Source organism: Macaca thibetana, chromosome X (genome assembly GCF_024542745.1).
Source record: "Macaca thibetana thibetana isolate TM-01 chromosome X, ASM2454274v1, whole genome shotgun sequence".
Classification (NCBI taxonomy): Eukaryota; Metazoa; Chordata; class Mammalia; order Primates; family Cercopithecidae; genus Macaca; species Macaca thibetana.
Window position 1 is genome coordinate 129,969,271 of NC_065598.1, and position 72,089 is coordinate 130,041,359.

At 43.7% G+C, this 72,089-nt stretch overlaps 1 protein-coding gene, 2 long non-coding RNA genes and 1 pseudogene across 4 annotated transcripts in view; 2 read left to right on the forward strand and 2 right to left on the reverse strand.

Annotated features, from left to right (window-relative positions):
- The first annotated feature begins 9,295 nt into the window (after positions 1-9,295).
- Positions 9,296-13,105, forward strand: LOC126946457 (uncharacterized). Its single transcript, XR_007722671.1, has 3 exons — positions 9,296-9,402; positions 9,910-10,246; positions 12,585-13,105. It is a non-coding gene; the product is annotated as an uncharacterized LOC126946457 (long non-coding RNA).
- Positions 13,106-20,258: 7,153 nt separating this feature from the next.
- Positions 20,259-20,972, reverse strand: LOC126945898 (high mobility group protein B3-like; annotated as a pseudogene).
- Positions 20,973-54,533: 33,561 nt separating this feature from the next.
- Positions 54,534-56,060, forward strand: SMIM10 (small integral membrane protein 10). Its single transcript, XM_050776739.1, has one exon. It carries the CDS (start codon positions 54,687-54,689, stop codon positions 54,936-54,938), a length of 252 nt encoding a protein of 83 aa, XP_050632696.1. The 5' UTR covers positions 54,534-54,686; the 3' UTR covers positions 54,939-56,060.
- Positions 56,061-71,398: 15,338 nt separating this feature from the next.
- The window catches only part of LOC126946453 (uncharacterized), a 10,077-nt gene continuing 9,386 nt past the window's right edge, over positions 71,399-72,089 (reverse strand). For both annotated transcript variants that reach the window (XR_007722659.1, XR_007722665.1), the window contains one exon: positions 71,399-72,089. This exon is cut by the window's right edge. This is a non-coding gene — a long non-coding RNA (uncharacterized LOC126946453).

The following is a 72,089-nucleotide window of genomic DNA, read 5'->3' on the forward strand; positions in this document are numbered from 1 at the left end:
TCACAGTGGCCAATCAGAAGGGGCCCAGTTTATCTGAGCCCGTATGATAATGAAGTCCCCTCTATTCTAACCCTGTAAGGAAAGTAACTTTGAAATGAACAATTTGCTGGGTGTGGTGGCTCACACCTGTAATCCCAGCACTTTGGGAGGCCAAGGTGGGAAGATTGAGCCCAGGAGTTCCAGACCAGCCTGGGCAACATAAGGAGACCCTGTCTCTACAAAAAACTAAAAAATTAGCTGAGTGCAGTAATGCATGCCGGTGGTCCCAGCTACTTACGAGACTGAGGTGGGAGGATCGCTTGATCCCAGGAGGATGAGGCTGCAGTGAGCTGTGATCACACCACTGCATTCCAGCCTGGGTGACAGAGTGAGACTCTATCATTAAAAATAAATAAATAAATAAAAATAAAAATAAGTAACAAACAATGAACAATCTACTTTTCATTCTCCATTTTTGCTTCTTCACCATTTTTCTGCCTATAAAACCAACCCTCTCTGCTCTGCTCATTGGAATTCCTTCTATTTTACGGATGGGATGGTGCCCAATTCATGAATCATTAATAAAAGCCATTTAGATCTTTTCAACTCAACTTGTTGAAAGTTGGTTTTTCGACATCTTTATTGTCATAATTACTATCTTGTGGAATTTCCTGCACAGCTTTGGAAGGCAGGCAGCATGGGCCTTCCCATCATTTTACCTGTGAGCATATGAAAGGCCGAGGGGTTAAGTGGCTCATCCAGCTTGTAAGTACCACAGTCACATCTGGAACTCTGATATTCTGCCACCCCACGCATTGATCAACTCCTTCAAGATCCTTTCCAACTCTAAATTTCTGTGGTTTCAATATAAATGAATCTCAAGGTCAGCATTTTAAAAACTTTGAGCCTTTTGTCTCAAGAAAGTAGCAAAGGGTAGGGCTCACATTAGATACAGTCGTCCCTCTGCATCTACAGAGGATTGGCTCTAGGACCCTCATGGATACCAAAATTCTCAGATGCTCAAGTGTCTGATATAAAATGGCATAGTATTTGCATATAACTGATGCACATCCTTCTTTATATAAACCATCTCTAGATTACTTATAATACCCAATAAAATGTAAATGCTATGTAAATACTTGTTACACTGCATTGTTTAGGGAATAATGACAACAACAACAACAACAAAATCTGTACATGTTCAGCACATGTGTTTTTTTTCAAATATCTTTGATTTGTAGTTGGTTGAATCCACGGAGGCATAACCCACCGATACAGAGGGCCGTCTGTACTAATAAATCAGTGGTGTCCCATTTAGTGCATTTAATTTACGCAGATTTAACTGTGTGGGTATGCTCCCCCAATATGGGAATATGAAAGAAATAGAAAAAGCAAATCCATCTGCCATTCCATTTAGTAAGTATATGCTACAGAATGACCATGAGACAGGAGTAAATCAGTTGGACAGCATATATGCAAGGGCATGGATAGTATACTTTATGGGAAATTACTGGAACTTTTTTTTTTTTTTTTTTTTTTTTTTTTTGAGACGGAGTCTCGCTCTGTCGCCCAGGCTGGAGTGCAGTGGCGCGATCTCGGCTCACTGCAAGCTCCGCCTCCCGGGTTCACGCCATTCTCCTGCCTCAGCCTCCCGAGTAGCTGGGACTACAGGCGCCCACAACCGCGCCCGGCTAATTTTTTGTATTTTTAGTAGAGACGGGGTTTCACCGTGGTCTCGATCTCCTGACCTTGTGATCCGCCCGCCTTGGCCTCCCAAAGTGCTGGGATTACAGGCGTGAGCCACCGCGCCCGGCCTGGAACTTTCAAGAATTTTATATATATATACATACACACACACACATATATGTGTATATACATATATATATATATATATATTTTTTTTTTTTTTGGAGACAGAGTCTTGCTCTGTTGCCCAGGCTGGAGTGCAATGGTGCCATCTTGGCTCACTGCAACCTCTGCCTCCTGGGTTTTCAAGCAATCCTCATCCCTCAGCCTTCCAAGTAGCTGGGATTACTGGCATACACCACCACACCCGGTTAATTTTTGTATTTTTAGTAGAGACAGGCTTTTACCATGTTGGCCAGGCTGGTCTCGAACTGCTGGCCTCAAGTGGTCCGCCTGCCTTGGCCTCCCAAAATGCTGGGATTACAGGCATGAGCCACTCTGCCCAGTCCTTTCAAGATTTTTTTTTTTTTTTCCTGAGACAGAGTCTCATTCTGTCACCCAGGCTGGAGTGCAATGGAGCAATTTAGGCTCACTGCAACCTCTGCCTCCCAGGTTCAAGTGATTCTCCTGCCTCAGCCTCCAAAGTAGCTGGGACTACAGGTGCCTGCCACCACACCTGGCTGATTTTTTGTATTTTTTAGTAGAGACGGTGTTTTGCCATGTTGGCCAGGCTGATCTTGAACTCCTGACCTCAAGTGATCTGTCTGCCTTGGCCCTCCAAAGTGCTGGGATTACAGGCATGAGCCACTGCACCCGGCCTGCTAATATATATATATTATATAATATATATAATATATATAATATATATTATATATATATAAAATATATACATTATATATATAAAATATATATATTATATATATAAAATATATAATATATATTTTTTTAATGCTTTTTTTTTTTTTTTTGAGACAGAGTCTTACTCTGTCACCCAGGCTGGAGTGCAGTGGCGTGATTTCAGCTCACTGCAACTTCTGCCTCCCGGGTTCAAGCGATTCTCCTACCTCACCCTCCTGAGTAGCTGGGTTTACAGGCTCCCGCCACCACACCTAGCTAATTTTTGTATTTTTAGTAGAGACGGAGTTTCACCATGTTGGCTAGGGTGGTCTCGAACTCCTGACCTCGTGATTCGCCCGCCTCGGCCTCCCAAAGTGTTGGGATTACAGGCGTGAGCCACCGCATCTGGCCAAGAATAATTTTAATGTGATTTTCGGCTTGACGTGCTGACTTGGTAACTTAACTTTCACATTAGATGTGACACCGCAATACTACTGCTACTGCTGCTACTAACAGTACCGTTTACAGATTACTACATGTTGAAGTGTTAAGTTATTTTTAAAGTGCATTATTTTATTTAATTACCATAAGAATCCTATAAGAACAGCTACTTATCCACATTTTCTGTGGGAATTTATGATACTAATAATGATAACAGTATTGTAATAAAAGCTGCAAACTTCTGAAAGTCTAATAGCTCAGAAAGGTCACTTGTTCAAAATCTTAACAGCTCTTAAGTATCAGACCCAGAGTTACAACCCACACTGGTGAAGCTACACAGACAGCACTCACAAAATGTGACAGGCATTGAGAAGTGATTTCTTTTTTTCTTTTACTAATTTTTTTTTTTTTTTTGAGACAGAGTCTCGCTCCGTTGCCCAGGCTGGAGTGCAGTGGCGCAACCTCAGCTCACTGCAACCTCCGCCTCTTGGGTTCAAGCAATTCTTCTCTCTCAGCCTCCTGAGTAGTTGGGATTATAGGCACACGCCACCACGCCCAGCTAATTTTTGTAATTTTAGTAGAGATGGGGTTTTGCCATGTTGGCCAGGCTGTTCTCGAACTCCTGACCTCTGGTGATCTGCCCACTTCGGCTTCCCAAAATGCTGGGATTACAGCAGTGAGCCACCGCGCCCAGCTGAGAAGTGATTTCTTATTGGTCATCATATCTCTATGAGAAGTTGTATCTAAAAACCCTAGAATGTCATTTGGAATGGATGTATTTGTTTGAGAACAGGCATTTAAATCCTGGACAAGACCAGAACGGCTTTGCTGTCACCCTGACAGTTGTTGAGCCCAGGTATTTGTGTTTCTCTAAAATTATTTGTATAGGTTCCTTTTAAAAAGTTATTGACTGGGCAAGGTGGTTCACGCCTGTAATCCTAGCACTTTGGGAAGCCAAGGCAGGAGGATCGCTTGAGGTCAGGAGTTGGAGAGCAGCCTGGGCAACATGGTGAAACCCCATCTCTATAACAAATACAAAAATTAGGCCAGGCGCGATGGCTCATGCCTGTAATCCCAGCACTTTGGGAGGCCGAGGCTGGCGGATCATGAGGTCAGGAGTTCGAGACCAGCCTGACCAACATGCCGAGACTCCGTCTCTACTAAAAACAAAAAAAATTTAGCCGGGCATGGTGGTGCACACCTGTAATCCCAGCTACTCAGGAGGCTGAGGCAGGAAAATTGCTTGAACCTGGGAGGCGGAGGTTGCAGTGAGCAGAGATCGAGCCACTGCACTCCAGCCTGGGCAACAGAGGAAGACCCCGTCTCAGAAACAAAACAAAACAACAACAACAACAACAAAAACAACAAAAATTAACTGGGTGTGGTGGTGCGCACTTGTGGTCCCAGCTATTCAGGGGGCTGAGATGGAAAAAATCACTTGAGCCTAGGAGGTAGAAGTTGCAGTGAGCTGAGATTGTGCCACTGCACTCCAGCCTGGGTGACAGAGCAAGACCCTATCTTAAAATAAATAAATAAAATAATAAATAAATAAATGTTATTTTGTAAGGTAGCTATTATCTAAAAATGAAAATATGTTCAACAGAAGCAGTGCCTGAAGTTTCAAAAATCATCTAACTTTAGAAACTCTGATAAGAGTTTGTCCATAAGCTTTAAACCGATTCCCTTCTACAGTAAAGTAGAAATTTGGAGGCCAGTTTCTGCAAATGCTCTGGGTGACTGTGGCCAACGTGTCTCCTCTAGATGGTCCTCAGTTTCTTTCCTAAATTTGAGATGGTATTTCAGGATTCCGCCCAGCTCTAATTATATCAATTGAAATATTCCTAGTTTCTCTTAAATACCTGGATAGTTCTGGTCCTTATAAATGGCTAATTTTTATTTCATCAGTTACTAAGTCTAAATATCACCCAGAATATGAAGAGTAAAACTTTCAAAGAGCTCTTCAAAATTTGAGAGATGTTGTTTTTCACAGTGATATGTTTGTGCCCACAAATACGAAAACAAATTGTAGGTATATAAACTATTTGTAAGAGCCCATCAACACTGAATGCAAAAGTGGGGATTCTCCTGAACAACTGTGGAAACCACTTTGAAAATAAATATTTTTCTCTTTTATAATACAAGGTTGAGACCAGGAGCGGTGGCTCACGCCTGTAATCCCAGCACTTTGGGAGGCCAAGACAGGCGGATCACGAGGTTAGGAGATGGAGACCATCCTGGCTAACACAGTGAAACCCGGTCTCTACTAAAAATACAAAAAATAAGCCGGGCGTAGTGGCCGGTACCTGTAGTCCCAGCTACTCCGGAGGCTGAGGCAGGAGAATCGTCTGAGCCCGGGAGGCAGAGGTTGCAGTGAGCGGAGATTGCGTCACTGCACTCCAGCGTGGGTGACAGAGTGAGACTCTGTCTCAATTAAAAAAAAAAAAAAAAAGCGTTTACAATCTATTCTCTTTGAAGCCTGCTACCTGGAGGCTTCATCTGCATGATAAAACTTTGGTCTCCACAACCTCTTATCACATCTCAGGCATTTCCTTTCTGTTGATCCCAGGTCTTCAGATGAACTCAACCAATTGTCAAACAGAAAGTTTTAAATTTACCTATAACCTGAAAGCCCGCCTGCCTGCTTTGAGTTGTCCCACCTTTCTGGATCAAATCAATGTACATCTTAAATGTATTTGATTGAAGTCTTGGGCCTCCCTAAAATGTATACAATCGGCCAGGCACGGTGGCTCATGCCTGTAATCCCAGCACTTTGGGAGGCCAAGGCAGGCGGATCACCAGGTCAGGAGATGGAGACCATCCTGGCTAACACGGTGAAACCCCGTCTCTACTAAAAAATACAAAAAAATTAGCTGGGCATGGTGGCGGGCACCTGTAATCCCAGCTACTCAGGAGGCTGAGGCAGGAGAATGGCGTGAAACTGGGGGGAGGAGCTTGCAGTGAGCCAAGATCGCGCCACTGCACTCCAGCCTGGGCGACAGAGCGAGACTCCGTCTCAAAAAAAAAAAAATAATATATACAATCAAGCTGCACCCTGACCACCTTGGGCACATGTTCTCAGGATCTCCTGGGGGCTGTGTCACAGGCCATGGTCACTCATATTTGGCTCAGAATAAATCTCTTCAAATATTTTACAGTTTGACTCTTTTTGTTGACACAAACAAATATTTATTGTGCACCTAGCAGGTGGCAGGCTTAGTCCTAGATGCGAGGTCATAGTAAATACTAAGAAAAATAAAGCAGAATAAGGAGTCAGAGATCAAGTAGGATAGAGACATGCCATTTATGATATGGTGTTCTGTGAAGCAGTGGAGAAAAGACTGAAGGAAGTGAGGAAGCTGTAAGAAAACCTGGGGGTCCTGTGGTGGTTCACACCTGTAATCCCAGCTTCTCAGGAGGCTGAGGTGGGAGGATTACTTGAGCTCTGGAGTTTGAGACCAGCCTGGGCAACATAGTGAGACCTGCTCTCTACAAAAAATAAAAAATTAGCCGGGTGTGGTGGCACACGCCTGTAATCCCAGCTATTCAGGAGGCTGAGGCAGGAGGATTGCTTGAGCCTACAAGATTGTGGCTGCAATGAGCCATGATCTGGCCACTGCGTTCCAGCCTGGGGACACAGTGAGACCCTGTATTAGTCAGTTTTCACACTGCTATACCCAAGACTAGGTAATTTATAAAGAAAAGAGGTTTGACTCACAGTTCTGCATGGCTGAGGAGGCCTCAGGAAACTTAAAATCATGGTGGAAGGCAAAGAGGAAGCAAGGCACCTTCTTCACAAGGCAGCAGGAAGGAGAGGTGCCAACTGAAGGGGGAAGAGCCCCTTATAAAACCATCAGATCTCATGAGACTCACTCACTATCACAAGAACAGCATGGGGGAAACCACTCCCATGATCCAATTACCTCCACTTGGTCTCTCCTTTAGCATGTGGGGCTTATGAGGATTACAATTCAAGATAAGATTTTGTTGGAGACACAAAACCTAACCATATCAGACCCTGTCTCTAAAAAATAAAAATTAAAAAGAAGAAAAGAAAATCTGGGGGAAGAGCATTCCAAGCAAAGAGAATAGTAATTGCAAAGGCCCTGAAGTGTATAAAAGCTATTTAGAAGTTCAATGTGCCATTCAATAATGAGAAGCTGACCTCAGGTGGGTTGGCTGGTTCTATAATCTGAGCCCAAAAAGCAAGGACCACTTTCTTTTTCCTTCTTTTTTTTTTTTTTTTTTTTGAGACGGAGTCTCGCTCTGTCGCCCAGGCTGGAGTGCAGTGGCCTGATCTCAGCTCACTGCAAGCTCCGCCTCCCGGGTTCACGCCATTCTCCTGCCTCAGCCTCCCGAGTAGCTGGGACTACAGGCGCCCGCCACCTCGCCTGGCTAGTTTTTTGTAGTTTTAGTAGAGACGGGGTTTCACTGTGTTCACCAGGATGGTCTCGATCTCCTGACCTCGTGATCCACCCGTCTCGGCCTCCCAAAGTGCTGGGATTACAGGCTTGAGCCACCGCGCCCGGCTCTCTTTCCTTCTTTTCCTTTCTTTCTTTCTTCCTTTCTTCCTTCCTTCCTTCCTTCCTTCCTTCCTTCCTTCCTTCCTTCCTTTCTTTCTTTCTTTCTTTCTTTCTTTCTTTCTTTCTTTCTTTTTCTTTTCTTTCTTTCTTTCTTTCTTTCTTTCTTTCTTTCTTTCTCTTTCTCTCTCTCTCTCTCTCTCTCTCCCCCTCCCTCCCTCCCTCCCTCTCCTTCCTTCCTTCCTTCCTTCCTTCCTTCCTTCCTTCCTTCCTTCCTTCCTTCCTTCCTTCCTTCCTTCCTTTTTCTTTCTTGACAGAGTCTTACTCTGTCACCCAGGCTGGAGTGCAATGGCGCTATCTCAGCTCATTGCAACCTCCGCCTCCTGGGTTCAAACAATTCTCCTGCCTCAGCCTCCCAACTAGCTGGGATTACAGGTGCCCACCACCATGCCCGGCTAAGTTTTTGTATTTTTAGTAGAGACGGAGTTTTGCCATGTTGGCCAGGCTGGTCTCAAACTCGTGACCTCACGTGACCAACCCGCCTTGGCCTCCCAAAGTGCTGGGATTACAGGTGTGAGCCATCACACCTGGCTGCAAGAACCACTTTCTAGGCAAGAAAACCAGTAAAAGAAGAAATTCTGAGAAGATAACACTGGCTAAGTACGGAAGGCTCTGTTACCGGAAGGCTCTATTGTAGAAGGGCCCAGATGCCAGAAAATGGCCCTGAGCCAGGGAGCCAATGTCACTCTGGAAACAGGTCAGTAGTGTGAAGGGAGAGGCTCTTTCAGATGTCCCTGGCATGAATATTGTGGCAGGCAGAATAACGGACCCCCAAAGATACCCATTTTGTAACTCTCAACATCCGTGAATATATTACATGGTAAGGAGGTGTAAGCTAAAAGAATCCAAAGTCCCTTCACCGACCGAAGGGACTGCCTCTTGGCTAAGGGGACCTCCGGCAAAAATCTTAAAGAGTGAATTCCTGGCCATGACAAGAAGTGAGATTGAACATGTCTTGTTATACCCCCACCCTTTTGGAGCTTAGGCACAACAACTGACCAGCATTAATGTTAAAATAGAGATCATAACACTGACAAAACAGACTCTTTATGACTAAGATACCCAATTATAAACAAGACCTAAGGCTACGCAAGTCAAAGGTTAAATTGCAGTTGCTGGTCATCGATCTTGCGACATAGCATCCTTATCTTAAAACATTCCTTTCTGTTGACCCCCAAGTTTTAGACAGAGCTTTACTCCTTTAACTAACTGCAAGTTAACGAATCTCAGAGGCCACCTATGACCTGTAAACCCCCACTTCAAAATATCCAGCTTTTTTTGGCCAAACCAATGTATAAACTCCATGTGTTGATTTACGACTTTGCCTGTAACTTCTACTTCCCTGAAATATATGAAACAGAGTTGTGACCTAACTGCCTCATGACCACTTACTCAAGGCTTCTTGGATTTGTGTGTCTTCCTGGGCCCCAATCACTCATGTTGGCTTAGAATAAGTCTCTTTAAAATCTTTTAGAGTTTGTTTTTTTTCGTTAACTGAAGAATTAAGGTTGTAGGTGGAATTAAGGTTGCTAATCAGCTGACTTTGAGAAGGAGCGAGCATCCTGGATTATCCAGGTGGGCCCAATATAATCACAAGGATCCTTATAAATAAACAAGGGAGGCAGGGAAATTTGTGTCAGAGTGATTTGATATGAGAAAGGCTAAACCTATGCCTTTGAAGATAGAGAAAGTGGGTCAGTCATGAGCCAAGGAATGTGGTGACCTCTAGAAGCTACACAAAACTAGGAAACTGATTCTCCTCTGCAGCCTCCACAAGGGAATGAAGGCTGGCACCTAAACTCAAACAGCAAAATAAATTCAATAAGGAAGATTTGAAGATCAAAGACCTACTGCTCGCTGGCTTCACATTTCTCATCACTAGGTCAGTGATGTTCAAATCATTTTTAGGCAATAGTTCTATGTGTCAGTTGACTAGGCCATGGAGTCAAGAGGGTTTGGTCAAGCATTATTCTAGGGTGTCTGCAAAGGTGTGTGTGTGTGTTTTAATACAGAGATAGGGTCTTGCTCTTGCTCTGTTGCCTAGGCTGGAGTGCTGAAGTATAACTATAGCTTACTGCAGCCACAGCCTCCCAGGAGGAAGCAATCCTCCCATTTCAGCCTCCCAAGCAGGTAGAATTACAGGTGCATGCCAACACTTCTGGCTAATTTAACTTTTTTGTATGGACACGGTCTTGCCCTGTTGCTCAGGCTGGTCTCGAATTCCTGGGCTCAAGTGATCCTCCTACCTCAGCCTCACATAGCCCTGGGATTACAGGTGTGAGCCACTGCACCCAGCCTGTAGGGTGTCCCTGCATGAGTATAGTATCTAAATCAGTAGGCTGAGTAAAGCAGATTGCCCTTTTTAATGTGAGTGGGCCTCATTCAACAGGTGAAAGCCCGAATAGAACAAAAAAGTTGACCGTTCCCTGAGTAAGAGAGAATTCTTCCTGCGTGATGATCTTCAATCTGGGACATTGACTTTTTTTCTGCCACTGGCCTGAAACATTAACTCTCCCTAAGTCTCCAGCCTGCGGGCCTTTGGACTGGAACTAAATTATCAGCTCTCCTGGGCCTCCAGGTTGTCTACTCACACTGCAGATCTTTCACCTTGCCAGACCCCATAATTGTGTGAACTAATTCATTATAAAAATAAATCTCGATTGCTGGCAAGATGGCCGAATAGAAACAGCGCCCACGTGTGGCTCCCAGTGAGATCAACGCAGAAGGTGGGTGATTTCTGCATTTCCAACTGAGGTACCCGGTTCATTTCATTGGGACTGGTTGGACAGTGGGTGCAGCACAGGGAGGGCGAGCCGAAGCAGGGTGGGGCACTGCCTCTCCCAGGAAGTGCAAGAGGTCGGGGAATTTTCACCCCTACCCAAGGGAAGCCTGAGGGACTAAGCCTGAGGAACTCCAGCACAGACACTGCACTTGTCCCACAGTCTTCACAACCCACACACCACGAGAATCCCTCCAGTGCCCACCCCACCAGGGCCCTGGGTTTCAAGCACAAAACTGCGCAGCCATTTGAGCAGACACCCAACTAGCTGCAGGAATTTTATGTTTGTTTTGTTTTGTTTTGACGGAGTCTCGTACTGTCGCCCAGGCTGGAGTGCAGTGGTGGGATCTAAGCTCACTGCAAGCTCCGCCTCCCGGGTTCAGGGCATTCTCTCGGCTCAGCCACCCAAGTAGCTGGGACTCCAGGTGCCTGCCACCAGGACTGGCTAATTTTTTGTATTTTTTAGTAGAGATGGCGTTTCACTGTGTTAGCCATGATGGTCTTGATCTCCTGACCTCATGATCCGCCTGCCTCAGCCTCCCAAAGTGCTGGGATTACAGGCGTGAGCCACCGCGCCGGGCCTGCAGGAGTTCTTTTTTTCCATACCCCAGTGGCGCCTGGAATGCCAGTGAGGCAGAACCATTCACTCCTCCGGAAAAGGGGTGCAGAAGCCAGGGAGCCAAGTGGTCTGGCTGGGCAGGTCCCACCCCCACTGAGCTCAACAAACTAAGATCCACCGGCTTGAAATTCTCTCTGCCAGCACAGCAGCAGTCTGAGATTGACCTGGGATGCTGGAGTTTGGTGAGGGGAAGGGCGTCCGCCATTGCTGATGCTTGAGTACATGGTTTTATACGCACAGTGTAAACAAAGCCACTGGGAAGTTTGAACTGGGTGGAGCCCACTGCAGCTCAGCAAGGCTGCTGTGGTCAGACTGCCAGATTTCTCTTCTGTGGGCAGGGCATCTCTGAAAGAAAAAGGCAGCAGCCCCAGTCAGGGACTTATAGATAAAAATCCCATCTCCCTGGGACAGAGCAACTGGGGAAATGGGTGGCTGTGGGTGCAGCTTTAGCAGACTTAAAGATCCCTGCCTGACAGCTTTGAAGAGAGCAGCAGACCTCCCAGCACAGCATTCGAGCTCTGCTAAGAGTCAGACTGCCTCCTCAAGTTGGTCTTGAATGGAACCAACCCAAGTGTCCATCAATGATAGACTGGATAAAGAAAATGTGGCACATATACACCGTGGAATACTATGCAGCCATAAAAAAGAATGAGTTTGTGTGAAGCTGGAAACCATCATTCTCAGCAGACTCACAAGAACAGAAAACCAAACACTGCATGTTCTCACTCATAAGTGGGAGTTGAACAATGAGAACACATGGACACAGGGAGGGGAAGATCACACACTGGGGCCTGTCAGGGGGTGGGGGGCTAGGGGAGGGACAGCATTATGAGAAATGCCTAATGTAGGCGATGGGTTGATGGGTGCAGCAAACCACCATGGCACGTGTACATCTATGTAACAAAACTGCACGTTCTGCACATGTATCCCAGAACTTAAAGTGTAATAAAAGAAAGAAAGAAAGAAAAAAAGAAATGATTGATGGTGTTTTTCAAAGGACCCCAGTCCCATTATTTGCCTTATAAATGGGACTGGGGTCCTTTGAAAAACACCTTTTATCATTTCTTGTTTTTTTTTGTTTTTGTTTTTGTTTTTTAACACAATTAATACCATACCATTGCAGAAAATGTGTATCAGTAAAAAGAAAATAAAACCACTGGCATTTCTACCACCCAGAGAAAAAAATAATAATAAATCTCTTTTGGCCAGGCTCGGTGGCTCACATCTGTAATCCCAGTACTTTGGGAGGCTGAGGCAGGTGAATCACTTGAGGTCACGATTGGAGACCAGCCTGGGCAACATGGCAAAACCCTGTCTCCACTAAAAATACAAAAATTAACCGGGCGTGATGTTGCATGCCTGTAGTCCCAACTACTGAGGAGACTGAGGTAGAAGGGTCACTTGTGCCTGGGGAGTGGAGGTTGCAGTGAGCCAAGATCGCACCACTGCACTCCAGTCTGGGTAACAGAGTGAGACTCCGTCTGCCTCCCCTGACAAAAACAAAAACAAAAACAAAAACATTTGAACAAACGTTAAGTGCATTCTTCCAACGACAATTCCTCTTGGGAGAGTTGGTGGACCAGAAGATGTTGTGAAACGTGAGCTCGCTGCATGTTGATTTTTCCAGGTGCTTAAGTCCTCACTGTGCTGTCCTTGTGACCTTCAGGCCTAGGTCATCAAGATGCACAGCACAGGACAGAAGACCCTGTAGCCCTGCACCTGGTGACATGGAACTGCTTTGCTGGTCCACACAGACACAGGCTCCATCCAAGCCTGGCTCCTACCCATCACAGTTCTGTAGGCTGCCCATTTGCAGAAGGCCTTCCATCTGACACTCCTCCTCGCCTGCTTGTTCTCCAGCCATGTTGTGGCCAATTTGCCATGAGGAGGTTGCAGTGGCCAAACCTGTTGGAAACTGTGAGGTGTAACTGGGAGAGAAAGGACACAATCCAAATGTTCTTACTGCCTGTGATGATGCAGCTATAGCGATGTACTGGCTGCTCACAAGCCTGTTCTTTCTTCCATTGTAGAGCATGAAGAATTCCCTTATCACTGCGTCAGGAGGGGGAACAGAAGTTTTTCTCATGCCTAATTTTGCATTTTCAGTAAGGTCTTTTTCATCTTGTCCAGAAGAAACTGGAAAAAAAAAAAAGATACTTGAAATAAACTGAAGGACATTTAAACAAAGAAACACTTGAAATAAACTGAAAAGATTTTTTTTTCTTTTTTAACATTAACGTATTTTGCAGGAAGAAAAAATATAAAGGACACTAAGGGCAAATAAATATATGTGTTTACAATAGCAAAGACATGGAATCAACCCGATGCCCATCAATGATAGACTGGATAAAGAAAATGTAGCACATATACATCATGGAATACTATGCAGCCATAAAAAGGAATGAGATCATGTCCTTTGCAGGGACATGGATGAAGCTGAAAGCCATTATCCTCAGCAAACTAATGCAGGAACAGAAAACCAAACACTGCATGTTCTCACTTATAAATGGAAGCTGAGCAATAAGAACACATGAACACAGGGAAGGGAACAACACACACCGGGGCCTGCTGGGGTGGCAGGGGGAGGGAGAGCATCAGGATCAATAGCTAACGCATGCTGGGTTTAATACGTAGGTGATGGGTTGATAGGTGCAGCAAACCACCAAGGCACACGTTTACGTATGTAACAAACCTGCACACCCTGCACATGTATCCCAGAACTTAAAAAATGTGTGTGTGTGTGTGTGTGTGTGTGTGTTTAAATGGAAAACCATCAACCAAGAGAAAAGCAGTATCCACTCGCAGATTCAGAACCCAGAGTGCTGAGGCCTTACATGTCTGGAATCAATGCATTCTCAACTGGTCCTGTAGTAAGGTGCTCATGGGGTTTTTCAAACTCACTGTTAGAGGACTTTTTAAATCACAGGCTAAGCAAACCGGCCTAACTACTGCCACTCTTCTAGGTGGGAACTCTCAGCTGTTGCTGAAGGCCCCGGATGTTCCTGTGGTACTCATTCAGATTCCTCACTCTCAGTTACATTCCTTCCTTTTTTGACTAGCAGGAAACAGCAGGACTGGCCAGATTCCCACTTGCCTATCACTCTTGGATAATTCTTCTCAATTGTGATGCTTCTGTGGCACATTGACCATCTGTGCCTCTAGAACCTAAGCAAGGGATTGCTGCCTCTTCCTCTTCCTCTTCCTCTTCTTCTTCTTCTTCTTTTTTTTAGAGGGAGTCTTGCATTGTCGCCCAGGCTGGAGTGCAGGTGGCACAGTCTCGGCTCACTGCAACCTCCGACTCCCTGGTTCAAGTGATTCTCCTGCCTCACTCTCCCAAGTAGCTGAGATTACATGCGCGTACTACCACGCCCAGCTAATTTTTGTATTTTTAGTAGAGATGGGATTTCACCATGTTGGCCAGGATGGTCTCGATCTCCTGACCTCATGATCCTCCCGCCTTGGCCTCCCAAAGTGCTAGGATTACAGGCTTGAGCCACCGCGCCCGGCTAGGGCTTGCTTCTTCTAACCAACCATGGGCTGGCTTTGTCTGGTGACCTTGTCTGCCTGCTGTTTCCCTGTTCCTGCTTCCATTTACCAATTCCAGTGGTGTAGCATGCTTTCAGCCCTTGGCCGGCTGACCAGCAAGAAGATGGACCTTTACATTCAAGCAAAGGTGGCTTTATAACAAGAAGAACCAAAGGCTGAAACAATCTTTTGCTGCTGCAAAGAACACATTTTATGTTTCTTCTTCTAATCTTGACAAATGCCCTCTTGAAGAGATTCCATGCTACTTTCTCTTTCTCCCTGGACGGGACCTTAATGTAGCACAGTGAGGCCCAAATGTTCTATTACCAGTGCTCTGGGCTGTGGGGCTTTCAGCTGCTGCTGCCAAACTCTGGTTGTCTAAAATTCTTCCACTAGAGACTAAAAGATGATACAATTCCTTTAACCCAAGACTGGGACTTAGGGTTCTCAATCTCCACCTGGTTGTTTACCTGTTCTTTGCTACCTACCTGCGCTGACTTGGAAGCCTGCTGAGAAAGGCACAATGTGGTGCTTGGGGCATCTCCCAGACCCCAAGGCCATCAGGCAATTGCCATGTATTCAGAGGGAAGTTTTATTTATTTATTTTTTATTTTTTGTCATCTGCAACTCAGGAGCTGGGCCTCTGCTACGGGCACTTACAAATGATGTTTTCATGTTAAAAGACTTAACAATCTGATATTCAATATGGCTCATGGTGGAGCGCCAGCATTTCTCCCTCCCTCCTGGTTTGCCTACAGAGGTAGACTCAGAAGGAGATTGTGGTCTGCGTTTCCTGTTAGGAACATATCAGTGCCCATCTTATTATTATAAGCCCCTTACTTTTGTGAATTTAAAGTAGTACTGACAAGCCTGGATTGTGAAATGGACTTTGCTTGGTCCTTAGGATGCTAGCCTAGATTTTGCCATTGGGGAAGATCAGTTTTCAGTTTCCCACAGTATGCTGCTTTTTTTTTTTTTTTTTTTTTTTTTTTTTTTTTTTTTTTTGACAGAGCCCAGGCTGGAGTGCAATGGCATGATCTCAGCTCACTGCAACCTCCACCTCCCGGGTTCAAGCAATTCTCCCTGCCTCAGCCTCCGGAGTAGCTGGGATTACAGACGACCACCACCATGATGGGCTAATTTTTGTATTTTTAGTAGAGATGGGGTTTCGCCATGCTGGCCAGGATGGTCTCGAACTCCTGACCTCAGGTGACCCGCCCGCCTTGGTCTCCCAAAGTGCTGGGATTCAGGCATAAGCCACCATGCCCGACCAGTACGCAGCTCTTGTAGTGGCCTTCCTGAGTCCACTCTTACCTCTTGGTGTAGAAGTTACACTGCTGTGTCAGTGTAACTTCTGAGGTCAGTGTTTCCAAGTGAGATGAAGCCAGTGCTTTGAGCTGGGCTTCAAGCACAAGTGAACGAACACCAATATTCTCACACTCTTTTTTTTGAGATGGAGTTTTGCTCGTCACCCAGGCTGGAGAGCAATGGCACGATCTCGGCTCATTGCAACCCCTGCCTCCCGGGTTCAAGTGATTCTTCTGCCTTGGCCTCTCCAGTAGCTGGGATTACAGGCTCCCGCCACCACACCTGGCTATTGTTTTTTGGTTTGTTTGTTTGTTTTTTGTATTTTTAGTAGAGAAAGGGTTTCACCATGTTAGCCAGGCTGGTCTCGAACTCCTGACCTCAGGTGATCCACCCACCTCAGCCTCCCAAAATGTTAGGATTACAGGCGTGAGCCACTGTGCCTGGTCCCAATTTGTTGTTTCCCAGAAAATCTTATTTCATTTTATTTATGGAATGCATGTCTTTTGTGTTAAGAAACCAAAGAGAAATAAAGAGCACTTATTGTATACATATATATTTTTTCTATATAATTCCCTATAGATCCACCTAATGTTTTATGAATTAAACGAGAAGAGAATTACTGTTTTTAACCCTAAAGGGTATTGAGTGCGGTAAAAATGTCAATAAAAAATGGGTTGCAGGCTGGGCACGGTGGTTCACACCTGTAATCCCAGTACTCTGGGAGGCAGAGGCAGGAGGATTGCTTGAGGCCAAAAGTTTGAGACCAGCCTGGGGAACATAGCCAGACCTCATCTCTTCAAAAACCTTATTTATTTTTTATTTATTTTCCTCATTATTTTTTTTTTCTGAGACAGAGTCTAGCTCTGTCACCCAGGCTGGCGTGTAATGGCATGATCTTGGCTCACTGTGACCTCCGCCTCCCGGATTCAAGTGATACTCCTGCCTCAGCCTCCTGAGTAGCTGGAATTACCGGCACCCACCACTGCTCCCGGCTAACTTTTGTGTTTTTAGTAGAGACGGGATTTTGCCATGTTGGCCAGGCTGGTCTTTAACTCCTAACCTCAAGTGATCTGTCTGCCTCAGCCACCCAAAGTGCTGGGATTACAGGCATGAGCCACTGTGCCCGGTGCCAGAAAGCTTTTATAAAAAAATGTTTAAAAAATAAAAATTATCACCACTGTACTCCAGCCTGGGTGACAGAGTGAGACCATGTCTCAAAAACGAAAACAAAACACCTTTTTAATTTAATTGTAGATTCACATGCAGTTGTAAGAAATGAAACAGAGAGATCCCACATACCCTTCACCAAATTACCCCCATGGTCACATCTTGTGTCACTACAGGACACTGTCACAACCAGGAAATTGACATTGGTACAATCCATTGACCTTATTTGATTTCATCAGTTTTATGTGTGCGTGTGTGTGTGTATTTAATCCTATGCAATTTTATCACATGTAGATACACGTGACCACCACCGCAGTCATGAAACAGAACAGTTCCATCACAAAGATCCCTTGTGGTAACCTTTTTTTTTTTTTTTTTTTTTTTTTTTTTTTTTTGACAGGGTCTCACTCTGTCATCCAGGCTGGAGTGCAGTGGCGTGATCTCAGTTTACTGCAGCCTCTGCCTCCTGGGCTCAAGCGATTCTCCAGCATCAGCCTCCCAAGTAGCTGGGACTATAGGTGCACACCACCATGGCTAGGTAATTTTTGTATTTTTTGTAGAGATGTGGTTTCACCATGTTGCCCGGGCTGGTCTCGAACTCCTCAGCCTCCCAAAGGGCTGGCATTACAAGCATGAGCCAACATGCTGGCTGATTGTGCTAACCTTTTATAGCAACAGCCATCCCCCTCCCTTCTCCAGCGTCCTTAAGCCCTGGCAACCACAACCCTGTTCTCCATCTCTATAATTTGTCATTTCAGGGCTATTATGTAAATGGAATTGTACAGTATGTAACCTTTTGAGATTGCCTTTTTTTCACTCAATGTAATTCCCTGGAGAGTAATTTGAGTTGTTTTATATGCCAAAAGTTCTTTCCTTTTTTATTACTGAGTAGTATTCCATGGTATGTGTGTACCATGGTTTGTTTCACCATTTAAAAACTGAAAGACATTTTGGTTGCTTCCAATTTTGGGCTGTCGTGAATAAATCTGCTAGTTCATTTTCCTACTTTAAAAAGTTGACTTGGCCAGGCGCGGTGGCTCACGCCTGTAATCCCAGCACTTTGGGAGGCCGAGACGGGCGGATCACGAGGTCAGGAGATCGAGACCATCCTGGCTAACACGGTGAAACCCCGTCTCTACTAAAAATACAAAAAATTAGCCGGGTGCGGTGGCAGGCGCCTGTAGTCCCAGCAGCTCTGGAGGCTGAGGCAGGAGAATGGCGTGAACCCGGGAAGTGGAGCTTGCAGTGAGCCGAGATCGCACCACTGCACTCCAGCCTGGACGGCAGAGCGAGACTCCGTCTCAAAAAACAACAACAACAAAAAAAGTTGACTTATTGTCTACATCAGTGATCTTTATACTTGAGTCCATGAACTCCTAAAGAGTCCATTAACATCCTAAAATTCTATTCAAACTTGTTTTTCTTTGAAGAGGGTCCATTGCTTTAGGTGAGAGAGACTCTTACTCCAGTACTCATGTTTCCATAGAGGAGAGGCAACTTCAGTACTCTCTAGGAGGCACATTTGTTTTTAATTTTAATTTAATTTTATTATTATTTTTTGAGAAAGAGTCTCGCTCTGTCACCCAGGCTGGAGTACAGTGGTGTGATCTCGGCTCACTGCAACCTCTGTCTCCTGGGCTCAAGTGATTCTTCTGCCTCAGCCTCCTGAGTAGCTTAGATTACAGGCACCCACCTCCATGCCAGGCTAATTTTTGCATTTTTAGTAGAGACGGAGTTTCACCATGTTGGCCAGGCTGGTCTCAAACTCCCGACTTTAGGTAATCCACCTGCCTCAGCCTCTCAAAGTGCTGGGACTACAGGAGTGAGCCACCGCGCCCGGCCTAGGAGGCACATTTCGACTCCCTCTCTACTGTTTATTTGCTTCTCCCCACAGGAGGAGGAGTAACTAATACTTATGATGGTCTGCCTTTCGTTGGTCCCAATTCTGGGCCAGGTTAATATGTTCAAAGTCACTGCAAATAAATGATCTGACCTCTTGCTCCATTTGTCTGTACAAATGTCAAATATTCTGTTTCCTGCTTCTGTGACCAGGTCATGGCTTCTCCTGCCTGTGGCTGGATGGTTAATTCTGTCTAAACGAGGAGGAAGAAGTAGGAAGTCCATTTTGGCCTTGGGGCTCTTCTATGTTCTCCAATACAGCATTAATATTAGCAAAGCTCACACTTTAACTCCTATCTCATTCTGTATATATTTCATTTTTTAAAAAATGTAATACTGTTTATTTAACTTCAAAAACACTTCAGCATTCTAAACATACAAAAGGATAACAGAATGTTGCAAATCGTGTTTGAGTACAGAAGGTTCTTGAACTTTCATTGATGCAGTGGCTCTTTGCTTTGCTGACAACGAAGAGTTCTATAGTTTGTTTTAAATCAAACAGTGTAAAAACTACCACACGCACAAAACCCAAAAACTTCTCAAGCCAGCTGACCCCACTTTGTCCGCAGCTAAGATGGCAGCAGAATGCTATGTCAATATATACAGAAACAAGACAACCTGAAGCTAAATGGATGCCCCCCGCAGAGTCAACAGGTCCAGCCTCACACTGCATGCCCAGTGCTACGGCATCTTCCCCACAGCCTCAACACCAAGCAAGGAGCATCAAGAATTTTTCTCGGGTGTTTTGTTCTTTTTACAAACTATAGATATACACAGTTGATAACTCAGGATTTTTAACCAATAACCATATAGTTAACACCACCTTACCAAAAAAAAGCCAAAAACATCATTAAGTGCCTTGCCACACCAACAGCAAAGCGCACAGAGTAAGGAGAACACCAGAGTACCTTTTCATTTTAAAAATGTTTGGAAATATGTACAACTTTGATACAGTTTCAGGGTGTTCTGGACACCCATGGCCACATCATGTAAACCACTGACAATCTCTAGAGCACTTTGAGAGACTACAATATGATGGTGATCAAATTTTGCAGTTAGGCCTAATGAGGGCAACAGACACTTCTCAAATAAGAGATGTGTCCATTACTGCGCTCCAGGCAGCGCCTGTAATCCTCCCACTTTGAGAGGCTGAGGCGGGCAGATCACCTGAGGTCAGGAGTTCAAGACCAGCCTGGCCGATGTGGTGAAACCCCATCTCTACTAAAAATACAAAAATTAGCCAGGCATGGTGGCGCATGCTCGTAATCCCCAGCTACTCGTGAGGCTGAGGAAGGAGAATTGCTTGAACCTGGGAGGCAGAGGCTGCAGTGAGCCGAGATTGCGCCATTGCATTCCAGCTTGGGCGAAAGAGCGAGACTCTGTCTCAAAAATAAACAAAAACAAAAACAAAAAATTACGGCACTCCCCTACTCTAAGGTATTCACAAGGAGACAGATAAACAGTTTTTAAATTCATCTTCCTTGTCCTCCTCCTCCTCTTCTTCCTCCTCGTCTTCTTCATCTTCCTCTTCCACCTTTATCTGAGCAACTTCATCAGGACTCTTTGAGCCATCAAACTTTCCTTTTGACTTATACTCAGCCACATCCTTCTCATACTCCTCTTTCAGTTTGGCCGCCTTAATGATGTAAGGCTGCTTTTCACTGTCATTTAAGTTATTCTACATCTCACCCAGCTTTTTTGTCACGTCTCCAATAGAGATGCCAGGGTTTGTGGATTTTATCTTGGGGTGGAATTCTGAACAGAATAGGAAGAATCCAGATGGTGGCCTTTTGAAGGTATTAGAATCCTTCTTCTTCTTGCCTCCCTTAGCTGGTCCATAATCCTTCATTTCCTGATCATAGTGTACTTTATCTGTCTTTGCCAGTTCATCAAATTTAGACTTCTCTTTCCTGGACATCGTCTTCCACCTCCTGGAGCACTTTTTGGAAAATTCTGCAAAATTGACAGGGACCTCTGGGTATTTCTTCTTATGTTCTTCTCTGCACATCTGCACAAAGAAGGCATAAGCAGACACCTTGCCCTTTAGTTTCTTGGGGTCGCCTTTAGCCATCCTAACTGTATTGCTCACTAGTCTGGGCAGTGCAGGGCATGACACGCAGCTCAGCGCTCCTCAGCCTCATGCTAGCTGCCTCCAGGAGAGCCGCCGCCTCCTTCCTTCCTTCCTTCCCTCCTTCCTTCCTTCCTTCCCTCCTTCCTTCCTTCCTTCCCTCCCTCCCTCCCTCCCTCCTTCCTTCCTTCCTTCCTTCCTTCCCTCCCTCCCTCCTTCCCTCCTTCCTTCCCTCCTTCCTTCCTTCCTTCCTTCCTTCCTTCCTTCCTTCCTTTCCTTTCCTTTCCTTTCTTTTCATTTCCTTTCCTTTCTTTCCTTTCTTCCTTCCTTTCTTTCTTTTTCTTTTCCCAGAGTCTCACTCTTGTCTCCCAGGCCAGTGGCACGATCTCAGCTTACTGCAACCTCCGCCTCCCGAGTTCAAGCAATTCTCCTGCCTCAGCCTTCTGAGTAGCTGGGACTACAGGAGTGTGCCACCATGCCAGGTTAACTTTTGTATTTTAGTAAAGACAGGGTTTCACCATGTTGGCCAGCCTGGTTTCGAACTCCTGACCTCGTGATCCGGCCACCTCTGCCTCCCGAAGTTCTGGGATTACAGGCGTGAGCCTCCACACCTGGCCCTCCTGTATATATTTCTTTATTGGCTCAGATTCCATAGAGAAGGTGATTGTTTAGCACCCTTGATCCCCTTCCCTATTATGTACATAGCTTTAAGTTGAAGAGGATCCTATCACACCACACGTGCACACACACACACACACACACACACCCCCCTTTACCTTAAGGACCTATACCTATAGAGTATAGTCCACAACTCTTTATCTGGGATTCACGTTCTTCTCAAACCTGCCTCTCCATACTTATCTCCTACTGTCTGCCCCTGAAACAAACCCTCTGTTTCAGTCAGACCACTTCACCCAATTATATTCCAGCCACTGGATCTCTGCTTAGCCGTTTCCTCTCCCTGAGAAGCTCTTCCTACTGCTCCCTGCCGGTCCAAATCCTACCCATATTTCAAAGCCGAGGTCATCTTTCTCTGTGAAAACTCTCCTGGACATTCGTGCACAGAGTAAATTTATTATTACCTGTAGCATAAATTAGGGTTAACTTTTCTCTTTCTTTGTCTATACATCTATTCTCCCCACAACTAGATTTATGAGTCCCTGGAGAGCATGGGTCACATTTTCTCTCTTTGTTCCCTCAAAACTTAAGCATGAGTTAGAATCTCAACAAATATGTGTGGCTAGAATTTATCTTCTATTTCCCCATTTCAGAGCACCAGTTTCCTGAGCTAGTGGTTTTAAGGGTATGAAATTGCTCTTCAGCCATCATTAATAATAGCAATAGATTACCTTATCAAAAAGACTTTAACAGCTTCCATTTATTATACATTTACTCTGCCAGTCACCACACTTTACCTGGATTAACTCACAGACTCCTCATACTGACACTTTTAGAGATTCAGAATGCTTAGGTGATTTATTCAAGGTCCATCAGCCCATATGTGCAGAACAGAAACCTCTTCTTCTACAATAGAAAACAATAATCTTGGCCGGGTGCCGTAGCTCATGCCTGTAATCCCAGCACTTTGGGAGGCTGAGGCAGGTGGATCACGAGGTCAAGAGTTCGAGACCAGCCTGGCCAATATGGTGAAACCCTGTCTCTACTAAAAATACAAAAATTAGCCAGGAGTGGTGGTGCATGCCTGTAGTCTCAGCTACTCAGGAGGCTGAGGCAGAAGAATCGCTTGAACCTGGGAGGCGAAGGTTGAAGTGAGCTGAGATTGCACCACTGCACTCCAGCCTGGGTGACAGAGTAATGCTCTGCCTCAAAAAAAAAAAAAAAAAAGGCCGGGCACGGTGGCTCACACCTGTAATCCCAGCACTTTGGGAGGCCGAGACGGGCAGATCACGAGGTCAGGAGATCGAGACCATCCTGGCTAACACGGTGAAACCCCGTCTCTACTAAAAATACAAAAAATTAGCAGGGCGTGGTGGCGGGTGCCTGTAGTCCCAGCTACTCAGGAGGCTGAGGCAGAAGAATGGCATGAACCTGGGAGCTGGAGCTTGCAGTGAGCCGAGATCACACCACTGCACTCCAGCCTGGGCAACTGAGCAAGACTCCGTCTCAAAAAAAAAAAAAAAGAAAACAATAATCTTATACAGATGTTTACTGTAGCTCTAGCAAAGGGCAAACAAATCTCTGCCCTAAGCTTCTTGCTAAGTATCTGCATGGGTTATGACTTACTAAAGTACCTACAGGAATTCCACTAATGCTAAAATTCCTTTCTTAAGAACATTCACATAATGAATAGCAACATTCAGCATTCATTCATGAAGATTTAAAAACTAGTAGCAACACCATTCTTTAATCCAGTCCAATTTCACAGGTGCTATCAAAGCAATACTAAGATTGTCTCTTAGCAATCTTAACTTGATTACCTCTTTAAAGACCGTATCCCCAATACAGTCATATCCGGAGGTCCTGGGGGTTAGGACTTCAACATAGGAATTTCGGGAGGAAACAACTCAGCCCATTCCATGGCAGCCCAGTATGGTGATTACTTCAGTCTTACCTAAGTCAGTTAAATATCATCATTTGGCTTCTGTATTCTGGAATCCTATAATCTGCATTGATACTGGGAGACCCAGTTGCACCACAGCATCTCTTAACTGTCTCTCTGGTCTGCAGAAGACAACCACTATTGATCTCAAAAAAGCTGTTGTGTCTGCTTACCATTGCACCCCTGGTGAAGGAATGTCTTCTTAGCCTTCCCAGGGAACATGGTCAGGAGGTAGCTTGATATGGTTTGGATCCATGGTCTAACGGATCTGGTCCCGCGTTGTAACTTTGTATTAGGTCATTCTCGCGTTGCTATAAAGAGATACCTGAGACTGAGTAATTTACAAAGAAAAGAGGTTTAATTGGTTCATGGTTCTGTAGGCTGTACAGGAAGCATGGCAGCATCTACTTGACCTCTGGGGAGGCTTCAGGAAGCTTACAATCATGGTGGAAGGCAAACTGGGAGCAGGCACATCACATGCTCAGGGCAGGAGCAAGAGAGAGAGCGGGGTGGCAGGTGCCACACGCTTTTAAACAACCAGATCTTGCAAGAATTCACTCACTATCACGGGAACAGCATCAAGGGGGATGGTGCTAAAGCATTCATGAGAAATCCACCACCATGATGCAATCACCTTCCATCTGGCCCACCTCCAACATTGGGGATTATAATTCATCATGAGATTTGGGCAGGGACACAGATCCAAACCATATCAAACTCCATTCTCACATTTCCACATACCTTATATTTTGAGCTTTATGACGCCTTCTCCAGTGTCAGTTCTGATATACCCACTTCATTTATTATAGAACATTGTCCTCCCCACTCCCCCATTCCCTAGCTTCAAGGAGCAATCCTAGCAGCATATTAGTACTGGCACCATGTGTCCCTGCCAGGCCATTAAACCCTGAGTCACCGGAGGGTGCTCCTGTGACAGTGAGTTCCCCCCATTCCAATCTCATCTTTCTCCCCTTTGTCAAACCTAACTATCCAGGCATCCTAAGGCAGGGACAGCCCGAGGCTGCTCCTCTAGGATATAACCACTTATCATACCAAAGGACAAGTACATCTTCCAGAAAGTTCTGCTTTGGGACAAAAGCCTGCAGTGGTATCTGCTCTGCAATCTCAGTGGATGACATTCTTTTCTCAGACTAAACGCAGTTTAATGAACAAGCCACTAGGGGGCAAAGCTGCTTTAGTTTGGTAAATTTAAATTGCTGCTGCTGCTTTTTTTTTTTTTTTTTTTTTTTTTTTTTTTTTTTGAGACAGCGTCTCCCTCTGTCGTCCAGGCTGGAGAGCAGTGGCACGATCTCGGCTCACTGCAACCTCCGCCTACCGGGTTCAAGCGATTCTCCTGCTTTAGCCTCCCAAGTAGCTGGGATTAGAGGTGACTGTCACCGCACCCGGCTATTTTTTGTATTTTTTGTAGAGACGCAGTCTCACTATGTTGCCTAGGCTGGTCTGGAACTCCCGGGCTGAAGCAGTCCTCATGCCTGGACCTCCCGAAGTGCTGGGATAACAGGCATCAGTCACGGAGGCCGGCCCGAATTGCTTCTTTCTTATTACAAAAGTGTGGGCCGGGCGTGGTGGCTTACGCCTGTAATCCCAGCACTTTGGGAGGCGGAGGTGGGCAGGTCACAAGGTCAAGAGATCAAGAACAGCCTGGCTAACATGGTGAAACCCTGTCTCTACTAAAAATACAAAAACTAGCTGGGCAAGGTGGCTCACGACTGTAATCCCAGCACTTTGGGAGACCGAGGCCGGCGGATCACCTGAGATTGGGAGTTCGAAACCAGCCTGACCAACATGGAGAAACGCCATCTCTACTAAAAATACAAAATTAGCTGGGCGTGGTGGTAGATGCCTGTAATTCCAGCTACTTGGGTGGCTGAGTCAGGAGAATCGCTTGAACCTGGGAGGCGGAGGTTGTGGTGAGCCGAGATTGCGCCATTGCACTCCAGCCTGGGCAACAAGAGTGAAACTCCATCTCAAAACAACGACAACAACAACACTAGCTGGGTGTGGTAGCATGCACCTGTAGTCTCAGCCACTCAGGAGGCTGAGGCAGGAGAATCGCTTGAACCCCAGAGGTGGAGGTTGCAGTGAGTCGAGATGGTGCCACTGCACTCCCGCCTGGCCACAGAGCAAGACTCTGTCTTTAAAAAAAAAAAAAAAAGTGTGGAATGCAAGGAAAATAGAGAAATAGAGATAAACTAATAAAAGAAGATAAAAATCACCTGACATCCCATACCTCAGATAAACACTCAGGACTTTATGGCATTTTGTTTACATTATTTTCCCCCTCCACCTAAATGTAAATAAAACAAAATTTAATGTGGTATTTCTGTACATATTATCTGGTTTCTACTTTATAATAAAATCTTGTTTACTTGTCTACTTTGATCTCTTCTTGGCTTTTTGGCTTTTTAACTAAGTGTAGTACTTGTCTACTTTGTAATAAAACCTTTCCAAGGTATTAAATATTCTTCTGTGGCATTTTCTTTCTTTCTTTCTTTCTTCTTTCTTTCTTTCTCTCTTTCTCTTTCTTTCTTTCTCTCTCTCTTTCTTCTTTCTCTCTCTCCTTTCTCTCTCTCTCTTTCCTTTCTCTCTCTCTCTCTTTCTTTCTTTCTGTCTCACTCTGTCACCCCAGGTTGGAGTGCAGTGGCGCAATCTTGGCTCACTATAAGCTCCACCTCCCGGGTTCACGCCATTCTCCTGCCTCAGCCTCCCTCAGCCTCCCAAGTAGCTGGGACTACAGGCACTCGCCACCACGTCCAGCTATTTTTCTTTTTTTTTTTTTTAGTAGAGATGGGGTTTCACTGTGTTAGCCAGGATGGTCTTGATCTCCTGACCTCGTGATCTGCCCACCTCGGCCTCCCAAAGCGTTGGGATTACAGGCGTGAGCCACCATGCCCGGCCTCTTTCTTTCCTTTTATTTTATTATTATTTTTTGAGACAGAGTCTCACTCTGTCATCCAGGCTGGAGTGCAATGGCACGATCTCAGCTCACTGCAACATTCGCCTCCCGGGTTCAAGCGATTCTCCTGCCTCAGCCTCCTGAGTCGCTGGGATTACAGGTGCCCACCATCACGCCCGGCTCATTTTTGTATTTTTAATGGAGCTGAGAGCTCACCATGTTGGTCAGGCTGGTCTCCAACTCCTGACCTCGTGATCCGCCCACCTCGGACTCCCAAAGTGCTGGGATTACAGGCATGAGCCACAGTGCCTGGCTGTGACATTATCTTTCTAATGTTTAATTATTATAAAAAACATGGACAATATAATTTATCATGATTAAATTTTTTTGTACATCATTGATGAACTCCTTGGCTTAGCTTCTCAATAACTAAAAGAGGAATTGCTGGCTCAAAGGCAATGTAATCCTTTTAGGTTTGGGACATGTATTGCCAAGTTATTTTCCAGAAAGGGGGTGACAACTACAGTCTCGCTAGCATCCTGAGAGAATGCTGCTATGACTCCCTCATTGGCAACACTGCTCATATCTTTTGAAATTTTTGCCAATTTGACAGGTAACATATTGCATTGTGGTTGTTTTTAATTGTACCTCTTCAAAAATCAAATGTAAAAGAAATATTTATTGAGCATGGATTATTTGTCATGCACTGTGCTAATTCCTGGGAATCCGGGAGGTAGTAATGCAGATATTGTTCTTGCTATCTTTAATCTCACATTCTAGAAAGATGAGGGCATGCCAGAAACAAAGTAAACTGATACACAAGTAGTTATGGATTGGAAGAAGCGTCATAGAGGAAAGAAACAGGGTAGTGTACCACAGATAGTAAGCGACATGCTCATTGGCTTCTGATAATTTCAACAATTCTATCCTTTATGCTCATCAGCTACCATGTTTCTTCTTTTGTGAAATAGGGAGAAATAGAGGCGCGGGTAAAGGGAGGCTGACAGGAAGTTTGCTGCCATAAAGATGATGTTTTACATTTAGTAAAGGGCACTCCTACACCATTCTTTCTGGGGTGGCAACTCTGAAATGCTGAGGTGGCCTTGTACTAGTAGGAGATCTGTTCCTTATCTCACCACACAAAAGCAGATACCAGTACAGCAGACCCAGTATGGATTCTTTTGTTTTCTTTTCTTTTCTTTCTTTTTTCTCTTTCTTTCTTTTCTTTCTCTTTCTTTCTTTCTTTCTTTTCTTTCTTTCTTTCTTCTCTTTCTTTCTTTCTTTTTCTTCTCTCTGTCTCTCTCTCTCTTACACACACACACACACACACACACACACACACACACACACACAGAGCATACACCAAGGTAAGTAATTGTTCCTGATGGGATTAGACAGAAATGATCACCCCAAGTCCCTAAGCAGAAGCCCTGAAACCCCCTTCCATCCTTACACGAACACATAGGTGGGAAGCTCCAAGCCTCAAAATAGGGGATTTAAAATGCAATGTGTATTCTTATTGTGGGAAATTTGTTGAGGAAGGCCTACAGCCTCCAAAATACTTCTGTCAAAAGTCCTGTCCCTGCTCTTCCTTGAATACCTAAGTAGTTGAGAGATAAAGTGAGTTCTGGAGAGTTAATTACACCTTCTAGACAGAGCTTGCAACATTAATTACGTTTAGGATTGCATCTGTCATTTGTAGACTTGCATTGGGTCTGGAATTGTTGACTGAGGAGAGCATGCTTTTCACACCTAATTTTTTTTTAAATTGCTGCATAACAACCTCATAGCAACAACAAGGAAAATGCATGAGAGAAAAAATGACCTCAATCCCCCCGCATTAATGCATCAAGTGCATTTATTTTTCCTCACCTCTTTCTTTGTGGAACATACCTTCTTTATGCTATTTGAATGACACAGTAGTTTCTAGAAGATCCGTATACTTATTACTATTGCCGGTAGACCACGAGGCTTCAGTGGGATATGACACCAACACCAGCCCACAAGACACAGCAGATGGGGTCTCGTGGGCCAAGATGAATAGAGCTGCCTCTCATGGGATATGAGGTCCAAGGTGTGGTTCAGGAAGGGCAGAGCCTAGGCAAACCACCTTGGGTACCCTTACCTGCCTCTCGGCCCGGTCTACTTGCTAATGCTCTTATATAATGGAGTTATGGTGAGTGTGAACACACAAGAGAGTTTGACAAGGAACCAGAATTCAGAAAATGGCAATGGGCAGCTTGGAAGATGTGTGTTGGAGAGGGCACAGACCCACCTCTGTATCCTGCTTCCCTGAGGGTGGCTTGTAGACTGTTTGTTTGAACGTGGGGTTCAGTAGCTTTTCTCTGCCTCCTGGAAAACAGTCCCTGACCAGCTGCCAGCAATGCAGCGCCCTAGGGAGCCAGGGCCTAGAGCAATTGATCTTGTGTGTCAGATCCAGATGGTAACTCAGTGTTTACCAGGCAAGCTTTGCAGGTGGGCTGTAGGATGGGGAGGTACGGGACCTGCCTGGCCTCACCTACTGCTCAGTAGTTCTGGTTATGGTATGGTTCACAGGCCTCTATATGTTTCGTGCTTCCAGAAAAAATTAGGCTTTCAGCCTTCTCCATATGGGTTTAAAGAGAATGACAGTGAAAGCTTCGAAACCTTCTTGAATAGTCTCAGAACTCCAAAAATGTTTCTTCTACCACATTCTATAGGTTGAAGCAAGTTACAGTCCAGCCCAGATTCATGGGGGTGGAGAAACAAACTCCATCTCTTGAAGGAAGGAGTGGCAAAGTCACAGTGCAAAGGACTGAGCATCCAGGGATGGGAGGAACTGCTGTGGCCTTTATTGCAATCAGTCTACCAGTCTACTTGGAATCAGTATTTTACCACTTCAAGTGCCAGAGAATTGTTCTGGAGTACTAAGCCATTTAAGGACTCACTACTCCTTCTCTATCCATTTTAAATGACACACAGATGTTTCCCTCTGGCAATGGTTGCTTGTCGTGCTTAATAACTGATTCTCATGGTTAAATGGTAAGTCTGAGAAACAGGCCACGAGAAACACGGGCTGGGAATTGAGCAGTACCATTAGTCATACATAAATATGTTCATTAGCGTTCTTGCTTTCAGACAACAGAATCCACTCTTAACTAGTTTAAATTAGCAGACACTTATTACAGGGTATTAGCTATGATACACAATCTGTGGAACAACTAATGGAACAAACTGGAGGATGGACTTTCTAGGCCAACTCTGGTGGAGTTGCCAGGGAGAGCTCACAACCATGCTTCATCTGCTACTACCACAGGAAGCTGCTGCTATGAGCCTTGCTCCCAGAATCTGACTCTGCTGCTGCACACCAAGAAAGTGGATGCCCCTGTGGCCTGCCTCTGTCCATATTTAACTTAGTTTCAAATCAAAGCCTAGCACACTTGCATCTGATTGGTAGAACCTAAGTCATAGGTCTACACCTTAGTGGCAAGAGAAGCTAGGATAGGCACCGAGTTTTTTGGGAGGGGGAGAGAAGAGGACATATAGTTCTATGAATTTTAACAATCAGATTACACAAGTTTCTATTACCTCCCCCAAAAGATTCCCTTTCATAATCCCTTCATAGTCACACCCTCCCCCAACTACTACATCCTAGCAACTTACTGACCTTCTCTCTAACACTCTAGTTTTGTCTTTTTAAGAAGGCCATACAGGGCCAGGCACAGTGACTCACGCCCATAATCCCAGCACCTTGGGAGGCTGAGGTGGGATCACTTGAGGCCAGGAGTTCGAGACCAACCTGGCCAACATGGCAAAACCCCATCTCTACTAAAAACACACACACACACACAAAAGGCCAGGTGCCGTGGCTCATGCCTGTAATCCCTGCACTTTGGGAGGCCAAGGTGGGTGGATCACCTGAGGTCAGGAGTTTGAGACCAGCCCAACATGATGAAACACCGTCTCTACTAAAAATACAAAAAAATAGCTGGGCATGGTGGCACATACCTATAATCCCAGCTACTCAGGAGGCTAAGGCAGGAGAATCACTTGAACCTGGGAGGCGGAGGTTGCAGTGAGCCGAGATTGCACCACTGCACTCCAGCCTGGGCAACAAGAGCAAAACTTCGTCTGAAACACACACACACACACACACACACACACACAAAAGCTGGGGGTGGCAGCATGTGCCTGCAGTCTTAGCTACTCGGGAGGCTGAGGCTGGAGAATTACTTGAACTGAGAGGCAGAGGTTGCAGTGAGCCAAGATCGTGCCACTGCACTCCAGCCCAGGCAACAAAGCAAGACTCCATCACACACACACACACACACACACACACACACACACACACACACCACACCACACCACACACACACACACACACACACACACACACACACACACACACACACACACACACGAGCTTTATAAATGGAATCGTAGGGGGGCGGAGCAAGATGGCCGAATAGGAACAGCTCCAGTCTCCAACTCCCAGCGTGCAAGATGGCCGAATAGGAACAGCTCCAGTCTCCAACTCCCAGCGTGAGCGACACAGAAGACCGGTGATTTCTGCATTTTCAACTGAGGTACTGGGTTCATCTCACTGGGGAGTGCCGGACGATCGGTGCTGGTCAGCTGCTGCAGCCCGACCAGCGAGAGCTGAAGCAGGGCGAGGCATTGCCTCACCTGGGAAGCGCAAGGGGGAAGGGAATCCCTTTTCCTAGCCAGGGGAACTGAGACACACAACACCTGGAAAATCGGGTAACTCCCACCCCAATACTGCGCTTTAAGCAAACAGGCACACCAGGAGATCGTATCCCACACCTGGCCGGGAGGGTCCCACACCCACGGAGCCTCCCTCATTGCTAGCACAGCAGTCTGCTATATCGCGGCAAGGCAGCAGCGAGGCTGGGGGAGGGGCGCCCGCCATTGCTGAGGCTTAAGTAGGTAAACAAAGCTGCTGGGAAGCTCGAACTGGGTGGAGCTCACAGCAGCTCAAGGAAACCTGCCTGTCTCTGTAGACTCCACCTCTGGGGACAGGGCGATAACAAACATAGCCGAAACCTCTGCAGACGCAAACGACTCTGTCTGACAGCTTTGAAGAGAGCAGTGGATCTCCCAACACGGAGGTTGAGATCTGAGAAGGGACAGACTCCCTGCTCAAGTGGGTCCCTGACCCCTGAGTAGCCTAACTGGGAGACATCCCCCACTAGGGGCAGTCTGACACCCCACACCTCACAGGGTGGAGTACACCCCTGAGAGGAAGCTTCCAAAGCAAGAATCAGACAGGTACACTCGCTGTTCAGAAATATTCTATCTTCTACAGCCTCTGCTGCTGATACCCAGGCAAACAGGGTCTGGAGTGGACCTCAAGCAATTTCCAACAGACCTACAGCTGAGGGTCCTGACTGTTAGAAGGAAAACTATCAAACAGGAAGGACACCTACACCAAAACCCCATCAGTACATCACCATCATCAAAGACCAGAGGCAGATAAAACCACAAAGATGGGGAAAAAGCAGGGCAGAAAAGCTGGAAATTCAAAAAATAAGAGCGCATCTCCCCCGGCAAAGGAGCGCAGCTCATCGCCAGCAACAGATCAAAGCTGGACGGAGAATGACTTTGACGAGACGAGAGAAGAAGGCTTCAGTCCATCAAATTTCTCAGAGCTAAAGGAGGAATTACGTACCCAGCGCAAAGAAACTAAAAATCTTGAAAAAAAAAGTGGAAGAATTGATGGCTAGAGTAATTAATGCAGAGAAGGTCATAAACGAAATGAAAGAGATGAAAACCATGACACGAGAAATACGTGACAAATGCACAAGTTTCAGCAACCGACTCGATCAACTGGAAGAAAGAGTATCTGCGATTGAGGATCAAATGAATGAAATGAAGCGAGAAGAGAAACCAAAAGAAAAAAGAAGAAAAAGAAATGAACAAAGCCTGCAAGAAGTATGGGATTATGTAAAAAGACCAAATCTACGTCTGATTGGGGTGCCTGAAAGTGAGGGGGAAAATGGAACCAAGCTGGAAAACACTCTTCAGGATATCATCCAGGAGAACTTCCCCAACCTAGTAGGGCAGGCCAACATTCAAATCCAGGAAATACAGAGAATGCCACAAAGATACTCCTCGAGAAGAGCAACTCCAAGACACATAATTGCCAGATTCACCAAAGTTGAAATGAAGGAAAAAATCTTAAGGGCAGCCAGAGAGAAAGGTCGGGTTACCCACAAAGGGAAGCCCATCAGACTAACAGCAGATCTCTCGGCAGAAACTCTCCAAGCCAGAAGAGAGTGGGGGCCAATATTCAACATTCTTAAAGAAAAGAATTTTCAACCCAGAATTTCATATCCAGCCAAACTAAGTTTCATAAGTGAAGGAGAAATAAAATCCTTTACAGATAAGCAAATGCTTAGAGATTTTGTCACCACTAGGCCTGCCTTACAAGAGACCCTGAAGGAAGCACTAAACATGGAAAGGAACAACCGGTACCAGCCATTGCAAAAACATGCCAAAATGTAAAGACCATCGATGCTAGGAAGAAACTGCATCAACTAACGAGCAAAATAACCAGTTAATATCATAATGGCAGGATCAAGTTCACACATAACAATCTTAACCTTAAATGTAAATGGACTAAATGCTCCAATTAAAAGACACAGACTGGCAAACTGGATAAAGAGTCAAGACCCATCAGTCTGCTGTATTCAGGAGACCCGTCTCACACGCAGAGACATACATAGGCTCAAAATAAAGGGATGGAGGAAGATTTACCAAGCAAATGGAGAACAAAAAAAAGCGGGGGTTGCAATACTAGTCTCTGATAAAACAGACTTTAAACCATCAAAGATCAAAAGAGACAAAGAAGGCCATTACATAATGGTAAAGGGATCAATTCAACAGGAAGAGCTAACTATCCTAAATATATATGCACCCAATACAGGAGCACCCAGATTCATAAAGCAAGTCCTTAGAGACTTACAAAGAGACTTAGACTCCCATACAATAATAATGGGAGACTTCAACACTCCACTGTCAACATTAGACAGATCAACGAGACAGAAAGTTAACAAGGATATCCAGGAATTGAACTCATCTCTGCAGCAAGCAGACCTAATAGACATCTATAGAACTCTCCACCCCAAATCAACAGAATATACATTCTTCTCAGCACCACATCGTACTTACTCCAAAATCGACCACGTAATTGGAAGTAAAGCACTCCTCAGCAAATGTACAAGAACAGAAATTATAACAAACTGTCTCTCAGATCACAGTGCAATCAAACTAGAACTCAGGACTAAGAAACTCAATCAAAACCGCTCAACTACATGGAAACTGAACAACCTGCTCCTGAATGACTACTGGGTACATAACGAAATGAAGGCAGAAATAAAGATGTTCTTTGAAACCAATGAGAACAAAGATACAACATACCAGAATCTCTGGGACACATTTAAAGCAGTGTGTAGAGGGAAATTTATAGCACTAAATGCCCACAAGAGAAAGCAGGAAAGATCTAAAATTGACACTCTAACATCGCAATTAAAAGAACTAGAGAAGCAAGAGCAAACACATTCGAAAGCTAGCAGAAGGCTAGAAATAACTAAGATCAGAGCAGAACTGAAGGAGATAGAGACACAAAAAACTCTCCAAAAAATCAATGAATCCAGGAGTTGGTTTTTTGAAAAGCTCAACAAAATTGACAGACCACTAGCAAGACTAATAAAGAAGAAAAGAGAGAAGAATCAAATCGACGCAATTAAAAATGATAAAGGGGATATCACCACCGACCCCACAGAAATACAAACTACCATCAGAGAATACTATAAACACCTCTACGCAAATAAACTGGAAAATCTAGAAGAAATGGATAATTTCCTGGACACTTACAGTCTTCCAAGACTAAACCAGGAAGAAGTTGAATCCCTGAATAGACCAATAGCAGGCTCTGAAATTGAGGCAATAATTAATAGCCTACCAACCAAAAAAAGTCCAGGACCAGATGGATTCACAGCTGAATTCTACCAGAGGTACAAGGAGGAGTTGGTACCATTCCTTCTGAAACTATTCCAATCAATAGAAAAAGAGGGAATCCTCCCTAACTCATTTTATGAGGCCAACATCATCCTGATACCAAAGCCTGGCAGAGACACAACAAAAAAAAGAGAATTTTAGACCAATATCCCTGATGAACATCGATGCAAAAATCCTCAATAAAATACTGGCAAACCGGATTCAGCAACACATCAAAAAGCTTATCCACCATGATCAAGTGGGCTTCATCCCTGGGATGCAAGGCTGGTTCAACATTCGCAAATCAATAAACATAATCCAGCATATAAACAGAAGCAAAGACAAGAACCACATGATTATCTCAATAGATGCAGAAAAGGCTTTTGACAAAATTCAACAGCCCTTCATGCTAAAAACGCTCAATAAATTCGGTATTGATGGAACGTACCACAAAATAATAACAGCTATTTATGACAAACCCACAGCCAATATCATACTGAATGGGCAAAAACTGGAAAAATTCCCTTTGAAAACTGGCACAAGACAGGGATGCCCTCTCTCACCACTCCTATTCAACATAGTGTTGGAAGTTCTGGCTAGGGCAATTAGGCAAGAGAAAGAAATCAAGGGTATTCAGTTAGGAAAAGAAGAAGTCAAATTGTCCCTGTTTGCAGATGACATGATTGTATATTTAGAAAACCCCATTGTCTCAGCCCAAAATCTCCTTAAGCTGATAAGCAACTTCAGCAAAGTCTCAGGATACAAAATTAATGTGCAAAAATCACAAGCATTCTTATACACCAGTAACAGACAAACAGAGAGCCAAATCAGGAATGAACTTCCATTCACAATTGCTTCAAAGAGAATCAAATACCTAGGAATCCAACTGACAAGGGATGTAAAGGACCTCTTCAAGGAGAACTACAAACCACTGCTCAGTGAAATAAAAGAGGACACAAACAAATGGAAGAACATACCATGCTCATGGATAGGAAGAATCAATATCGTGAAAATGGCCATACTGCCCAAGGTAATTTATAGATTCAATGCCATCCCCATCAAGCTACCAATGAGTTTCTTCACAGAATTGGAAAAAACTGCTTTAAAGTTCATATGGAACCAAAAAAGAGCCCGCATCTCCAAGACAATCCTAAGTCAAAAGAACAAAGCTGGAGGCATCACGCTACCTGACTTCAAACTATACTACAAGGCTACAGTAACCAAAACAGCATGGTACTGGTACCAAAACAGAGATATAGACCAATGGAACAGAACAGAGTCCGCAGAAATAATACCACACATCTACAGCCATCTGATCTTTGACAAACCTGAGAGAAACAAGAAATGGGGAAAGGATTCCCTATTTAATAAATGGTGCTGGGAAAATTGGCTAGCCATAAGTAGAAAGCTGAAACTGGATCCTTTCCTTACTCCTTATACGAAAATTAATTCAAGATGGATTAGAGACTTAAATGTTAGACCTAATACCATAAAAATCCTAGAGGAAAACCTAGGTATTACCATTCAGGACATAGGCATGGGCAAAGACTTCATGTCTAAAACACCAAAAGCAATGGTAGCAAAAGCCAAAATTGACAAATGGGATCTCATTAAATTAAAGAGCTTCTGCACAGCAAAAGAAACTACCATCAGAGTGAACAGGCAACCTACAGAATGGGAGAACATTTTTTGCAATCTACTCATCTGACAAAGGGCTAATATCCAGAACCTACAAAGAACTCAAACAAATTTACAAGAAAAAAACAAACAACCCCATCAAAAAGTGGGCAAAGGATATGAACAGACATTTCTCAAAAGAAGACATTCATACAGCCAACAGACACATGAAAAAAATGCTCATCATCACTGGCCATCAGAGAAATGCAAATCAAAACCACAATGAGATACCATCTCACACCAGTTAGAATGGCGATCATTAAAAAGTCAGGAAACAACAGGTGCTGGAGAGGATGTGGAGAAATAGGAACAGTTTTACACTGTTGGTGGGATTGTAAACTAGTTCAACCATTATGGAAAACAGTATGGCGATTCCTCAAGGATCTAGAACTAGATGTACCATATGACCCAGCCATCCCATTACTGGGTACATACCCAAAGGATTATAAATTATGCTGCTATAAAGACACATGCACACGTATGTTTATTGCAGCACTATTCACAATAGCAAAAGACTTGGAATCAACCCAAATGTCCATCAGTGACAGATTGGATTAAGAAAATGTGGCACATATACACCATGGAATACTATGCAGCCATCAAAAAGGATGAGTTTGCGTCCTTTGTAGGGACATGGATGCAGCTGGAAACCATCATTCTTAGCAAACTATCACAAGAACAGAAAACCAAACACCGCATGTTCTCACTCATAGGTGGGAACTGAACAATGAGATCACTTGGACTCAGGAAGGGGAACATCACACACAGGGGCCTATCATGGGGAGGGGGGAGGGGGGAGGGATTGCATTGGGAGTTATACCTGATGTAAATGATGAGTTGTTGGGTGCAGCACACCAACATGGCACAAGTATACTTATGTAACAAACCTGCACGTTATGCACATGTACCCTACAACTTAAAGTATAATAATAATAAATTAATTAAAATAAATAAATAAATAAATAAATGGAATCGTATAGTATGCAACCTTTTGAGACTGGCTTCTTTCACTCAGCATAATGCCTTTGAGGATCATTTAAGTTGTCAAGTATATCAAGAGTTCATTCCTTTGTATGGCTGAATAGTATTCCATTTTATAGATATACCAGTGCTTGATTATCACTGGTCAAATGATATTTGGGTTGCTTCTCATTTTTAGCAATTATGAATTGAGATGCTACACATATTCATGTACAGGTTTTTGTGTGAACATAAGTTTTCAATTCATTAAGTAAATACCTAGGAGTGGGATTGCTCGGTCATGTATGGTATATATATGTTTAACTCTATAAGAAAGTGCCAAACGTTTTTCCAGAGTGGCTATACCATTTTGCATTCCCACCAGCAATATATGGCAGTTCTGGTTGTTCTACATTTTTGCCAACATTTGGTATTGTTTTAAATTTTAGCCATTCTAATAAGTGTGTAGTGGAATGTGATAGTGGTTTGGAATTTGCATTTTCCTAATGGAATGATGCTAAATATTTTTTCATGTGCTTATTTTTCATCTGTATATTCTCTTTGGTGAAGCATTTGTTCAAGTCTTTTGCTCACTTTTAAACTGGGTTATTCTTTTAGTGTGTTTTGAGTGTTCCTTGTATATTTTGGATACAAGTGCTTTGTTAGACATGTGATTTGCAGTATTTTTCCCTGATCTGTATCTGTTGGGAGAGGCAATTCACCATGGGCCATGTGTATCCCTGCACATTCTTTCTGGGTAAGGCTCCAACCACTCTTTACCCTGGCCATTTATCAGGGTTGTGTTAGCTGTGAACAATCTTGAGGAGTGAGTTGTCTCACCACAGGCAATGAACAGGCTTGCTTCTGCTTGTTATAAAAGCAGTGAATCTCCCAAGCTCAGTGTTCTTCTATAACACAGTCCCATTGCATGTGCAGGCACCCATCATGGGCCCTTCACATCACCCCCACAGGACTTGAGGTGCATGGAGACTGGCACAAGCATCGTACAAACTCTGGCTGTTTCTTTTACAGTGAATAATAAAGTCCCTTGTCACTGATTCTGTAGTCTTGTGTTTTCTGCCAACGTCCATGAAACAGTAACAGGCTAACTTGTCAGTTTGTAAGTAGGATATAATCTTAGATTCTGCACAGTGCTTGACAGTTTTGGCAATGAGACATAGATTTCTGGGAGAGAAAGAATGAATGCCCACACATGCCAGGTTAGGGGATATAAGAAGACTTCCTGGGATCCAGTAGTGACTTCTTTTGCCCAAGTGGTGGGGAAGTGAGAAGGAATAGGAATCATTGCTATCCTACCTGATATGGTTTGGATCTGTGTCTGCACCCAAATCTCATGTTGAAATGTAATCCCTGATGCTGGAGGTGGGTCTACTGGGTGGTGATGTGATCATGGTGGTAGGTTCTCACGAATGGTTTAGCACCATCCACCTAGTGTTGTTTTCATGATAGAGTTCTTACGAGATCTGGTTGTTTAGAACTGTGTAACACTTCCCCCCTCTCTCTCTTTCTCCTGCTCCAGGCATTTAAGACGTGCCTGCTTCCCTTTCACCTTCATGCCATAATTGTAGGTATCCTGAGGCCTCCCTAGAACGGAGTAGATGGCAGCATCATGCTTCCTGTACAGCCTGCGGAACCACAAGCCAATTAAACCCCTTTTTAAAAATAAATTACCCAGGCTGGGTGCAGTGGCTCACACCTGTAATCCCAGCACTTTGGGAGGCCGAGGTGTGCGGATCACCTGACGTCAGGAGTTCGAGACCAGCCTGGCCAACATATAGTGAAACCCCGTCTCTACTAAAAATACAAAAATTAACTGGGCGTGGTGGTGCACGCCTGTAGTCCCAGCTACTTGGGAAGCTAGTGCAGGAGAATCGCTTGAACCCAGGAGGTGGAGGTTGCAGTGAGCTGAGATCATACCACTGCACTCCAGCCTGGGCAACAGAGCAACACTCTGTCTCTCAAAAATAAATACATAAATAAATTACCCAGTCTTAGATATTTCCTTATAACAGGGCAAGAATGCACTAATACACTACACGCATTAGTCCATTTTCACGCTGCTGATAAAGACATACCTGAGACTGGGCAATTTACAAAAGAAAGAGGTTTATTGGACTTACAGTTGTACATGACTGGGGAGGCCTCACAATCATGGCAGAAGGTGAAAGGTACGTCTCACATGGCAGCGGCAAGAGACAGAATGAGAGCCAAGCGAAATGGGTTTCCCCGTATAAAACCATCAGATCTCACGAGATTTATTCACTATCACGAGAACAGTATGGGGGAAACTGTCTCCATGATTCCATTATTTCCCACTGGGTCCCTCCGACAACAAGTGGGAATTATGGGAGTACCATTCAAGATGAGTTTTGGGTGGGAACACAGAGCCAAACCATATCACTATTACCTGTTCATGAATGTTAGAAACTAAATAAGAATAAGTAAGACTGAAACAAGCCACCTCATTGGTACCTTATTCCTTGATCCCTCTCCTCCGGGTGGGCAGAGGAAGGGATATTATGACAATGGGAACAGTAAGCCTAGGAACCCTAGTTAAAAAAGAATATGGCTATGGCTGCTGAGTCAAGGGGTTAGCTAAGCTGAGAGAAAGTCAGAAATGAGAACGTAGAGCTTTAGGTAGATGGGAAACATTGGAAGTGTATTTGGTGAGCCTGAGTGGGCAGCCACTCCAAACTGCAAATAAATGAAAAGTCACGCTTACTGGGGCAGAGCTGCTCTCCCTCCACACACTCTGCTGCCTCTCTCTTCCTCTACTCTGATTTCTTTTACTCTTTTACTTTTTCTTTTTTTTTTTTTTTTTTTTTTTTTTTTTTTGAGATAGAGTCTCACTCTCACCCAGGCTGGAGTGCAGTGGTGCGATCTGGCTCATTGCAACCTCCACCTCCCAGCTTCAAGCGATTCTCCCACTTCAGCCTCCCAGGTATATGGGAATACAGGCTCCCACCACCATGCCCGGCTAATTTTTGTATTTTTAGTAGAGACGGGATTTCACCATGTTGGCCAGGCTGGTCTCAAACTCCTGACTTCAGGTGATCCACCCACCTCAGCCTCCCAAAGTGCTGGAATTACAGGCATGAGCCACTGTGCCCGGCCACTCCATTCTGATTTCATGTGCTTTAAAGAACAACAACAACCAAAGAGTATGCAGAGGAACGAGGTTGTGGAACTTAAATATTTATGGCTTGGTTGGAAACAGGCATCGAAGTCACCATCCCACCCAGTCCTATGGCAGGAGAGGGCACTGGGCACAGAGGTAGCCATTGGCATTGAGGTATCCAGGGTAGAGCTGTGGCATGTGAGGAGGCAGAAAAGAAGTGTCCCTGAGGAGGGGGTACCCATCCTGAGGCTAGGAGCCTCCACGATGGCTCCAGCCACTCCTCAGGGTCTGCACCCTTCCCTCTTCCCTCTTCCTGTTCCCCCTCCCATACTTGGAACTCCTGGATGGGAGATAAGCTCCTGGCAGCTGCTTTTGTAACTCCCGAAGTGCAAGTGTTAAAATCCTTTGTCTGTGTTCCCACAGGGAACAGAAAAATCTGAACTCAACTGAGAAGGTGTGAGCAAAACTCTCAGTGAAGAAAAGCAGTTAAAGTGACTTTATGGGTGAGAGCCTCTATGCTAATTCAATCTACCATTATGAAAACATAGGAGGAAATTGATATGATAAGTGCTTATACTAGAAATGTTCATAAAGCATCAGAGGAAATTCTCCCATTTAGGGCACTGACACAAGCAGAGAAGTACTACTGGGACAAACTCCCCTGCCATTTGCCACCATGGGGGTGGAATGGGGGTCAACATTTATCGTGAGTGCCTTTATTGTGAGCATTTATCGTGAGAGCTTTCACTGTGTAGATGATGTCCTGGTTGTCGGCAAGTTGGAATCTTCCAAATTAACGGCCCTGATTGCACTGTTATTACACTTCCACTCAATGGGCAGAGTTCAAGGCTGCTCTCATAAGTCTGACCAATACTGTCCTTAATACCACTTGTTATACTTTTACTGACTTGCAACTGTTGCCAATGGTCTAGCCTTTTGTCTTTCACTTGACTGGTAGACTAAGGACACCTCTCTTTGGGATCATAACTGTAGAAACAAATTGTGGATGCTGATGGGACAATGTGGGTCACTCACAGAGACACAAAAAGTAAGGGCCTGCTTTCTGATGAGATCAACTAAATTCAAGATGCTAATCAAATCCGCACTGCCCAGACTGCCATCACACATGGCAACACATCTGGTATCAGGGACTGGGCACAGAGTAAAGGACCTGATGTTTCTGATGCAGAAGCCACTACAACATGCCAGACTTATGACTCTTGCCAAAAATTGACCTGTTTGTCTTGCAACAAAAGAGGTCACATTGCTTGGGGGCATTGACCCTACTGGCTCCTGACAGATTGGCTACATCAGAGTGACTACTACATTGACTTTCTCCCTTAGTGCTACCAATGTTCTCTTCACTTTTAATAATTTTTCAGTTTACATATTGCTGTTCCAGTGTAATCAGCCAACTCCAACCACACCATTGAGGCTCCTGAGTCTTAGCTATGTTATGTTTTCAGCTTTCCAACCTATTTTCAGTCTGAAAATGGTGCACCTTTTTTTTTTTTTTTTCTCAAATGTCACCCAGTAATGAGCCGATAGTCAAAGTACTTGATGAACATTCCACACTCCTTACCATCCACTGGTATCTGGTATTGCTGAGTGATGGAACAATTTCTGACTTTACTTCTACTTGGCCCACACACAATAGTAGGGCAATTTGGTTACTGAATGTGGATGTCCCCCAAAAGTGACCTCTTGGCTGCCTTCTGTGCAAGGATCAGAATACAAGATTGGGAGGCAAGTGGGGAGTGACTGGGGAAAAGGTGAAGCTGTAGATACTCAGATGGGACACACTGATTATGTGGCAGGGGAGGGAAAGTGCCGACCCTGGTACTTCGAGAGAGAACACCTTAGATATTGGGAGATGCAAGGATCAGGGGCAAGGCAATTAATGTTCTCTTTGTCTCCTAGATCCAGCGCTGACTGTCGCCTGAGTCAAGCAGCAGCTGTGCTGGCAATCTGACCTGCCGCTGAGTTTGTAATTTCCTTCTATGTGCTATGAAAACAGAAAAACTTATGTGGATATGACTGATCTGGAACTATTTTGTTATGCCTGATGCCATCAATGACAGCTCTGTAAAGTGAATATGTACAGACACATGATCCAGTGCAAGAGCATTTCACTGTAATGCGAAGTTATATGTTTCTCTCTCTTTTTTTTTTCTTTCTTTTTTTTTTTTTTTTTTTTTTTTGAGACGGAGTCTCGCTCTGTTGCCCAGACCGGAGTGCAGTGGCACAATCTCGGCTCACTGCAAGCTCCGCCTCCTGGGTTCACACCTTTCTCCTGCCTCAGCCTCCCAAGTAGCTGGGCCTACAGGCGCCCGCCACCACACCTGGCTAATTTTTTTGTATTTTTTTTTTTTTTAGTAGAGATGGGGTTTCACTGTGTTAGCCAGGGTGGTCTCGATCTCCTGACCTCGTGATCTGCCCATCTTGGCCGCCCAACGTGCTGGGATTACAAGCATGAGCCACTGTGCCCAGCCATATGTTTCTCTTGATAACTGAATGGCCCTGGGTTATACCATGTATGGAGATTGAGGCTATAAATACTTAGTGACACCAACCATGTGGCTTAATCAAACCAATGTAATGATGACAACAAATCCTGAACTATGCCCCTTTGGGTTATATGTTTATATGTAAGAGAGAGTGGGCCACAGAATGTCTCTCCATTGCTGATGGGGATTGCTTTTTGGCCCATCTCTTGCTTCTTATAATTATTGGCAATGACACCAAAGCCGATCAAGATAGCCTTAACTCTGTACGTGAGTAGTAATTGATAATAGACTAGCCTTAGATCACATTCTTACTGTTTGAAAGAAGACCCAGTGGTCCTCGTGGGATTTCTTCAGCGTTAAATGAGACCAGGACTTTGGGAGGTGTGGATGGGGTCACTACAGCAAGGTGGCCTCATCCTGCGGCATGGAGTTCTGTTGAAAATGATTAATGAGATTAATTAAACAGATTTGGTCCCAGATTCTGTTGGTCAGATTAATCAGAGTGACATATTCATGTATAATTCCATATTTGGCCAAGAATGTGTTGGGCTGATGGGCGGCTTGTTGAGAGAGTCAATCCACTGTGGGCTGTGGGTGTATTTGCACATTTTTTTGCCAATTATGACAAGACTGGAAGACCCCAGCTGCTCTCTACTCAGCCATTTCTCAGGATGGTATTTGAATTACTGAAAACAGCCTTTAGGGATGAGATGATATCTTCCCTCAGACAGAGAGGGTTTGTTTCCACTTGCTGTAACAGTAATGAATTCCCCAAGCTCACTGTTCATCCCCTATTATGTAGCCCACTGTGTATCCCTATCCATGATAGGTCATTTGCTTCACCAGCGTGAGACTTGGGGAGCACAGATAACCAGTGGGAACATGGGTAGCCAGTATGTGCATCATGCTGATGCCCTGGCTACTGCTTTTGCCATAAGTAATAAGGCCATTTGTCTCTGACTCAGGAGTCCCATGTCTTTTGCCAGTATCCACAAAACAGTAACAGGTTAACTGTTTGATAAGTAGGGTAACATCTCATGCCCTGTGTAATTCTCTACAATATCTTGTCTTTCCATTTTCTTAACAATGTCTTTTAAGAGCACAAGTTTTTAATTGTGATAAAGTTCAATTTATCAATTCTTTTATAGATTGTGCTTTTGTGTCATACCTAATAATCCTTTACCTAATCCCAGGTCACACAGATTTTTTTTGCCTGTGTTTTCTTCTTAGAGTTTTATAGTTTTATGTCTCACATTTAGATGTATAATCCAGTTTGGATTAATTTTTAAATAAAGTGTTATTTTAGGTCAAGGTTCAATGTTTCTTTTTCTTTTTGCCTATTGATGTTCCAATTATATCAACACATCTGTTGAAAGGCTATCCTTCTTCATTCAATTGCTTTTCCATCTTTGTAAAAAACCTATTAGCCATATAAGTGCAGATCTATTTCTAGACTCATTATTCTTTTCCATTGATATGTTTGTTTATCTCTTCTTTAATACCATACTGTTTGATTACTATGACATTATATACATGATAATTTAAAAAGTGAAACAAATTAAAATGCAAACATAAAACTCGATGGTATATTTCCATTATAGAATGTATTTGCTACAGTGTGGAATGACAGTGTAATTCATATTCGATACTGTATATAGTATTACATACTGCACGCAAACATATAAACTAGTGAGTTTATTAAGTATTAAATAATGAGATGTGTAATCTTTTTGATGTGTTGTTGAATTGGTTTTACTAGGATTTTATTGAGGATTTTTGCATCAATGTTCATTGGAAATACTGGCTTGTAGTTTTCTTTTCTTGTTGTGTCTTTGTCTGGTTTTGGTACCAGGATGATACTGGCCTCATAAAATAAATTTGGAAGTATTCCATCCTAGTTCTTTTTTTTTGGAAAAGTTTTAAAAAGGATTAATATTAATTCTCCTTTGAATTCTTGGTAGAATTCAGCCGTGAAGCCATCTGTTCCTGGGGTTGTCTTTGTTGGAATATTTTAGTAGCCACTTCAGTCCCTTTATTTCTTACTGGTCTGTTCAGGCTTTCTATTTCTTCCTAAGTTAATTTTGGTAGGTTGTATGTTTCTAGGAATTCATCCATTTCCTCTAGATTATCCAATTTGTTGGCATATAGTTGTTCACAATAGTCCTTTATGATACTTTTTAAAAAAAATTCAGAGCATCCATTGTCACGTCTTCACTTTCATTTCTGATTTCATTTATTTGTGTGTCTTCTCTTTTCTTTCTTAGTCTAGGTAAAGGTTTGTCAATTTTATTTTTTTCAAAAATTAGTTTATTAATTTTTCTATAGCTTTATTATTCTCTATTTGATTTATCTCTGTTCTTATTTTTATTACTCCTTTCCTTCTGCTAACTTTGGGTTTAGTTTGTTCTTTTTCCTAGTTCCTTGAGGTGTAACATTAGGTAGTTTGAGGTGTTTCTTCTTTTTTGATGTAGGTGTTTGTTGCTATATGCTTCCTTCTTAGAACTGCTTTTGCTGCATCCCATATGTTTTGGTATGCTGTGTTTCCATTTGTCTCAAGATATTTTTACATTTCCCCTTTTGATTTTTCTTTGACCCACTGGCTGCTCAAGAGCATGTTTAATTTCCACATATTTGTGAATTTTCCTCCTGTTACTTATTTCTAGTTTCATATCATTGTTGTCAGAAAAGGCACTTGATATGATTTTTATTTTTTTTTTTTTTTTTGAGACAGAATCTCGCTCTATTGCCCAGGCTGGAGTGCAGTGGTGCGATCTCAGCTCACTGCAACCTCCACCTCCCAGGTTCAAGGGATTCTTTTGCCTCAGCCTCCTGAGTAGCTGGGATTACAGTCACCCACCACTACGCCTGGCTAATTTTTTGTATTTTTAGTAGAGACGGGGTTTCACCGTTGGCCAGGCTGGTCTTGAACTCCTGACCTCAGGTGATCCACCCGCCTCGGCCTCCCAAAGTGCTGGGATTAAAGGCATGAGCCACCGCACCTGGTCCCATTATATCATTCTCATGTCTTTGTGTCCTGATAGCTTAGCTCCCACTTATAAGTGAGAACATATGATATTTTGTTTTCTATTCCTGAGTTATTGCATTTAGAATAATGGCCTCCAACTCCATCCAAGTTGCTGAAAAAGACATTATTTCATTCCTTTTTATGGCTGAGTAGTATTCCATGGTGTATTATACCACATTTTCTTCATGTACTCGTTGGTTGATGGGCACATAAGTTGGTTCCATTATCTTTGCATTTGCAAATTGTGCTGCTATAAACATGCGAGTGCATGTGTCTTTTTCATAGAATGACTCTTTTCCTTTGGGTAGATACCCAGTAGTGGGATTGCTGGATCGAATGGTAGTTTTATTTTTAGTTCTTTTTTTTTTTTTTTTTTTTTTTGAGACGGAGTCTTGCTGTGTCGCCCAGGCTGGAGTGCAGTGGCGTGATCTCGGCTCACTGCAAGCTCCGCCTCCCGGGTTCACGCCATTCTCCTGTCTCAGCCTCCCGAGTAGCCGGGACTACAGGCGCCCACCACCTCGCCTGGCTAGTTTTTTTGTATTTTTTTTAGTAGAGACGGGGTTTCACCATGTTAGCCAGGATGGTCTCCATCTCCTGACCTCGTGATCCACCCGCCTTGGCCTCCCAAAGTACTGGGATTACAGGCTTGAGCCACCGTGCCCGGCCTATTTTTAGTTATTTAAGAAATCTCCATACTGTTTTCCACAGTGGTTGTACTAGTTTATATCCCACCAGCAGTGTAAAAGTGGTCCCTTTTCCCCCACATCCATGCCAACATCTATTGCTTTTGGACTTTTTAATTGTGGCCATTCTTTCAGGGGTAAGGTGGTATCTCATTGTAGTTTTAATTTGCATTTCCCTGATGATTAGTGATGTTGAGCATATTTTCATATGTTTGTTGGCTGTTTGGGCATCTTCTTTTGAGAAATGTCTATTCATGTCATTTGCCCATAAAGTGAAAGCAAATTTATTAAGAAAACAAAAGAATAAAGAATGGCTACTCCTTAGGCAGAGCAGCCCCTTGAACAGCCTGCCACAAGATGGCTGGTTGTAGTCCCCTTGCCCTCCCACACAAGGAAGTGGTATATATTGGGGGTTCAGTATTGGCCTCTGCTGCTGGGAAGCTGGGATTGGACACACAACTTTTATGATCAGCCATGGTGAGGGGAAGCCCATGCAATTGAGCCCATGTAGAGCCTTCATCTCTGCAGCCATGGGCATTTTGTGCATTGGCCCCTTGAGTAAGCTTCAGGATAGTTGGGGAAAGAGGTTGACATTCTAATGCAAGTAATCTTGTTCACATAGTTATCGAGACCCTCCATCACAGTTGATGCCCTCTGTTGGGCATTTATATGGAACACAAATGTATTTACCATTAGTAGAGGTCCAACCACATACCACTTCCCCAAAACCTCCTTTTTACCAATACTACAAATTTTGTTCATTCCAAGTCCCTGGACCATATGGTGTAGAGCCATACCTTAGGCCACTTCTCCTTCCAAGCAAAGTGAACAACCAGATATGCCACTTGAAATTACGTTAGCAGAAAAGACTCTTCGGTGACCTTCTGGGCTACCCCTGTGTGGGGCTGTGATCTACAATAATGTGCTCTGGCTGGTGCCCTTAGGTCATGCAGAAATGTGCTAAAATAGCTTTAAATGTTCTACTCTTCAAATAGCTGGTTAGAGAGAGGTCCCTGTATTAGTTTTCTAGGGCTGCCATAACGAAGTACCACAGACAGGTGACTTAAACAACAGAAATGTATTTCCTTACAGTTCTGGAGGCTAGAAGTTCAAGATCAAGGTGTCAGCTGAATTGGTTTCTTTTTGCTACAATTTGAATTTTTGTGTTCCCTCCAGAATTCATGTTGAAACTTAATCCCCAATGCACAAGTATTAAGAAGTAAGGCCTTTAGGAGGTGATTAGGCCATGAGAGCTCTGCTGTCATGGATGGGATCAGTGCCTTATGAAAGGGCTGAGGGAACTAGCTAGGCCCTTTTGCCCTTCTGTCCCTTTTGCCATGTGAGGAAACAGTGTTCAAGGTGCCATCTTGGAAGCAGAGACCAGGCCCTTACCAGACAACAGACTTGCTGTCAACTTGATCTTGGACTTTCCAGGCTCCAGAACTGCGAGAAATAAATTTCTATTATTTATAAATTACCCAGTCTAAGGTATTTTGTCATAGCAGCAGGAATGGACTGAGTCACTTCTGAAGGCCTCTATGCTTGGGCTTATTGGTGGCTGTCTTCTCCATGTGTCTTCACATGGTATTCCCTATGCGTGTGTTTGTGTCCTAATCTCTTCTTCTTAGAAGAACATCAGTGGTGTTGGATTAGGGCCCACCCTAATGACCTCATTTAACCTTAGTTACTTCTTTAAAAACCCTATCTCCAAATATAGTCACATTCTGTGATTCTGGGGGTTAGGGCTTCAACACATGAATCTGACAGGGACACAACTCAGCCCAAAGCAGTCCCCATGAAACCATAAGTGTGGGTTGCAAAAGAGAAGGCAGTGTGGCTGGTGTGAACACACTGGCCGTGTGAGCTGCTGCTTAGGTACCTTTGTTGTGCCTCCAGAACCTGTTCAAGGCCAATCCATATATACCACTTGTAATTTAAGCTTCCTCTGTATTCTTCTCTAGTCAAGCAGGTCCATCAAAAAGGAATGTAATAGGGATCACTACTCCTTAATTTTGTGAGTCTTGACGATGGCCCTAATTTCTGTGAGTTTCCTTTGCATGTAGTATTGATTTTGGTTTACTATTTTGACAGTGTAGTATAGTGGTTAAGAGCATGAACTCTGAAGCTAGTTTCTGGTTTACATTACAGTTCTACCAGTTACTAAGTAGTGACCTCGGGCAAGTTACTTTAGCTTATAATGCCTTAACTTCCTTTTGTGTAAAATGTGTACAATTATAGTACCTACCTTGTAGTGCTGTTTTGAGGAATAATATGCTAACATATGGAAAGTGCTTGAAAGAGTGTCTGGCATGTAATAAGTGCTATGTATGTGTTTGCTATCACTGCTATAATTAGAAGGGAGAGTAAGTTCCAGGCTTCCACCTGGCCCTTCCTATCATAAAAATTCTCACTCTGCAGGTCAGGAAGTCAATTGAGCTGTTTTGCCAGTTGCTAGTTTTATTGATTACAACTGTAAATCCAGCAACTGGGGAAATCACCAGAGTGGATTTATAGACCCACTGAGCCCACCATGAGTTGAATTTAGGCCAAAATTCCAATTATCATTTGATCTTCACAAGCCCTCACTCTGACTGTGGGCAACAGTGTTGTTGAGTTCCCAGGATTAGTGACAGCTCAGAGCTATTGTCCCATAATCCCCGAAGAGTGTGTGTATTTGAACATTTACCTTGGTAAATTTCTGCAGACCTTTGCTGGGGATAGCTGGGAATATTTATAGTACATAATTGCAATGCTGCCATAGCATCCTTCCTCAAGGTACTCAGTCTCCCTTTTATTCTAGGGAATCTGGGTATATGAACTGAGAAGCTGTGACACTCTATCATGGTGATCCAACTTTCTGTTTGCCAAAATTCCTTTGGTTAAGCAGATCAACTCTCTATATGAGTCCTAGGGTTCCTATGATCAATTAATTGCCATGAGAGATCACTGTGGGTCAAACCATTTTGATTGTCACTCAGTAGCTCTATTCTGGGACATGGTTATCAGTTTTTGCTGTGAAACAAACCACTGAAAGCTTAAACAACCACTATTTATTTAGTTAATGATTGTTGGGGGTTGACAATTTGGGCTGGGCTCAGCTGGGCTGGTCTTCTGCTTGCATCAGCTGAACTCACTCATATGTCTGTGGTCTGCTGCTGTTGGTTTTAGTGACACTACTTCTAGGGATTGGTTGGCCATGAGTTGGGCCAAAAGGGATGACTGGAGCATGTATCTCTCCACATCTGGTTTGTTTGCATGATGGCAGCAGGTTTCCAAGACTAGCAAGCCCCAGTGCAAAAGCACTTTTCCAGCTTTTGCTTGCACCATTTTAACCAATGTCCCATTGACCAAAGCAAGTCACACAGCAGATTCAAGAGAAAGAAATAGATCCAAATAGTTCTTCAAATAATCGTCTCATTTTATGTGATCCTACCACTTCCACTCTCTGTACCTGGAGAGCAGGGGGTGCCTCTTCCATGAAAATGGCTTCCACCTATGCTGCAGCCTTTTCCTGGGAATCATTGGTGCACTACACTCTGATTTATTTTTCAGTTTGATCCCATCAGCATTCATTTCAGGAATCTGTCAAAGTCTTTGCTCTGCCATCCTCACCCTCTCCACTGCTTTTACGAATGAATTTATACTTCTTTATAATTGTTTCTATTTGTTTTGGGAAGGTAAATACCTGTGTTCAATTGAGTATTTTGCACCACAACAACCTCAGATTACATTTTAATCTACTATCTATAGATCAATGGTAGCAGCGCAAAAAATTACATGTATATGTACTATATTCTTCCTATATGTACATGTATATGTATATATATACATGCATAAGCATATGTAAATAACATATATATGTGTGTGTATCTATCTATATACATATATATATATAGAGAGAGAGAGAGAGAAAGAGAGAGAGGCTTGCTCTGTCACCGAGCCTGGAGTGCAGTGGTGAGATCATAGCTCACTGTAGCCTTGATCTCCCAAGCTTGAGCAATCCTCCTGCCTCAGTCTCTTGAGTATCTGGGACTACTACAAGCATGTGCCACCACAAATGGCATTGCCCACGCTGGTTCTGGACTCCTGCGCTCACGTAACTCTCCTGCTTCAGCCTCCCAAAGTGCTGGGATTACAGGCATGAGCTACCATGCCTGGCCTCTTCCCATATATATTGAGCGAGTGGTTCAGAAAAAAGAATCAAGGTATATGCACTCTACTGTGAGAAAGAAGAGCAAAAGATGACTTGTATAATTTTCCTAAGACAAGAACTTTGGCCTAATTCTACTGTTTCATATTTGGTGTGTAGCGTGAGAGAGAAGGAGGCATTTCCTTTGCTTAATGCATTACTTTAGGCCATTTTGACCACTGTGTCTCTCCTAGGGCTCTCATTGGGATTTTATCAATTTTAGGCTGCTTGTGCTGTTCTGTCTGCCTTAGGCAAACTTTTTTTTTTTTTTGAGATGGAGTCTTGCTCTATTGCCCAGGCTGGAGTGCAGTGGCACGACCTCGGCTCACTGCAAGCTCCACTTCCCGGGTTCACACTGTTCTCCTGCCTCAGCCTCCCAAGTAGCTGGGACTACAGGCGCCCGCCACCATGCCTGGCTAATTTTTTTGTATTTTTAGTAGAGATGGAGTTTCACCATGTTAGCCAGGATGGTCTAGATCTCCTGACCTTGTGATCCACCCACCTTGGCCTCCCAAAGTGCTGGGATTACAGGCTTGAGCCACGGCACCCGGCCTAGGCAAACATTTTAATATAGAAATGAGCCAAGGGGCCAAGGCCTGGGCAACCTGAAGGGCAGGGAGTTATGAAAAGGCGAGGAGAAGGCTGCCTAGCCCTCTTCTTGCTGTCACAGCCACCGCCCCTGGCGTTTCCACAGCCTAGTTGTAAGCCTTCTGCCTAGCCACCAGTCATCCTGCCTATTTGGCTCCCCTTCCTTTTGACACCACTACAAATGACCAATAAGCATAATATTCATCCACAACAGTAATCAAATATAGGTAAATTAAAAATAACTAGGGTTGGGTGTGGTGGCTCACGTCTGTAATCCCAGCACTTTGGGAGGCCAAGGTGGGCAGATCACCTGAGGTCAGGAGTTTGAGAACGATCTGGCCAATATAGTGAAACCCCGTCTCTACTAAAAATACAAAAATTAGCCAGGTGTTGTGGCATATGCCTGTAATCTCAGCTACTTGGGAGGCTGAGGCAGGAGAATCGCGTGAACCCAGGAGGCAGAGCTTGCAGTGAGCCAAGATCGCACCACTGCACTCCAGCCTGGGCAACATAGCGAGACTCTGTCTCAAATAATAATAATAAGAATGATGATTTTCTTTTACATTATATTAAAATAATACATAATAATATGGGCGAGGGCATGGATAAATGAATGGCTTTGTAAATTGCCTGAGGGAGTGGGAATTGTTATAACTTTTTCATTTAATTTAATTTATTTTGAGACAAGGTCTTGCTCTGTTGCCCAGGCTGGGGCGCAGTGGCACAATCATGCCTCACTGCAGCCTTGGCCTCTCAGGCTCAAGCAATCCTCTCACCTCAGCCTCCTGAGTAACTGGGACTACAGACCTGTGCCACCATGTCCAGTTAATTTTTTACTTTTTTGTAGAGCTAGGGTCTCATTATGTTACCCAGGCTGTTCTCGAACTCCTAAGGCTCCAGCAATCCTCCTGTCTTGGCCTCCTGAGTGCTGGGATTACAGGTGTGAGCTACCATGTCCAGCCTGGTACAACTTTTTACATAGGAATTGGAAATAGCTATTAAAATCAAGACCGCAAAACTTTAAAAGAATTAATTTACTTATTTATTTCTTTTTAGAGATGGGGGTCTTGCTATGTTGCCCAAGCTGGTCTCAAACTCCTGGGCTCAAGCAATTCTCTCACCTCAGCCTCCCAAGAAGCTGGGACTACAGGTAACCACCACTGTGCCCAGTAAGATGGCAAAACTTTTGACAGAGTGGTTCCATTCATACAAATGTGCAATGCTAGATACACATAAAAATGAACTGTTAATATTTGGATCTATTTCTTTTCCTTGAATCTGCTCTGTGACTTGCCTTGTTAATGAGACATTGGCTAAAATGGAGCAACATTGCTAGTAATCAAAACATGCAAATTAAAACAACAGTGAGATACCCTTTTCACCTATCAGAATGTCAAATGATTAAAAGAATGTGAATGCTAATTGTTAGGAACCGCTGATGGTATGTTCATGTATATATTAGTACAAGCTAGTGGAAGGCAGTTTGACAATATGTATCAAAATCCTCGCATGAAAACCCTTTGACCTAAGAATTCCACCTCTATGAATGTATACCTGGAAAATATCAGAAAGGTGTAAAATGATGTGCATGCAAAATATTAACCTCACGATTGCTTATGATTGCGAAAAATTTGAAACCATCCAAAAATCCATCAACAGGAGATCCGTTAATTATTGGCCATCCATAAGGAATAACACACAGCCAATAAAGTATCAACATGGGAACATATGCAAAACATATCATTATGTTTAAAAGCAATGGTGGGGGTATATGTTGTTTTGTTTGTTTGGTTTTATTTGTTTTTTGTTTGTTTGTTTGCTTTTGAGACGGGGTATAGCTCTGTCACCCAGGCTGGAGTGCAGTGGCATGATCTCGGCTCACTGCAACCTCCACCCATGGGTTCAAGCGATTCTCCTGCATCAGCCTCCTCAGTAGCTGGGACCACAGGCAAGTGCCACCACACCCAGCTAATTTTTGTATTTTTAGTAGAGACGGGGTTTCACCACGCTGGCCAGGCTGGTCTTGAACTCCTGATCTCAGGTGATCTGCCTGCCTCAACCTCCCAAAGTGCTAGGATTACAGGCGTGAGCCCCCGCGCCTGGACTGCATAGTTTTATCTGATTCCATTTTTGTTTTACGATTTGTAAATATATCTATGTGTATATACATGTTTGTGCTTAATAAATATATGCAAACAATTGATAAAAACATATGCAAATTAGCAGTCTTTCTCTCTGGGGGTTATGAGCCCAGGAATTTTACTTTTCTCATAATAAACATTTATAATGTTTAATGTTTTACAAGCCATCAGAAAAACAATATTGGAAAGTTCAGAAATTTAGAAAAGTTGCTCAACTGCACTGATAATTAAATGAATGCAAATTAGAAGAATAATGAACTGTATCGCCTATCATATTGGCAATAAAAAAATTTAAGATTGTTAACACTCAAGGTAACATAGAGCCCTGATCTCTAAACTTTTTTGATCAATCACATGTATTAGTAAAACGTTTTGGCTTTGGAAACTAAATGTATATGTATATGTATATGTAATTGTTTTCATAAATAAAGACGGGGTCATACTATTCCTACTGTTCTGCCACTTGTAAATTCATATGTACAATGATGTTCACTGAAACAATTTTTGACATATGAAAAACTAGAAACATTCAGAATGTCCATCAATAGGGATCTGGTTAAATAAATTATTGACCATTATTAGTCACTATATATATAGACCACTATTCAGTCATCAAAGAGAGTGAGGTAGGTGTACATTCTTGAAAAGGTAAGAGCAATATGTCAATACATAAAGTCGGGAAGTAGATACAGTAAACGTAATAGTAGTTCGTGGCAAGGGTAGGAGGGGAAAGTGAAGCTGTGTAGGGAATTTGCTTTCTATTGTTTTACATATTTCTGCTTTGAAAATTTCTAAAAACTTGATTGAATGACTTTTCCAATCAGAAGAATACGAAGGATCTAACACAAAAACAGAAGTTTTGCTTGAATTATTCAAGCAGAATGCACACACTTTAAAGTCCAGAAAAGTTGTGGGTTTTGTATATTTGTACTAGCTCAGAGTAGAAGATTGAAAAACGTTCCTAAAGGGATCTGAGACAACAGGAAATGGGTTTGTACTTCTGAGTTGCTCAAGATCATGCTTATGAAGGACATTCTATATCGTTTTGAGCAAGTTTTGTGTTGCTTTTGTTAAAACTTAAAAACTGAAAAAAACTTAACAATTAAACATAATTTTAAAGAAAAGACAGCCTGGGTTAGAAGCTAGGTATCCCACGTCAGCACGTGCCCTGCCTATCCTGGGGTTCTGGGGCCCGGGCCAGGACAGTCAGGCTAAACTGACTCTAGGCCACGCGGACCCCGTGGGGCGGGGCGGAACCTGGCAGGGCGCCACTGACCGCTGAGGCCAGAGCCCTGCCGGGAAAGGAGGGCTTCCGCCTTGCAACGCAGCTCGAATCAGCAGCCGGCCAGCAGGCCTCCCGCCCATATTTCCCCGCGTCCAACCCTCTGTCCCACGGTCGGTGGGTCAGCGGAGCCTGATGGAGGTCTTGGGCTCTGGGCACTATGTTGGAGGCGGCATCAGGTCCATGGCGGCGGCGGCCCTGTCTGGCCTGGCGATGCGGCTGTCGCGCTCGCAGGGGACCCGCGGTTCGTACGGCGCCTTCTGCAAGACGCTCACGCGCACGCTGCTCACCTTCTTCGACCTGGCCTGGCGGCTGCGCAAGAACTTCTTCTACTTCTACATCCTGGCCTCGGTGATTCTCAACGTCCACCTGCAGGTATATATTTAGAGCCACTAACTTTATGGCATTTGGGGGCTCCTCGGCAGGATGGCTGACTTCCATCCACCTGCTCACCCACCCTAGAGCAAAGCGACCAACTCCGCTCGTGCATGCAGACTTGCCACTCATTCTTTCCATTGCCTCATCTTTTAGTATAAATGGGTGGCAAAAAAAGAAAAAAAAAATCGGCATTTGTGGAAAGCCTGCAATATAACCAAAATCGTCTAAGACAGAATGAAAAATTGACTCTCAAGTAAATATTGGAAGGAACAGAATATAGCTTAAAAATTTGAAAATCCTTAAACATATCTGAGAAGTTTTTGCATCCGTAAACAAAACAGCGCGAACTTTAGGAAATGACAATTGGCACAGAATGCAATAAGAAAAAATAAAAAGAAAAACGGGGAAAGGTAACTAAAAACCTAAGGAAAGATAAACTGAACAAGAATGGCTCAGATAGCAGGCAAAGCTTCCAATTAGAATCGAAGTGAATAGACCCAATTGAATGGAATGAACTCTAAGCAATAGATGGATTGAATAATAAGCTGGAGGACATTAATAACATGTTCTGGAAGGCATACATTTCTTCAACCCAAAGGAAAAAAAATGACAGAAAGAAACTACAGGGAAAAACATTAAAAACTGTGCAAGAAACTCATGTTTCACATATGAAGCAACCTCAGATTTTGAGCAGTTGCTAAAAGTGTGAGAAAGGGAATCTGTTTGAATATTGGCACATGGATCAAGACTCTGGAGTCGGTGATGAGAAAATCCAATCAGAGCATTCCACTTTGCTATTCATTGAACCAGGTAGCCAACAGAAGAGTTAAAAATTAGTGATATGACTATATTCAGGGGGAAGGAGAGCTGAGGGGGGCGGCAGGAAGTCAGCAGAAAATGCCTCATGTCATCAAGTCAAGAAATAGTAATAAAGGCATGCTATTGAAAAAGAGGGGTATAATCTCTAAACAAGCATGTGTAAAAGTTTGTGTTTCTGATTTGGGGATGCAAGAGTTGAGAAGGACAGTTTTATTACTTTTCATTCTATGTCTTTTTTCTACTGTTTGATTTTTAAAAACTATACACATGTATTGCTTTTGCTTCGATTAAAAATTAAGATATTAAGATGAATTTATTGCATTTAGAATGAAATTTGGAGGGCGGTGCTAAGAGTATCAGGTGGACTCTGAGTTAAAGTAAGTGCCTTCCTATCTTTCTTCAGTAGTATCTGTATATCCTACAAGGTTCCTGGGTGATCACACAAACTATGATTTCCTTGACTTTGTAAATGTCTTGTTTCCAAACAGATCACAGGCCATATGGAAATACTTTAAAACTAAAAAATGGGCTGGGCGGGGTGGCTCACACCTGTAATCCCAGCACTTTGGGAGGCCAAGGCGGGCGGATCACCTAAGGTCAGGAGTTGGAGACCAGCCTGGCCAACATGGTGAAACCCCGTCTCTACTAAAAATACAAAATATTAGCCAGGCATGGTGGCAGGCACCTGTAATCGCAGCTACTTGGGAGGCTGAGGCAGGAGAATCACGTGAACCAGGGAGGTGGAGGTTGCAGTGAGCTGAGATTGCTCCATTGCATTCCAGCCTTGGCAACAGAGCAAGACTCTGTATCAAATAAATAAATATAAAAATAAGAATGGCCAATAGTCTTCACGTAGCCCAGAGCTTCTTCACATCATGAAATTTTCATGAGCAAACCTGTGGAATGTCATTGTTAAGATAAAAATTAAACAATAAATATGTGATTAATTTTCAAAACTTAAAAATTGAAGGCTGGGCAGAGTGGCTTACGCCTGAAATCCCAGCACTTTGGGAGGCTGAGGGCGGGCAGATTGTTTGAGCTCAGCAGTTCAAGACCAGCCTGAGCAACATGGCAAAACCCTGTTACTAATAAAAATACAAAAATTAGCTGGGCATGGTGGTACGTGTCTGTAGTCCCACCTACTCAAGAGGCTGATGTGGGAGGATGGTTTGAGCCAGGGAGGTGGAGGTGGTAGTGAGCCAAGATCGCACCACTGCACTCCAGCCTGGGTGACAGAGTCACACCCTGTCTCAAAAAAAAAAAAAAAAAAAAAAAAAAATTGGACAGGGGCCCAGTGATGTTTATATGATCTTAAATTTTAGTGTTGATCATAAGAGCAAAACATGAGTTCACCTGGGGTCAAATTAAGAAACTAATGTAAAATTAAAAAAAAAAAAAAGAAAGAAAAACATAATAGCAGAACAGTGGAAATAAACTCCTACATCAAACAGTAGGAGCTAGTTAAATAAAAATAACACACCTATATAATAGAATACTATGTGGCCATTAAAATGATAAGGAATTATATTTTACTGATGTGGAATGAATTTAATAAATGTGAAGTCACCTAATCAATGATTCAAGTGATTGAGTCAAAGAGTGATACATGTATATTATATATTCATATACTCAACTCAGTTACAGAGAAATAATAAATGGAAACAGTGCACACTTACAATATGCCATACAATGTTCTAAGCACTTTATATACATCTTTTTTTTTTTTCTTTTTTTTTTGAGACGGAGTCTCACCCAGGCTGGAGTGCAATGGTGCGATCTCGGCTCACTGCAACCTCCGCCTCCCAGATTCAAGCGATTCTCCTGCATTAGCCTCCTGAGTAGCTGGGATTACAGGTGTGCACTACTATGCCTGGTTAATTTTTGTACTATTAGTGGAGACAGGATTTCACCATGTTGGCCAGGCTAGTCTCAAACTCCTGACCTCAGATGATCCACCCACCTCAGCCTCCCAAAGTGCTGGGATTACAGGCGTGAGCCACCATGCTTGGCCTATATACATCATTTAATCCTCACAACAACCCTGAGATAGGGACTATTATTAACAATTTTCAAGAGAAGAGAGAAACACAGAGAAGTATAGTGGCAGAGTGATAAAATATTGCAAACAATATTATTCTTCCTACTAATGTGAGACATTCATTGCATGACTAATTTTAATCTTATTTTTATTATTTAAGAAATTGGGGCTGGGCACGGTGGCTCACACCTGTAATCCCAGCACTTTGGGAGGCTGAGGCGAGTGGATCACAAGATCAGGAGTTCGAGAGCAGCCTGGCCAGCATGGTGAAGCCCCACCTCCACTGAAAATACAAAAAAAAAAAAATTAGCTGTGCATGGTAGTGCATGCCTGTAGTCCCAGCTACTTGGGAGGCTGAGGTAGGAGAATCGCTTGAACCCAGGAGGCGGAGGTTGCAGTGAGCCGAGATTACGCCACTGCACTCCAGCCTGGGTGACAGAGCGAGACTCCGTCTCAAAAAAAAAACACACACACACACACAAACCAAAAAAACCCCAAAAACCAAAAACAAACAAACAAAAAAGAAAGAAAAAAATAAATTGGAAGGCATCCTTTAAAGTTTTCTCGTAAAATTCATGATACAAGTGGATGCCATGGATCCTGGAATTTGTGGAACCAGGGCTAGACACTCCATCCTGTAGCGTCATTTCAGCACTCCCGAGCCGCGCACCACTACACTATGGAGAATTGATGGAACTCATAGTCACTTAAAAAAGAGGATGGGAATTTTTTTTTTTTTTTTTTTTTTTAGACAGGGTCTCACTCTGTTGCCCAGGCTGAAGTACAGTGGTGCAGTCTCAGCTCACTGCAACCTCTGCTTCCCAGGCTCAGGCGATCCTCCCACTTCAGCCTCCTGAGTAGCTAGGACTACAGGCACATGCCACCACGCCCAGCTAATTTTTGTATTTTTTTTTTTTTTGTAGAGGCGGGGTTTTGTCATGTTGCCCAGGCTGGTCTTGAACTCCTGGCCTCAAGCCATCTGCCCACCTTGGCCTCCCAAAGTGTTGGGATTACAGGCATGAGCCTCCACGCCCGTTCAAGGATGGGAATTCTAACAAAAGAAATTATTTTTAATGAAACATCAAAAGCATTCTTTATAAAAGGAACTCAAATCAAATTGGGTTTCATGTGGAAATTGTAAATAATTAAATGTCACGTTTTCCTCAGAAAACACAACTTTTTGCCCATTAACAGAACATGTTAAAATATACACATTTCTAAAGTTACTCCCAGTTTAAAATTTTAACTTGCAAATAGTACAGGCTTTTTGGCTTTATGTTTCACTTTTCAAATCATTTCCTCCACTTCACTGCAGGTAATTTCTCTCATACTACAATACTGCTGTCCCACCTTCCCGCGAAAAAGGCAAGACAGCCAGTGAAACTACAGCATCCTCTGATTTATCAACTTGCTCTCTTTTGTGATTGCTGGGCTTTCATGAGCTGAATATCTCTGGCAACTTTTGGCATAGATTTAACCGTAAAGTTAACTGAAATTCTCTTGAGAACTACTAACACGCTTCTGAGCAACAGAAACTGTCTTTTAACTCAGACTTTCACAAAGGTACAATTCTCTTAAAGCACCAAATGGGAGGGATCTCCTCTCTTATATGCCAAATCAAAGGTAAATTCCTATTCTGCCCTGATTCTTTATAATTTCCTGTTTCCTTTCCTCTAGGTCCTCTCCTGATATTCCCAGACTTCTGGCTTTACAGGCAGAGATGCAGGTTTCAGGCCCCGGACTTCCCTCAGACCGATCTACAGCCTGGGCTTTCTGTTACCATCCTTGACCTCTTCCTTGGGTGCAGTTTTGTAACTGCATTCAGACTCAGACAGATACTGGTCACCTGAATGACTACTGGCATTGATCTCCTTTTCCAGAAACTCAGAGAGACTGTTTTTAGAACCCTCGTCTCCCAATATAGGGGTGGCAGTGGTCAGAGAGTTATAAACATCCTGTCTTCCAAGGCATGGCTTACCACAAGTCCCCAATTTGAGTAGTTTTAGTACAAATCTAATAGCTTTGTTTCAAACCTTTCCTGAAACGTGCTTAGGAACTTAGAGGTGCGGTTCATAAGCCAAGTTTTGTTGAGCCAAATAATCTAAATGATTCTGGGCAAAGTAATCAAATTCTTTTTTTTTTTTTTTTTTGAGACGGAGTCTCGGTCTGTCGCCCAGGCTGGAGTGCAGTGGCCGGATCTCAGCTCACTGCAAGCTCCGCCTCCCGGGTTTGCGCCATTCTCCTGCCTCAGCCTCCCGAGTAGCTGGGACTACAGGCGCCCGCCACCTCGCCCGGCTAGTTTTTTGTATTTTTTTAGTAGAGACAGGGTTTCACCGTGTTAGCCAGGATGGCCTCGATCTCCTGACCTCGTGATCCGCCCGTCTCGGCCTCCCAAAGTGCTGGGATTACAGGCTTGAGCCACCGCGCCCGGCCTGTAATCAAATTCTTAACAGGCAGAGGCTCCAGGACAAATAAGGATATCCAATATTTGGGGCTTTACTGGGTAGTAATGTCTGTCTATCACCTGTATTTATCCTCCAAGTACTCCTTTGTTCTGGAGAAGCGAATCCCGGTGATTTTTAGCAGTTCCCCCAAAGAGAAGATGTTAGGTAGGAAAAAAAAAAGCAACAGAGACAGTAATTACTTTTCATTCCTTGTATTCCCAGCATGTATAAACACCCTTCTCCCATTCATACGATGCCAAAAACGTTCCCTCTTGGCATAATTTAATTAATCCACATGCAACCAAGAGAAAGGCGACACATACAAACATTTCCAGCTACCACAGTCAGAGGTGAAGTCACGGGGCCTCTGTTTATAGTTCACATTCTCCCAGTGATGTCTTTTCTTTTTCTAGTTCTGCCATTATCCCAATTTGATATTCTATAATTCCATGATCTAAACGGTGAATCACCACTCTATCCTATTTATAATACTAAAGAAAGAAGAGGTGAGAAAAGTTTCAAAAAAAAAAAAAAAAGGAAGACAATAAACAGGGAAATATAAGTAGAGGGTAGGGTCTTCATTTCTGTACATAGCCATGTGGTGGTTCTGTTACTTATGATTTCTCTATCAATTCCACATCCCCTTTGCTTTAGCCACTGGGGAGGCTCAGTCCTTCATTCCTAAGGAGTCTGAGCCCTTGGGAGTCCTTTGTAGGGTTGCAATATTATGTCATGCACCCCTCAGGATTGTAGTATAAAACGATACCTTAGAGGATGCCCTGAGAATCATCTATATTACTGTCTGTCATCATTCTACAGCAGAAACAACAAAATCACCTTTTTTTGCATGGTTCTGGGGAGCTAAGAGTGGCTTCAAATTCAGTGAAACCATTGTTTTGTCTTATACTACTAAAAGTGTTTCTTCCTAGGAAATTTAAACCTCTAATCTAGTAGAGATCAGAGTTGTAGGTACGGGAAGCAAAACTGTTGCAATGGGTCAGGTGTAATTATGAGAGACACCACCTTTATTTCCACTCCTCTGCTCCCAGACTTGCTAATCTTGGCAGTGGAAGGAATAGCTCTATAAATTGGTTGCTGGTTCATAGTATATATTGCATCCTAGCAGCCTCTGTGGTGAATCTCCTACCAGGGCTTGCCACAGGCTCCAAATGGCATTCTTTTTTTTTTCTTTATTTGTAGAATTTCTGTTTGTTAAACCCATATAGCATTATGATTTACTCCAAACATCTTGGGTACCATTGGATCTGCTAGATGATAAGGGCCAAGGGGCAGACCTACTAGCACGGTAGCCTACACCAGCTGGAGAGCCTTGTTTTAGCTGTGGATTCACACTAACTACATGTGGCAGGAATAATATCTGCATTTTCCAAGTCTTGAATAGTGGCAAAAATCCCTGAAATTCCCACAAGAATATGCTATTGCATTTATTTCCTCTGTTGATGAGGAGGGGGAGCTCTCATAGCTTCCATTTTCCCCCTGCTTACCCTTATAACCCCTTTCTCCAGGGTCCAGGTAACCCATGTGGCCATATATTGGAGACTAGCATCTGTTTCTGCCTAGAGATTTCTGAAGTCAGGAGGTTTGCCTGTACCGTAGGGTGAATACGGAACATGATATAGTGGAACTAGAAAGAAAAGGATGGGGGAACCTCCCATTCCATGCCTTCGCTCTGCATTCCTCAAAGGGTGCAGAAGATAACTATCGTGTTTTCCATGATACCATGTGTTGCAGCACAGAAGTCAGAGGAAGCAACAGAACCTCAGGGCAGCCCCCATAGCCACTAGCCAGAGGAGGAACACTCCATCTGGAAGCAATGTGTGGATGCTGACTGATGCTGAGCATGTCCAGGCAGTGGTGGAATAATCCCAGAGGAGGGGTTTAGGGTCTCACTCAGCTTACTGGCGGGCAGACTCAGAGAAAAGCTTCAGTTTCCCTTAACCTCCATAAATGCTCCCTTCACTCTGAGGTAGGCACTACTGCAGGAGTGTTCTGGTCCATTGGCTTTAACATTAACTTAAAGTCAGTTTCCAATTCATTTCTTTCTTTTTTTGTGGGGAATGGGGGCACGGTTTCACTCTGTTGCCCAGGCTGGAGTGCAGTGGAGTGATCATGGCTCACTGCAACCTCTGCCTCCCGGGTTTAAGTGATTCTCCTGCTTCAGCCTCCTGAGTAGCTGGGATTACAGGTGTGGCCACTGTGCCCAGCTAATTTTTGTATTTTTAGTAGAGGTGGGGTTTCGCTGTGTTGTTCAGGCTGGTCTCAAACTCCTGACCTCAAGTGATCCACCCACCTTGGCCTCCCAAAGTGCTGGGATTATAGGCATGAGCCACTGTGCCCAGCCCCAGTTCATTTCTGAAGGTTTGGGACTATCCTGTCCACTGTAAATTGCTAAGGTCAATGAGGTACAAGTGCTTTGGGGGGAAGATCAAGGGGGAGATTCACAAGTGTTGTAACAGATTTCTTACTAAGGTTCTCCTGATCATCCCTCATTCTAGAGGCTCTGGGTCTGTTTAATTAATGGCTCATGCCTGGGACTTGTACGTGAGCTATCCCTCTGGCTGCTAGGCTAGTGTGATGGATGACTCAAATGCCAGGCACCTCTGTTGGCTAAACCAGAGAATCATTTTGGTAGATTTCATTTCTGGGAACTGCAAAGTTAATTATCCATAGCCAGAGATCCTTGCATGTGTGTTAGTCGGCTTAGGCTGCCATAACAAAATACTACAGAGTGGGTGGCTTTAACAACAGACATTGATTTTCTCACAGTTCTGGAGTCTAGAAGTCCAAGATCAAGGTGGCTAGCAGGGTTGGTTTCCGGTTGGTTTTCCAGGGGAAGCTGCTGTAATAGGCTCCACAGAAAGAACATGTTTGTAGCGTGATAGACACTCATTTGATTAAACCATTGCACTGCCATGTTCAAATTCATCCAATGAATTGCTCAGTGTTTCTGCTTGTGCAGGCACAGACTAAAACCAAGAAATGGACTGCCATGTATATAACGGGGAAAAGGGTTCAAAGATTAGATTATTTGTTCTATCCATACATGGGCAAGTCATTTCCCCTTCTGGGATCTCAATGTCCTTGCCAGCAAAATAAGTATGTTGTCTTAGACCCGTAGTTTCCAAACTCAGCTCCACAAAACATGCATGCCTTTAATGGTTTGTAATTAGAGTTGCTCTTCAGAATGATCCATGATCCTTGAAAATATACATACCCCCAGCTTCACTCTAGATATTCTGATTCAGAAGGAGGTGTGGAGCAGAGTCAGGGCCTGGACACATGTACAAAACAAAAAACATTTCACAGATGCTTCCCAAGCCCTCCCCAGGTAAGGAATCTGTGATGTAGATGTTAATAGGTACTCCTTTAACAATGGTGCTATGGTTTGGATATGGTTTCTTTGGCCCCTCTAGGTCTCATGCTGAAATTTAATCCTCAGTGTTAGAGGTGGGGCCTGGTGGGAGGTGTTTGGGTCATGGAGCTGGATCCCTCGTAAATGGCTTGGCGCCATTCTCACGGGAGTGAGTGAGCTCTCACTCTTAGTTCCCACTAGAACTGGTTGTTGACAAGAGCCTGGCACCTCCTTCTCTCTCTCTCTCTCTCTCTCTCTCTCTCTCTCTCTCTCTCTCTCTCTCGCCTCCTCTCCTGTCATGTGATCTCCATGCACCAGCTCTCCTTTGCCTTCTGCCATGAGTGGAAGCTCCCTGAAGCCCCCACCAGAAGGCAGATGCTGGCAGATGCTGGTGCCATGCTTCTCGTACAGCCTGCAGAACTGTGAGCCAAATAAACTTCTTTTCTTTAAAAATTACCCAGTCTCAGTAGTCCTTTATAGCAACACAAACAGACAAAGACAAACAGCAACCAAATTTCCTCATTCCAGGGCTTCTGGAAGCCTTTAATATTCTAAAGTACAGTGCAGATCTCCAATAGGTATTTATCTAATGTGCCATTCGCAGAGGGGTTTGACTATAGAAGCAACACCTACCAACAGCTGAGGCTCAGTGTTCCTCACGTCATAGTTGAGAATACCCTAGGCTAGGATATATTCAGGGCCACTGTGAGTCTACATCCAAAGATTCTAAGTAAACATTTTATTTTGATGAATCATTGTACACAATATTAAGGAATTTTCCATGGGGAAAACAGCACGGAACAACCTTACAGGGATGCATTTTCAAAGTGTCCTTAGCACCCCCAATGAAATATATTGTCAAAGAACAAAATACTACTATGGTTTCTAACATTTTTGGTGGTTTGTCCTTTTTTATTAAGATGGGAACCAAAACAGAAACTAATACTCTGGACCTTCTCAGAATGCTATCCAGATCACAGTCTCACCTCTGAACTCTGCACAACATTTAAATTGTGGCCTAGACGGATGTTTATTTTGCCTTCTACTCTCCTGGAGACAGAAGATATCACTTCATTTTCAATTCTTCTTAGGGCAAAGAGAGGGAAAAGTGAGCTGAAATTCCAACCCCTTGCAAACCCAGAGATGGTTCCTTTAGACCCACATTTTGATTTGATGTTCACAGTAGATTAGAAGAGATTTACACTCCTTGGGTAAGCTTCTATCTCAAATACAGACTTTGTTCCTATATATTGGCTACTGCCCTTTTATAAGGTACTGCTCTAAGTATTGGTTCACATTTCCATACACTTAAAGTAGTAGGCTGATTCCAACGCAGGCCACAGCAGTTCCTCTCATCCCTGGATGCTCAGCTCTTTGCACTGTGACTTTGCCACTCCTTCCTTCAAGAAGTGGAGTCTTTTTCTCCACCCCCATGAATCTGGGCTGGGCTGTGACTTGCTTTGACCTTATAGAATGTGGTACTGGAGACATTTTGGGAGTTCTGAGCCTATTCAAAAGGCTTTGAAGCTTTCATTCTCTACCCATACAGAGAAGGCTGAAAGCCTAAATTTCCTGGAAGCCGGAAACATATAGAGGCCTGTGAACCATACCACAACCAGAACTACTGAGCACTAGGTGAGGCTAGGCAGATCCTCCCACTGCCCCGCCCCACTTCCGCCCACCTGCAAAGCTCACCTGGTAAATACTGAGTTACCATCTCCATCTGACACACAGGATCAACTGCTCTAGGTCCTGGCTCCCTAGGGCCCCGCATTGCTGGCAGCTGGTCAGGGACTGTTTTCCAAGAGGCAGAGAAAAGCTGCTGAAGCCCACGTTCAAACGAGCAGTCCACAAGCCACTCTCAGGGAAGCAGGATACAGAGGTGGGTCTGTGCCCTCTCCAACACACATCTTCAAGGCTGCCCATTGCCATTTTCTGAATTCTGTCTCCTTGTCAAACTCTCTTGTGTGTTCACACTCACCATAACTCCATGGTGTAAATGCACTGGCAAATAGGGCCGAGAAGCAGGAAAGAGCAGTTTGCCCAGGCTTTGCCTTTCCTGAACCACACCTTGTTCCTCACAGCCCATGAAAGGCAGCTCTATTCATCTTGGCCCACGAGACCCCATCTGCTGTGTCTTGTGGGCTGGTGTTGGTGTCATATCCCACTGAAGCCTCATAGTCTACCGCCAATAGTGACATGTACACACATGCCAATAGTGACATGTACACAGATCTTCTGGAAGCTACTGTGTCATTCAAATGGCATGAAGAAGGCATGTTCCACATAAAAAGAGGTGCGAAAAAAATAAATGTACTTGATGCATTAATGGGGTGGGATTGGGGTCGTGTTTTCTCTCTTCATACAATTACTTTCCTTGCTGTTGCTATGAATTTGCACTGCTGGTGAGAATGTAAATTGGTCCAACCAAATGGGAAACCTGTTTGGCATTATCTAGTAAAGTTAAACATAAGCATCCCCTGTGACACAACAACGTAATTCCAAGTTCTTTACCCAATGAAAACACGTACATATGTTCAACAAAATATATTTACAAGAACTTGCCATTATCAAGCAAGTGAAGAATTAGATAGGCTAGTTAAGAGGATATTAGAATAATCCAGGAGAGCTGTAAAGATGTTTTGGACAAAGGTCATAACAGTGGAGGTGCCAGGAAGTGGTCAGATTCTGGTTGTATGTTGAAGGTAGACTTGAGTTAATGCGGGGCATGAAAGAAACAGAGGATTCAAGGGTGACAGCAAGGCCTTTAGCTTCAGCAATGGAAAGGAAAGAGTTGCCATTTACCAAGCTGGGGAAGACAGAGGAAGTGTAGATTTGGGAGATGAAAAATATCAGTCTTGATAAATCCATCATGATTATCAAATCATTCTATTTATTTAAAAAAGCAGGCTGGGCATGATGCCTCATGCCTGTAATCCCAACACTTTGGGAGGCCGAGGCAGGCGGATCACCTGAGGTCAGGAATTCGAGACCAGCCTGGTCAACATGGCAAAACCTCATCTCTACTAAAAATAAAAAAATTAGCTGGGCATGGTGGCATGTGCCTGTAATCCCAACTACTCGGGAAGTTGAGACAGGAGGATTGCTTGAACCTGGGAGGCAGAGGCTGCAGTGAGCAGAGATTGTGCCACTACACTCCAGCCTGGGCAGTAGAGCGAGACTACATCTCACAAAATAAAAAATAGATAATAATTTAAGAAAAGCAAACCGATAACAGTGAAACTAAGATTCCCTTACATGTTCCAATATTATATGTATATATATGTAGTATGCATGTATATAAAAAATTAGTAAGAGTCCTACTTAAAATCCTAACTCTAAACCCATGATTAAATTATGTATTTTAAATTCAAACCATATCCTCTTTGGGCTGAGCTGTTTTGGGCATCCAAGGGGGGTTGACACACAGTAGTATCTCATAAAAACACATGATTCATGAAAGAAATCGAAGTGAGTGTTATTAAAATTGACTGCCCTAAGTAAATGGTGTATTATGTGCATGTATGTGATTATGACGTTAAAGAAAGTAATGTAATGATCAGAGTGGCAATTCAATTTTGTAGTGTTGGTAAAACATTAAAAGCAAATGTTTCTGGTAAAATAATAAAATCCCTCTTATTTTTATATTTTCAACATCTCTGAAGATGTCCTATAATTATTTTAATTTAGTGTCTTAATATAGCAAATTAATAGATTTCTAAACATTTAACCCACCTTCTATTAACTGTTCATGGTGCATTACTCTTTGAATGTGCTGCTCTGGATGTATGCTAGTATTTGGGGCTTTCCTATTAATGTTTCAAAGTAACCACATCTGCGGCCAGGGAGCCAATAATCTGGCTGAGAGATGCATGAAGGAGGAAAATGTGTTCACAGAACCTCACTCCAGTGGCGTCCACAGCTGAGTCAGTAAAGGGACACGCTACAGCTGAGGAGTTAGGTGAGGGGAGGGGTGCGGCAGGAGGTCGCATCAACTTCCAGAACACGTCTCCTTTGCTCTCTTTGGGCAGCGGGCTACATCTCCCCTTACACCGCAAACTGTTCAGAGCTCCTCCCCCGCGCACCGCCCCTCGCCCGTGCCTGCCTTGGGAATCTTGGCCCCACCTTTCTGATTCCGATCCCGCCTCCTCAAGGGAGTTAGTCCCGCCCCCGCGTTCTCACAGCCGCGGCCCGGCCCCGTTCTGAGCTTGCGCACTGGTGACCATCGGGCCTTGGGGGCGGAGCCCGCGCAAGCACTCAGGCCACGCCCACGGCCAAGCCCACATTCAGCCCCATGGACTCGCCTCCACAACCATGCATTTCCGGTGATGCTTAGGAATATAAAAAGATCGGAGTGGTAATATAATTTTGTGACGTTCGTGAAAAACTAAAAGCAAATGGCAAAATCATACCCACTGACCTGAAATAGGGCCCAAATGGGGACAAAAAAGAGACATTTTTCTTTGCTTCCACCCTCTGACACAGCCTTTAGAGGGACGATGCCCTACGGCTGCCCCCAGCTGCCTAGAATCCACTCTACCCCAGACTACAGTGACAATTCTAAGCCCACCTGTCTTATGCAGAAACCGGGAGACAGAAGGGGCCACACAACGGGAAGAAATGTTCTCTGAGGGAGAAACGGGTCCGTTTGGCACACCTTTCCACAGATGCACCCAACCCCGACTGGAATAACTGCTGCTTACGCCTCTGCTCATTGTGTCTTTGTAACTAAAAGAAAAAAATTGAAGCAATTATCTCTGATGAGTGACATTACTGCATAGTTAACTTGTTATTCTCTCCTTTGTGCCATTATGAATTGACAAGTCCTTTGCAATAAGATAGAGAACAGTTTTGTAATAAAAAGGAACACAGTTGTTTTAAAAAACAAATGAAAACATAGGTTACAAAAAAATGAAGTAATAAGGTAATGCATATAAATTAAGTCAAAGCAATGGAAAATCAATTGCAAACACAATAGAGTTATAAATATATATAGAAAAGGACTCGATGACAATAAAACAAGATATAAACTTTCAGTTTATATGGTAAGAATAATGCTATTTTTTTCTAAAAATCTGTTTTCAAATTTTCTTTAATGAATATCTGTTTACCAGCCCTTGTCCATTCTAGGGTGCTGTAGGATTAAGATCAAACAAGGTATAGAATCACACATGCCTGGGCTTTAATCCTGCCTCTGCAGCTTACTAACAGTATGTCCTTGAGCAAGTGACTTGACTTCTCTGAGACATACATATAGGGCCTGGCTGCCCAGATTACTATAAGCATGAAGAAAGATGATACAGACTAATGCTCAGCACAGGGTCTGTCAGAGATAGTAACTGGGCTGTTGTAGCTATTACACTAGGAAACTTGATGATTTCTGATTTTGCTGTTTATTTATGTATTTATTTTATTATATTACTAATCCTCAGTTAAAAATACATGTGAGAAGCATCCCCCGAATCTCACCAAATTTTTCTTTAGTTTCTTACCCTGTAGGTTCTATTTCTTCCTTAAGGGCATTTACCACATCTTGCCCTCATATAATGTCTCTTTTCCCAGACATTGCCCCTCTCCATCTAGGCTCCTCATCATCACTTACAGTTTCTCTGGGGAGTTAGGATGGCAGGGTGAACCAGCCTTAGATACTCCCTAGTCTATGGATAGTGATAGCTCAGGGAACCTCCAGCAGCAGCAATTCCTGTCTCAGTGTGTCCCTGGCTTTCTGAGACAATGTTCATCTTAACTCACACATTCCCTCGTACAATGAAAAAATGAGGGAAGACGACATGTACTTGGCCAATGACCCTCCACTGTCTGGGGGCCAGTGCAACTGGGCATTGAAAGCCTTATCTGGGCTGAGTGGCAGTGGCTCGCACCTGTAATCTCAGCACTTTGGGAGGCTGAGGCAGGAGGATTGCTTGAAGCCAGGGGTTTGAGTCCAGCCTGGGCAATAGAGCAAGACCCCCATCTCTACAAAAAAGAAAAAAATCAGCTGGGCGTGGTAGTGCATGCTTGTAGTTCCAGCTAACCGAGAGGCTGAGGCAAGAGAATCACTTGACCCCGGGAGTTGGAGGCTGCAGTGAGCTATTATTGCACCACTGCACTCCAGCCTGGGTAACAGAGCAAGATTCATTACTGGATGCCCATCACAAGCTTTCAAAGACTGTGGCCACCATAGGCTGAGACAGTGCTAGAAGGGAATTTGGTTGATGGTAATAACTTGAATGTCACTGGCCATCTGTCCCCTAATCCTTCAGTCCCTTTCAAACTCCCCAGTGCCCAGAACAACATTTCAGAGAATCTCTGGGAAGAGCGGCACACATTTGGAGGCATGGGCAAGAGTAGCTGGCTGGGAGTGGTTCACAGCCTAATGTGAGACTCATTCTGTAACACAAGAGAGGGTAATAAAAGGCATATCAATCAAGTTTCAGCTGCAATTGGAGAAGAAGTGATTTGAGCTTAGCATACTAGTAAAACCCCCAAACAGGAGGTGAGACACTGCAGCCTGGGCCCCTCTACACTCAATGGAAAGAACAGAGTTTCTGAAACCTGCTGTTTAAGATCACTATGAAATCCCAGGAAGACAGCTGTGCCCAACCACCCAGTGTGGCACATCTATAGGCAGGACAGACTGTTTGCAATGGTCTTGTTCTCCTTTTCTGTGGGGGCAGTTTCTTTTCTTCTTGTTTTGATAGGAAAGGGTACAGATTTTAATGATCACAATGATAAGGTTATTTGATGAAGTGTTTAAATCAAGGTAAGCTGCACAGAGGGTAGATAATTTTAGTTAATTGGAAATTTTATACAAGCAATAGAAACTGTACTGATATATTTATTTTTTTTTAATTTTTTATTTTTTGAGACGGAGTCTTGCTCTGTCACTCAGGCTAGAGTGCAGTGGCACTCTCTTTGCTCACTGCAACCTCTGCCTCCTGAGTCCAAGCAATTCTTCTGCCTCAGCCTCCCGAGTAGCTGGGATTACAGGCGCCCGCCACATGCCCGGCTAATTTTTGTATTTTTAGTAGAGATGGGGTTTCACTATGTTGGCCAGGCTGGTCTCTAACTCCTGACCTCAGGTGATTCACCCACCTCGGCCTCCCAAAGTGCTGGTATTACAGGCGTGAGCCACCGTGCCCAGCCTGATATGTTTAAAGAACAAACAATGCCAAAAAACTTCTACCCATTTAACTAACTTAATTCTGCTATTACAAAGCCTTTATAAGACCTAGTGGTGTAGTGTAATGAAAGATGCCTCAGACACAAAAGACCAAGATTCTAACGCAGGGTTTACCCGGAATTAACTGTGTGTTTTCTGTTTCCAGCTGTGGTCCTCATGACTTTTTGCAACAATCTTCTGCTGACATACTGGTCATCTTGCTTTCTGCCTCACCTTTGGCAGTATCAGGATATTCCTCCAACACCCTCACAATCTCCAGATATGTGTTTGTGTCCTTCATGAAGTGGTCAAAAGGATCAGTTCTCCTAAGGAGGTATTAGATCACCTACTATCTTTAGGAGAATACTGCCCTAGACAAAGACGAGAACTTCCATCGTGGTCAGAAGACCTCACACTCTTGCCATGAAGCCCTCGTCCTCAATGTATCAGATTATAGAGCTCAGAGCTCTTCCCTGGTTCATGCAATGATGCATACGGCAGAGCTATACTTTTATATATACTTTTATATATATATAAAAGCTATACAGATTTTTATTGTGAATAATAAAAATCTACAAGTGGAATCTTCTCAAACATTTTATTGGAAGAACACAAATATTTTACAAAATGCAAGAAACCAAAGTGAGAAACACACTTTGAAAACACAGAAATGAGGCCGATTCAGGTGACCTCAACAGCAGGACTTCTAAATTACATTATCTGTAGTGAAAGGGTATTAACGAGACTTAACAGGCTGTCACTCGTTCTTAAGTCTAATTTCAGACTCTAGACCCCAACAGCATGACTAGCTCAACTAGTGTGAGGTGAAAGGTACCAAACCAAATAGCTATGGCCAGTCACATAGGAAACAGAAGGGTGTGGTGAAAGGTCTCAGAGAAAAGCTGTTTCCTGGACAGACCAAGGCTCAGGAAGACCTCAGCCTGAGACTGCTGCCTTCCACCCCAGGACATAGATACAGTACATACATGTTTTGACCTGTCCCCATATGTAAAATATTTAAAACCATCTCTTGAGTAAGTACTAAAGCACATATCATAAACAATGAAAACAACCCAAAGTCCAAGTCAATCCCAAAGTCAATTCCTGTTCGTATGTATAAATAGCTGGTGTCTTGGGGCCATTCCTTGAGACAAAGTCCTCCAGATGAAGTGCATGGCTTCTGTAGAACTGTTGTGATTTGATGAAATTCAAACACCTATGGACTAAACGTTAACCTTAAACACTGCCAATGTAAAATACTACATGTAAATTGAAGTATCAAGGCAAAAAAAGAAAAAATATGGAAGCAGTAATGGCATTATCTATT

Bases quoted from the DNA above. Each gene is read 5' to 3' on its own strand.
- SMIM10 (XM_050776739.1), top strand. From the start codon at position 54,687: ATGGAGGTCTTGGGCTCTGGGCACTATGTTGGAGGCGGCATCAGGTCC.